General features: G+C 36.5%; 1 protein-coding gene across 1 annotated transcript; it reads right to left on the bottom strand.

The window, feature by feature from the left end:
- Nucleotides 1–34,242: 34,242 nt before the first annotated feature.
- LOC145670082 (uncharacterized) lies at nt 34,243–57,081 on the bottom strand. The gene is made up of 5 exons (XM_081738448.1): nt 56,968–57,081; nt 41,430–41,586; nt 37,594–37,650; nt 36,760–36,816; nt 34,243–34,343 (listed from the first exon to the last, which is right to left on the bottom strand). The coding sequence occupies exons 1-5, from the start codon at nt 57,013–57,015 to the stop codon at nt 34,243–34,245; spliced, it is 420 nt and encodes a 139-aa protein (XP_081594574.1). The 5' UTR covers nt 57,016–57,081.
- Between the last annotated feature and the right edge of the window lie 15,008 nt (nt 57,082–72,089).

Below are 72,089 nucleotides of genomic sequence, written 5' to 3'. Positions count from 1 at the left end.
ATCCAACCTTGTACTTCGTTACATTGTCCCAATCCCTTTGTCTGCACTACTCACTTAACTCAAGATATTGTTCACTGCATTTGAAAGATAGACTGTTCACAATGTGGGGTGTTGCTTGAGTGCCAATGCGCAATATTATGTTTTATCGAACAGTGAAACACCTAGGTGGCAGGTGTTTCATCTAGGGTTAGGTGGTAGAGCAGCCTTATCTGAACTTCGCCCTGAATAAAGTTATTATTATTATTATTATTATTATTATTATTATTATTATTATTATTATTATTATTATTATTATTATTATTATTATTATTATTAACAAGCAATGACTACTGAAGTTTTGCTAAATACATTCATGTTGGCTTATTCAGTTGTGAAGGCTAGCCATTTGCTAAAAACAGAAATGAACACTCTTGGCATAATTAACCTTTATTTTACGGCTTGTCAGTACACTGCCAGAATAGTAAATCCGTTCTTTCCCGCGTGGCACTGTACTGACACAGGCGAAATGTTTACTTTGACCCGCGAGCACACATATTTTTTTTAAATGATGTGCCTTATTGTATGAAGAGATAGTCCATAGTGAAAGGAACCAAAAACGTTGGTTCTCAACCGGTGTGCTCGCGGGTCAAAGTAGACCTTTCGCCTGTGTCAGTACAGTGCCACGCGGGAAAGAACGGATTTACTATTCTGGCAGTGTACTGACAAGCCGTAAAATAACGGTTAAACTGCCCAGCTACGTGCAAATGGAACAACACGTCCCTTACACATTGGATATGTAACTGTTAATTGTGAGTCTTAAGTTCACAGGTGTAATTTTTTAAAAAAAAGTCTCTCAGTTTTACGTCCCACACTTATGCCAGCTAGGCTAAAGGGGACAGTGAAATTAAATGAAATGAAATCTTTGAGTTTTACGTCCCACGGTTATGCCGGTTAGGCTAAAGGAGAACGTGAGTATGAGAAATGAATAAAATGGTGGAATGAAGAAAGTGGGAAGAAACGACAAAACCCCGAGAAAACCCACGCACACGGTGTTTGACCACCACAAAGTTCACTTGGCGGGAGCAGGGTTTGAACCCAGGACCCCATGCACCAGAGGTGAACGCTCTACCACTGAGACAGAGTGTAATTTCGAATAGCTGTATGTGATACAAATATAGGGACAATAGCTTCGAAGTACGACTAAGAGTACAAATTGGTCAAAGGAATTCTACCAGTTTTATACGTGCAATGATAAGTTGGGACTTATTCTGTGTTACCTCCAGCATATTTGGATTTTAACCGAATATTTCCACTGAATCCTCAGTGGAATTAATATCAGATTGATCCATAAAATATTATTTTGAAGAATCTTTACTGGAAGAGCAACTTAAGGAACGAAATGGACACTAGATGCACGAGAATAATTACGATCAGCCAGCAAGCTTAAAGCTAAATTCTGAGCAATTACGGTAACATATTTCTTTAACTCCAATTTAATTCACTGTGTAACCACGCTAATCCATACATGACACTAACAAGTGAAAGCCAAACAATTGCTGAGGACAACTTGTTTGTAGCTGCAGAAAAGTCATATACTTTGGGTGATTTGAAGATATTGCACTAAGAATAGATTCTGCATCCCAGACAGCATGCTTGCTTACCGCAAGCTTGCCTGAATCTTTTATTTGATTTTATTTCGCTTTCGGGTGCCAAGGTAGTGTTCGCGTTTTAAGGTCTTTTTAGCATTCATTTTGAATAAAGAACAAAATTTCTTTTTTTAAAAAATTGTACTGTCCTACTCCAGTCCCACGTACCTATAATGTCGCTCCTTATTTCTTCATATTTCGGTAACCATGAGGCAAAAAGGAATATGGTATTTATGAATAAAGCATACATGTGAACATAAATGGCAGCAGATTTCAGCCTACTTATTTCACGAAAGAATACAGAACTGTTGCAGATATTTTAATATCAACCTATAATTTAGCTTACGGTATAAACTATATTTGAATGCTGTGTTTTCGCTGCTAATATAACAAGATATTGGATGTTGGTAAAAAGCAACTACGTGCGAAAACACTTTTCCAGAGCTTGCTCTGAAACTTTATCAAGTACATGATAACGAATTTTGATCTATCCTTCCTGTTCCCCATCCTGAGCTTTTTGTCTGTCTCTTTCTTGACACACTCTAGGCAAACAGTTTTTCTACCTTCATCATCTCATTTATCTTTCATCAAAATTTCATCGGTTAGAGTCCCGGCTTATCACTGTCCATTTATGCACCATGGTGGATCCCAGTGCTTCTGGTGGAACCATAGTGGATGGCCGACACGCTAATCTACAACCTGTTTTCCTTCCTCCCTCCGCTTTGGCCACGAAGTTGGTCAAGCGGAAGGATACGGGTAACAGGCAACGAACCAGTTCAACTGCTTCTACTACATCAAAGGTTTGCACACGGTCCAGATAACCACGAAGCTAGCAGCTATATTCTGATACTGTAACGCAGCCTCGCCATCAAGCGAAGAAACAGCATCGAGATAAGCCGTCAGATTCTTCGGATATGGATGCAGAAGATGACAACATTGATAATGACGCCAATCATATTCAATCATCTTCCATGAACAATCACATTTCTCGGATAAACCCTTATTTCTCATTCAACAATACGATACAAAGTTCAGCAACGAAAAGTTGATAAGAGCTCCTTCGTGGCTAAGCGGTTAAGGTACGCGCCTTTGGCGTGGGAGACACGGGTTCGATTCCCGGTTGTTCGGATTCCACGTTAATCAGTAGGTCCACGTCTCATATAGCCTCGCTGCTGAACTGGACGTTAAACTCAAAATCCAATCCAAAAATCATAACAATTCAACTCCGGAAATATCTACCAAGCATACCTTTAACAGAAGTCATTAAAGCTAGAAACTGGTAGAACTTCAAATCGTCAGACCCACAGTTCGCAACTACAATCCGGAATAAGGCTTCATTCGAAATCTTCAGCAAACAGGCTACCATCACATCACTCATCTCTAGTCGACGCAAAAAAGCAACCTCACCGAAACGACCTCCACTACTTTCCGTAGCGATTCGATGAGTCGACTCAACTTACAGTGATGAGGAGATTCAGGAAGAACTTCAATACGAAGGTCATAAATCAACAAAGTCACATAATGCTGATCCCATTTACATGGTACGTGTCCTCACCTCATCACAAGATACCATCGATAACCCCCTCAGGGCAGGGGCACTTCTCTATAAACGAAAACATCGTGTCGAACCATCGCGTTCTTCTCCACCTTCGACTCTCCGGTGTGAGATGTGCCAGGTATACAACTCTAATCATACTTCTCAGTATACAAATTCTACTATGTTCAGTTAGTGTTCTGGGGCCCATCAAACTCGTATCTGCCCAAACATGAAACAACCTCCGAAATGCTCCATGTGCAATGATCAACATCCCGCATATAGTTATAAATGTAAAGGCAAACCTACAGAACAAGAATATCATCTGGATCTTGTTGTTCCTTTGCGAGCTGCAGAACCGACAGTTTCCACCAGCCGCACAGTGGAAGATCCTGTCACCGTTAGCAAAATATTTGAACTCATTGGACTGACATTACAAACTATACATCCATTCCAACGTCAACGTGCATTTCAACATATTATTGCTTTCGCCAAATCTACTTTTTATGTGTGATTATACGCTACATACTCCAACAATTATGTCCACTTCCACACCACAAAACTCGAAACAGCAGTATAAATTCATCAACTATGGATATCATTTTCTTACTTCTCAATATTTTGTAACGTGCAATGCCTCTAGTAAATTTTGTAAATTTGACAGAAGCCAGCACAGGTGAAATAAGTCTATATCGTGTGAATTATAAGATGAAATTTGAAACAAACAAATATTTATTAACAAGTAAAATAATTTTCTTCTACAAGTTGAATAATAAGCCAACCCTGTTCGTTCCTTTCAACAACAGGTGACCCGAAGTAACCGAAGTTCAGAAATAGTAATAAATATATCCTATTCTTTATATAACTCTTTACCATAAATATTCTTTTTTATACCCAATATTATAAAACAACACTTGAACTAGAATATGAAAAGTGAGCACAAGATTACTAGGCATGGGCCTCGTAACAAGTTAACGTTAGCAATACCTAAGTATATTTGGAAGATTAACAAGACTATATATAAAAGTAAATGAAGCCTTTTTATACATGAATGGTACCTTATAACTTCCTTTCCCATTTACATACATATTTTAGAAAGTAAACAGTTACTACATTATATATTATTGACCTTTATAAACGAGGTAAATTATCTATCGCTACGTCTTACCTGCAAAATCCAAAGTGATTGGAAATTGGTACGGCACGGTTAAGTTCCGGCTCTAGTACCGCAATAGCCTTCCAATGGCAGCACACCTCAGACATAGGTTAGTATACAACAGATTTTCTCTCTCTCTCTCTCTCTCTCTCTCTCTGCAGATTTTTAATCATCGTGTTCTTACAATATTTTCTAAGCTTAGAAATAAATACAAAAACATTTATTGGGACTATTATGTTACATATTGAATCCTACCTTTCTCTCTTTAAAATTTTACCTTTACCTTACAAAAGTAATAGTCCAGAATAAATGAGAAAGAACAATTGTTGATCAGAAATAAATTTATCTACTTACAGTGTTGCAGAATCTTACATATGCACATTAAACTTTTTACTCAATATTGCCAATCCTGCTTTAAAATATGTTGGAAGAATATGGTAAACCTCTCTCTGTAAAGAAAAAATAACTAAACCACAGAAAATTTCTAACATTTATTACAAGGAAAGAAATACATAGTAAGTTTCGTTATTATTACAAATGTATGGTCTTACATGGTTAACATGACGTTTAGTTACATCACTAGGATGGTCACATTTCCTTAACTAAAGTTTGTTTAAGGTAGGTTTATTAATAATCTCAAATGGGCCATAAAATAAGGGGGATAACTTAGGTGTGTAATGTTTCATTAATGAAGCCTTTTCTTACTAATACCTTTTGACCATCAGAATAATTACAAGATTCTCTATTTTTATTATAACATTTCTCTGTTCTACTCCATGCTTTATCGAAAAAAATAAATCTTTGAGTTTTACTTCCCACGGCTTTGACGGTTAGGCTAAAGGACACGATGATGAGGAATAAAGAATGAAATGGTGGAATGAAGAAAGTGGGAGGAAACGGAAGAATACCGAGGAAACCCACGCACACGGTGTTCTTCCACCACAAAGTTCACTTGGAGGGGCCTGGGATCGAACCCGAACCCCAAGCACCAGAGGTGAACGCTCTACCACCAAGCCACCGCGGCCCCATGCTTTATCTATATTGATGATTACTCTTCTCAACTTCTCTTGTTTATCCTACGACTTTGTTCTCTCTTCAAAATCTGTTTCCCACAACACATCAGGAGGTGTATAAAGTTTCTTCCCAAAACAGCTCGGATGGCCCGTATCTAGTATTCTCACTTTTACTGATGTTTAAAGTAAACTGGATTCTGTCCAACAGTTCCACCCAGTTATTTTGCTCTTCGTTAACATAAACACGCAATATATTCTTGAGAACTCGGTTCACTCTATCACAAAGGTTACGGCTAGGATATTACGGAGCTGTACTCACATCCCGGATACCTAAACTGAAGGGAAATTGCTTCATATGGTGAGTACATAACACTTGAGCACGATCATGGATAATTTTCTGAGGTAGTCCTACTAACATGAACAATTTCATGAAGTGTTTATATATAACCTTTGAATTCAGGGAACGTAAAGGTTCTTGAATGACGTATCGTGATGCTGCGTCAGTAATGACGATTACATTACGGTAAAGTCCCGAATTTGGGAGTTGACCAACGGTATCATGGTACCAACTGTTGTTCGGTGTGGTAACCTTCATACTGTAATATAAATCTGACCTTTTCCTGTTGGTGTTCTTGCAGAGTTAACATCGCTGACATCCTTCACGTATTCTCTGACGTCACTGTATAAGGTCTTCCAGGTACATCTGGCGGCTATTTTCGCTATTGTCTTCGAATAACCAGCATGAAAAACTCCCATTTCATCTGTATGGAAATACTTAATTATGGGATACACCATTTTGTTTGGGATGACTATCCACCAAACATGGTCTCGTCTAACACGGGTCTTCTTCATTAAGATTCCATTCTTAAGGCAGAATTCATTCACTCTTTGCCCTCGTTGCACTTCGTGGATAATGTTCCGTAGTTCCGTTCCACTTATTGTTCCTCTAGCGGTTTGCTGAACAAGGGTGAACTCCAAAAATTGGCGAAACTAATGTTGACTGGTTTTCCTTCGAATTCTTCAAGCTTTTTAACTAAAGGATCATTGGTATAAAATTCCACACAACTGTTCGTACGCGAAATAAAACCCGCCAAAAAAGTTCTACTTACTTCTGAGATAAGGAACCTTAAAGGGATATTTAGATAGCTTTTCAATTTATGTTCCATACTTACGTTGACGCTTATGTTTCCGTAACAAACACGTGACTGATGAATTAACACAGAAAACAGTAAATGGTTTTATAGGATAGTTTTCAATTTTTTTCATAGCGAGAAGAAGCGAACGTAGTTCAAGTATACAGTGTAACATCACATTTGTAACATCTAATAAGATTATATTTCACAGTTTGTAATCCTGGTACTTGTTTTTGAGATGTAGAGCGTATTCGATTTTCTTCAAAAATGTTCGGTATATACCTAGCAGGTGGCATTAGGTGATAAATGATTATTTTATATTTTACAAAATGATCGTAAGTTCGTACAATGGTCAACAATTTAGAAACTGAAGAGAGTATGGTTTCCCCAAAGCAAGTTTGTTATATTTCTGAAAAAACCAGACTGGTTACAATATTACAGAATATTTGTTCAGTGTATGTCATTCCAAGGACATTAGCAACACTGATTTTCTCTTGGAAAAACATTCCAAGTTCTTCCCCTTCATTCATTAACCGGTAGAAAAATTTTCGTACATACTGTGTACGACCTCCCGTAGAAATATATTTACATAAAAATTAGAACAAATTTCCTCCCAATCATTACAACGAGTAATGAACGAATGAAAGTTCTGTTAAAATCTCTCCTAGTTTGGGCTAAACTTACCAACAAAATAGTTTCCAATTTCAATCATACCTTCTTATTAATTCATCTAACCTAACCAGAAAGATGAAGCAAGAATAGCTATCTGTGCCTTGAACTATAGGTAATGACTTAATTTATTATTTCAATGAACGAAAAGCACTTTGTCCAAGCAATTTATCAAAATTGCATGGAACAGCAGGTAGTTGCATATTGGTCTTCAATAAGTTAATCTGTGGCAATGAAGACGGAACTCTCCCTCCATTTTAAAACTTTTTGTTTGTTACATGAGAAAAATCACCTGATCTTAAAGGAACTTTTTGCGCTGAATTCGAATATGCACTCGGTTTCTCTCCATCACGTATAGTTTTCCCGTAACAGAGGGATTTTCGGGAAATTCCCTCAAAAATTTCCCTTTTTCAGATATTTTATTCCCCTAGCTCCTGTCCCCTTACATATAGTAACATAGAAATTATACCTAAGTATACCTTGATTTATATTTAATAAACCCTAAAAGTTTCGTAAAAATCGCTTTGTTCTTTCTAGAGAAATAAATATATTTGTATGTATACTGTGTGCACTGTTTATTGCACCTGATAGTAATGCTTTCAGATCTCCTGAGTTGGGGTAAAAACGATTTGCTTTATTACTACAAACACAGACATAAAAATGAATATTTACAATAGTCAACAACACACTCTCTGTAAATTAGAAACGTGTATAAAAATAGAATGTACTTCCAACGTATATTTTTTTTAAACGTACAGTATATGTATGTCTTAATACATATATATACAATTCTCCAAGTTTTTTCGTTTTGTTCATGAAATGGTTATCAATATTTGTTATCAAATGTAACAGAATGCAAAAGAACTTCCACTTCCCGAGCCCCCTACCAACTGGAAAGAGATATGGCCAAAAGACTCTGATGATGATCATAACCTTGATGAACCATCGACATCAACATGTACATCCAAGGATCCAACGTTCATCCCTGACTGTGTTCGCGAGCCACATTTCATCCGGCAATGTGAACTTAATGACCTAGTCCGTGATTTGCACCTGACAAAACAAGAGGCGGAACTTCTGGGATCAAGGCTCCAGCAGTGGAACTTATTGGATGCAGAAACGAACATATCAGTGTACAGGAAAAGGCATGTTCAATTTTCAACCTATTTCTCAATGCAAGATAATGTGTGCGTATGTACGGATATAAATGGGTTGATGGCGGAGCTAGGAGTTCCAGAAGAATGGAGGTTATTTATCGACGCGTCAAAGGTCAGCCTTAAAGCTGTCCTTTTACATAATGGAAATAAAAAACCTTCTATACCACTTGCGCACTCAGTGAAGATTCAGGAATCCTATGACACCATGTCAACTTTGCTAAATCTTATAAATTACAAGGACCATTGTTGGCAAATATGTTGTGATCTCAAGGTAGTTGGTATTTTATTAGGACTGCAGTGCGGTTACACGAAGTACCAATGTTTTTTATGTTTATGGGATAGCCGAGCTGATGACAAACATTATGAAGTGAAGGAATGGGAACCTAGAGTGAATTACGTACCTGGAGAATGCAACGTCAAATACGCTCCTTTGGTAGATCCTAATAAGATATTACTACCGCCACTTCACATCAAGTTAGGACTTATGAAAAACTTTGTCAAAGCCATGGACACATCTGGTGAAGGTTTCAAGTATTTGCGAGATAAGTTCCCTAACCTGAGTGATGCTAAGATTTCAGCGGGAGTGTTTATTGGTCCCCAAATTAGGAAATTAATGCTTGATGATAGCTTTGACAGCAAGTTAAACAGTGCTGAGTTAACTGCCTGGACAGCTTTTAAGTGTGTTGTGCGCAACTTTCTGGGCAATAACAAAGCTGAGAGTTACACAGAAATCGTACAGGACATGATACAGAAATACAAAGAGTTGGATTGTAGGATGTCTTTAAAATCCACTTTTTGCACTCCCACCTCAGCTTCTTTCCTGCTAACCTAGGTGCTCTCAGCGACGAACAGGGGGAAAGATTTCACCAAGATATAATGGCAATGGAGAAAAGGTACCAGGGACGATGGGATCCTTCAATGATGGGGGACTATTGTTGGGGTCTTGTTAGAGAATGCAACATTTCTTACAAAAGAAGGAAGTAGTGTACGTTTTTGTAACCCAATGGAAGTTTCATATATTGTGATAGTTTTGATTATCTTTTCATGACCTTTTGGTACATTTGTATTATTGTTTATTGTAAATTGTCACACTTGTAAATTATATTGTATTATATTTTATATATGTGTTTGTGGTAATAAAGCAAAACGTTTTACCTCAACTTAAGAGATCTGAAAGCATTACTATAAGGTGCAATAAACAGTACCCACAGTATACATACAAACATATTTATTTCTCTAGAAAGAATAAAGCGATTATTACGAAACTTGGAGGATTTGTTAAATATGAATCAAAGTATACTTAGGTATAATTTCTATGTTAGTATATGCAAGGGGACAAGATCTTGGGGTGTAAAATAAACGAAAAGGGAAATTTTTGAGGGATTTTCCCGAAAATCCCTCTGTTACGGGAAAATCGTACGTGATGGAGAAAAACCGAGTGCATATTCGAATTCAACGCAAAAAGTTCCTTTAAGAACAGGTATTTTCTTTTATGTAACAAAACCTTTGTTAACTAGTGTATTAATGTACTCTTTACATTGTGTTTCAATTTCATTCCTATAGGACGCAGTTCGTTCATTTTTCATGAATTGACCCTGCTTACCTTGTACATTGAGAGTACATCTATTTTTTATATTTTGAAAAATAAATCTCACATTGATGTACATCTGAACCTTGCACAAGATAACTTTGGCCTACAGACTGTACATTCAAACGACGTCGCATCGGAACCATGGTCCAAGATACCATTTATTGGCCTACATAAGGTTCACCTCTGCCGGTAACATTTTCACAACGCCTGTGAAAAATATTCACTGTTAAACAGCTCTCTTGGACGTTGTGTAGTTTGTTCAAAACAAATTGTTCTCTAGCTACTTGCCCATTTTGTTCAACAAAACATTGTTCTCTAAATACGTGAGCATACAATATAAACCACCGGCTGATCGTGCATTTTGTTCATCACGAAATGGATCCCGTGATCCTCGTAAATTTTGTTCAATACGATGTTACTCTCTGAAAACCTGTGCATTTGGGTAACACACCAACTTCATTTTCACCATCAACACTTTAATTAAATTAATTTCTATTACTTTCGTTACTTTCTGAACTATTATCTACCTCATCATCATCATATTTAAATGTAATTAAATTATCATCACTCATTTTCTACTCTTACTAGAATATCTAATGTGCTCACAACTTGTCTTTTTATTTTTCACACGATATATCATCAAGAAGACAGCTGTATTATTGATCTTGCCTTCCTTGATGGACTTTGGATTTCGCAGCTTTATAATTATTTAACGTGCAATGCTTCTAGTAAATCTTGTAAATCTGACTGAAGCCAGTACATGTCAAATAAGTATATATCGTGCGAATTATAAGATGACATTTGAAACAAACAAATATTTATTAACAAGTAAAAGAACAACTTGAATAGCTTTGAATAACAAGGCAATCCTGTTCGTTCCATTCAACAACAGGTGACACGAAGTAAACAAAGTTCAGAAATAGTAATAAATATATCCTATTCTTTATATAACTCTTTACCATAAATATTCTTTTTTATACCCAATATAATAAAACAATACTTGAACTAGAATATGAAAAGTGAGCACAAGATTACTAAGCATGGGCCTCGTAACAATTTAACGTTAGCAATACCTAAGTATATTTGGAAGATTAACAAGACTATATATAAAAGTAAATGAAGCCTTTTCATACCGGGATGGTACCTTATAACTTCCTTTCCCATTTACATATATATTTTAGGAAGTAAACAGTTACTACATTATATGTTATTGACCTTTATAGACTAGATAAATTATCTATCCCTACGTCTTACCTGCAAAATCCAAAGTGATTGCAAGTCGGAACGGCACGGTTAAGTTCCGGCTCTAGTACAGCAATTTCCCATCAGATGGCAGCACACTTCATGCACAGGCTAGTACGCAACGGATTTTCTCTCTTTCTCTGCAGATTTTTAATCATCGTGCTCTTACAATATTTTCTTAAACACAGAAATAAATATAAGGACATTTATTGGGACCATTAAGTTACAATCCGTTCTCTTCTTAAAAACAAAGTACACATTGAGACTCTCTTACTGAAAATAAGTTACAGCATTTCTGTTAAATGAAACCTTTCTCAAGCACACTGTTTCCTGCACTATCCCTCGATACATCTTATTCCGTCATGATAGTCACATCCCAGCACTTTGAGCCAACGGAAGTAGGTTGCGGTAGGTTTTTATCATTCAATTCGATTCCGATCACACCAGTGTTGTCTATTTCATATCTCCGAATACGTCATCACTATCTTATATTTCAAACATATAGCTCTTAACCTCGCAACAATCTCCTTTCTTTCACAAATCTCTCAATCATATAAACACTTTATTATTCTCGGTGACATCAACTTTCATAGTCGTTCTGAAACAGAGCGAGATGACTTTACGAACTTCATTGCGGTTCACACCACCGGCACTCTGATTGCACTACCGTCCGCAACTCGTCTTATCAGTAAAACTACACCCCATATAGCATTGTTCTCCAACACTACCATCAGTCGTTATACGGTAACTCTTCTGGACTTAATTGTGAGAGCCCCCGCGTCCATTAAGCTCACTTGTCATGCTGATCTTACATCTCCTACATCATCACCTTCACCATACATATCACCACATTACCATAAAGCAGATTAGCCATCATATCGCTCTTACATATCAAAGGAACTGGCAAATTACGAATATCCAACTACACAAGAAGAGCTAACGCACCAGTTCGATACTATCACTATTACAAATCAACATGCTTCTTCTCTATAAATTCCACAGTCTGAATCCATGCTGTACCTGCCGAAACTCCCACCACAATATCTATCTATTGTACGTCGCTCACGCCAGTCATGTCGGGAATTCCTGCGCACGCGGAATCCTGAAGCACTTCGATTTCATCGTAAACTCCAAAGAACAGTTTACAAATACATTTGGGCTTATAAACTACGCCAGTGGGTGAAAACCTGTAATCATTTCTCCGACGCAGCACGTCCTACCTTGTACTGGAAACGCGCCAATGCACTCTGTGGCAAACACACCAGGAGCCCATACCCCCTTCTACTACATGATGCTTCATTTCATTCATACACAGATAACGCAAACGCTTTTGCTGACTATCTGCAGGGAATATTCACCTCATTCGAGTCGAACAACATGGACATATCTCCTCTAGTCGATAACGTCAATCTTAACTCTAGATCTTTGCAACCAAAGACCACTCATGTACTTCCCGACCATGTTCTTACGAGTCCTACCACAGTTTCTGAAATCACATCTGTCATGCAGCGTAAACGAAACACTTCACCTGGCTTCGATTCTATCACTTACAGACATATGAAAGAAATTCCTATAGCACTACTTTCCATTTTGGCATTTATATATTCATTATACTCCGAATGGGATTTTTTCCTAATGACTGGAAAGTATCTAAAACACTCACGTTCTCCAAACCTAATAAGCCTCCATTGAATGTCTCGTCCTATCGCCCCACACAGGTAACGTCTTACATTCAGCAAAATATTCGAACGAATAATTGTAACACGCCTACATCCTTATTTACTCGACTGCCAACTACTACCTACACGCCAAGGTTTTCGACCACCATTAACAATCAATAATCAACTACTCTGCGTCACAACTCTGATCACTAATCATTACAACTCCAATCAACCCTCCTGTCTTCTCTTTGATCGTGAGAAGGCATTTGGCAAGGTTTGGCACCTAGCACGCATATACAAGCTCATGAAATTTAAGTTTCCAATAACCATTATCTATCACTTCCTACCATGTCGCATTTCATACATTGCCATTAATGAGCAGCTTTCACATCCTATTTTTCTTATGTGTGGGATACCTCAAGGATTTGCTCTTTCCCCTCTATTGTACATCCTGTTTGTTGCAGATCTTCCGCAGTTGCCGCCTGAGGTTCTTCTCTTCCAGTATGCTAACAATATTATTTTCCTTGACTGTTAGAAACCATTCAAGCCATAAACATCTCATTACAAGCAGCTATAGTTTCACTCACTGTTGTTCTAAATGGAAGCTCAAAATTAATTCTTCCAAAACTCAAGTTATTGTTTTCGTCGTAAGCGTACCAAAGTACATCGCAATCAATTCCTTCTATCGCTCACTGTCTATGATACCTCATCAATCCAACACGCACTGTCACATACTTAGGCATTATCTTCGATAGCCATCTCACCTGGAAACCACATCTCCAAAGTATCAAAACTAAAAGCTTCAACCGCCTGAACTAGCTCAAACGACTAACCAGAACTACCTTGAGTCTTACAGCCAACGTTATACTGAACACCTACAAAGTCTTCCTCATCCCAGTTCTTACGCATGACTTTCCGGCTTGGATTTCGCTTCATTCCCCTATTATGACAAACTAGCTATTTTGACAAAGACAAGATTTTCGCATTGCCTTTCGAATCTCTGCCAAGTCCGACTCGTGATCTCTATTTCTTGATCTCATTTCCTACCTTCCACTATCACCTTGAAGCACTCCGTTTAATGTTTATAATTTAGCGTTACACGCACCATCAACCTCTCCTCTTTGAAAAAAATGAATCATCTTGCACTTCACTCCTCTTCCACACGATACCATTACTCTACGTCACCTTCTGTTTAAATTATACTGCTACCCTGTACCATCAGACCACACCGATCGTCGGCTCCTCGAAAAATGTTGCCTGCATGTTCATTTCCCTCATATTTTCCATCATTTTATGCACAGTGATTCCATACTTTACTAATAGAGTTCACTACGTCCTCATTAGCCTGGAGCTGTCCCTAGGCAGAAGATAACCGCACTTGTTTTTCTCACAGTATTCGTGATGTGTTCTGGCGTAAAGTACACCTCACTTCATCTTTCATCTCCATCGGTGCTTATGATTTGTAATTGTATGTTACATTATACTGCAATTTTGTTAGCTTTCCGTTTGTTGTTTCTTGTTATCAGTTCATTTATTCATTACATTACTTACATTATTATATATTCTTAAATTCGATATTTTGTTATTTCTCATTTTTGTTTTGTTTTCTTCCATTTGCTATCTTATTTTCGTTATGTCGATATTTATGTAAACTGTGTAGCTCCTCTACCTTGTATGTTTATGATCAAAAAGATCATAAAGACCTCAAAATAAAAGGGTGTAGCCAGTGCTGTTCCGTGGAAAATCAGCGCCCGGAGCGAGAGTATACGATGCCCCCCGTACATATGAATGATGTCGACAGACCAGAGGCAAAGCGCCACCATAATTGGCACCAATCGTAAAACAATTTCAAAAATGAACCCAGCTTTGCCTTGATTTTGAGCACTTTTTATTACTTTTCCTATCATTTTATATATATCTTTTCTCTTTTGCTTCTGAATTTTGCTCCGCTCGCCCCCGTACGGCACGGCCCTTGGTATAGCCATCTGAAAGATTCTAGGCGATGGCTAGCCTTTGAAAAAACGTGCGAAAACCAAGATGCTCACTCGACGACAACATTACCAGTACTGTTAAGATATTTTTCGAAATGTCACACTAAATGAACGCAAAATTTGGACATACTCCCGATCGTTTCAACGTGCTACAAATGCTTGCAGAGCTAGGGTGCTACAAGGACCACAAAGACTGACTCAAGACCCTCAGCCGCAAGCGAAAACTTTCGCTGACTCTCTATAAGAAATGTTCCTGCCCAATAGAGCACGTTCTGTTCCCTATTTCAAAAAGCACATCGGAAGTACACTGTATAGCATAAGTATACAAAATTTTCCACATGACATCATCTTAGTTACTCTTTGGAAAATAGAAGGACATATCAAATGTCTCCCGGCAAAGACAGGATCTGGGCCCCATGGGATTCAATCTGAGATCCTGAAACATTCAACTAGAAAACTACTCGTCTTTTAAACCTATTTATTTAATGCGATACTTCAATTATACTACTTCCAGAAGACATAGAAAGAAGCTCGTATCATCACCAGCCGCAAACCTGAAAGGAATCCACTACTCAAGGAAAACTATAGACGGATAAGTCTTTGTCACATCTGAGTAAACCCTTTGAACTGTGTTTCTCTCGAGGCTGAAACAGTATTTAGTTACTAGAAAATTTGTTCCATTCCATCAGTTTGGGTTTCGTACTCAACAGAGCACTACTACAAACCTCGTACGAGAAGAGGATCACTTAACTGTGGCTTTCAATAGAAAACAATACACCCTTGGAATCTCAATTGATGTCTCAAAAGCATTTGATAAAGTGCGGTTAGCAGGACTATTATATAAACTATACACTCAAGGTTTTCCAGATCGTCTTCTGCATTTACTTCGGTCCAAACTTATTGGCAGAAAATTTCACGTGTTTGTTGACGGTATCAAATCCACGTCTAGACCTATCAAAGCAGGTGTTGCATAGGGCGCTGTATATTCAAAACTATTATATAATCATTACACGGCAGATCTCTTGACCTTTCCACATTGCTTTTCGTACGCCGACGATACTGGCTTTTCCACGACTAGTAGCTCACTTGCACAGTGTTGCGTTTACATGCAACGTCAACTTATATGTTTTCAGGAATGGACAAGACGTTGGAGGATTAAAATCAAAAGTTGTGCTGTCACCCAGAGTAGGGGGCGCATGCGCCCCCTCGAAATTTAACCTGTGAGAACGCACGCATTCCTCACGCTACGCACGACAAATACTTAGTGTGACTTTAAGTCGTGGTCCATGGTTCGCCGCACATATCAGAGACATAAAACAGAGAGCATTACAAAAAATCTCAGCGTTGTAGACCATCTTGCGCTGTGCCTCCCAATCTCACGGGATTCGAGTTCACATCTTCAAGATGATAGTCCTGTCTACAATCTTTTATGCATGCCCTGGCTGTCAACATGCTTCACACAGTTACATACAAACTCTTGAAAATGTGAAAACTCGAGCTGGTCGTACAATCTCTTGTCACGACAGATATACGCGAAACAGCAAGATCCTGGAAGATTTAGAGCTACCCAATGTTAGAGATGCTCTTACGCATCCCCACAATAAGTTACTTTACTTACCCAGACACACCTAGTATAAATTTAGCTATAGCTAACATCGGCACCGAATGCGCTCTGCCGAACGTCCATCCAACACCATGTGTTTAACATCTTTCCAGAACTGGTAATGAAGTCATAATCAGCTACTCTGCGACAGTTGCAGATGTAGACTCCCATACATAACAAAACAAGAGCAATTTCCAACAAAGCACCAGCACATCTTCATACAATATTTATACCACATTACTCACAGAGTCGAGGGCCCCGGCCCGATAGTCTATACACAACTACATTACCGTCACCATGTTGCATATCATAATAAAACTGTTGTGGTTATGATTATTTTTATTTTTTGTAGAAGCAGAACGGATTGGCTTGCTCCAAGCTTGCATATGGCTTGTTTGGCGTGTCTTTCGTTTCCATTTAGTTTAATCAGGCTTGCATTGATGAGCTTCGCTTAAATTTGGTTTGCGTTTGAGATAATTTGACTTGCGTTTCATTTGTGAAAACACAGCAAAGCTTACAGGAATTCTTGCCCTGATGTAACTAATTACCTTGCCACAACCTTGCAGCAAGCAAATTGGCTTGCATAGTAGAGCTGGCGGCAAGTCAATTGACCTGCAAAAGCAAGATTGGTACAACGTTGCAGCATATTTAAATTGATGTCTGGGGTGTTTTTCCAACTCCTTTTAAATAATTGTGACTAATACTTAAGGTGAATATTACCGCTTTTTGTTAAAAGGGCGTATGTCCAATAAACGAAGTTTTCTGGAAATTACAAAAAAAAAACTGTTTTCTTATGAGACTGTTTGGTTTATGAAAAAAGAAAAGGCCTTATATTTTTATCACGTTTCAAGATACACACGTCTTTTAGCACATATTGTTACATGTACCTCTAAATATTCATTTCTTTAAAAAAGTTTAAAATGTGTAAAATGTTACAGAAGCCCTTTTAACAGAAATCGATTCAATTGCTAAATTGCTAAGATGAAGGAGAAGTGGCAAATGAGTGTTATACGAGTTTAAGTCAGAACACCTCATGTGTTTTCACATGTACTTCTTAGAATTTGACCTTTTCAAAATTGAAAGGTGAGCAATTGTCTGTCCTGCATCACACTTTAGAAAGGCGAATGGACTGGCCTAATTTATTCTAAGAACACATTTTATTTCAGAAGGATATACAAAAGGTAAAATGTTATATGGGTTTAAAAACTATTTATTTTTTCTACATACATGATGTTAATAAATCACACAAGAAAATTGTCTTCCTTTGGGGGTACTTCAATAACTAAGGTTTCTTGTATTTTTCGCAATGTTGAAGTTCCATATATCCATAATATATATAATATATCGAACACTATGGTAAAACGTGTATTGTCTAGAAGAAACTGTTGTTACTAGTTCAAGCACTCTTTTCCTTAAACCAAATATCCTTTAACTGGTAGTAATTATGACTGAAAAATAAACAAAAAGATTCTTTGAGTGTCATTTCAACTTCACTTTTGAAATCTATTTACTTACATAATTATATATTTAATTAATTCACATTACTTCTTTATAGAGTAAAATTTATAATTAAACTTGATAAGAAATTCAGTTATTATTATTAAATACTGATCTGTTTGTTATATATATTGTATAGAAGATTCTGTCAAGCATAAGATTGCACATACCGTTCAAACATGTTTATAATTATAAAATTAAATGCAATATTTCACGTAATTGCCATAAATTAGTTAACATTTGTTTCAATAAAAACGAGCGACTAACGCTGTTCAGTAATACTAATATTATCACAGTAGCATTTGGATGTAAATAAGTATCGGCTGAAATTCACTCGTAACATTCGTAGCCGCTGACACAGGGTTGTCCAAGTAGTAATAGTTGCATGACAAACGTAAATCTTATTACAAGCCATTGTCTATGTCCGGGAATGTTACTTTCAGCACATTAACACTGAGTCAAATTACTAACAGAATGCAAAGATTATGGAACGATTCAATGAAATCATATTCATAAAATACATTTCTTTCGGCATCTTTAGAAATATAGGCAGTGATCTTGTGTTCAGTACAAACTCTATTGATTTATGTTTCTGTACAATTGAATAATGAATTATTAAAAAGTGAGTAAAGAGAACTATTTCCAACAATTCAATTGTATTTAAAGACGTTTATTCCATGATTTATATTTGCTTCAATTACGTCCCCCAATAAAAATTACAGATGGTGAGATGAAAAGTGTGTTAGATTTCAAGGCTGAGCAAAAAACTGAAATTGATCTAAATAATTGTGTAAGGGAAACGTTCTTTATATTTCTTGAACATTTACTTATTTCAGATCGCATTTTTGAAATGTTATTAGCCTTTTGCCAATAACTATTTATATTAACTTCTATTTGTATCAATTAGCTAATAACTTTCTGATATGAATACAATATAAGTATGTAATTTACTATTTCATTTCTTGGATATAAAGTACAGTTTTAAGAGAAACTATTTCCGTTTCGCGGTAGCTAATAGAATTAGCAGTTGCAAGACGAGTCCACTACATAAGAAAGACCGTGAAACGCTGGTCTAGATTAGAAAATAAAGAATGATTCTCAGTACAATACTTTCAGTACTTAAAATAATTCCAGTGCAAGAAATTCATGTTTCAACAAATTGCATAGCGTAACGGTTTTATTTGTTAAATAGCGTCATTCCTATCTCCTTAACAACTGATCCATTATGATATTTCTTTTTAAAAAACCTTCACTATTATTATCTAAAAGAACTTCTATTAGTTTACAGAACTAATTGTAAATGAATTAATTTGTAATTATATACATACTTGTTACTTTGTCTTGTAGTATATGAATTATTTCTAAGTATCCAATAGGAAATTCAAAAGAACTAAGCTTATGTGTTCCATTTTCAAATAGGAAGTACATTCTATTTACGCAGTACATTTTACTTTCCCATGAAAAACTTAAAAATAATAGATTTAAGTCCTTTACCTGTTAATTTTAAAATAAGACGAAACAAATGAGTTTGAAAATGCGTATCAAATAATTTAGCTCAATCACATGCGTACATACAAATGAAGGCTTTGAATGAAATAAGCGACGTGCAAGTAGAACATATTTTTATAAAACATATTTTATAAAACATATGATGAAATAAATGTGAATGATAATCACATTTGAACTTATATCGGATGAATATCGTACGGAGTGGAGAAACAACTCGAAGATTTTAGCAATAGATTAGGATTGTGTAAATTCAGTATATAAGAAAAACGTAGAAATTCTTGAACATTTTATTGTTAGAGTAGTGTTACTACTGAAGTGTCACAGAATTCGGTACTTTCCGCAAAGTGTCAGTAAACTCTTTATCGAAATACATCAATGAATCTATATTTCGCGGCGAGACTGCTGACGCAAGCGTCCCGGATGTGAAAGGATGACCCTTCGGCGGGGGAGAGCAATATATTCGAAGGAACAAGGGACGGCTGCAGGGGAAATTACTGACTGACGATATGGTGTTAAATAAGGAAGAAAATGTGGATAGTTCTAGGGTAACTGCGAACATGCGGTCGAGATACCGTAGCAGATGAGAAAAAATAGGGCAATCTGCAATAGAATATAGGTTTCCTATATCTATCATGTACACTACTCATGCGATCATGTCTCCACATTTCACATTAACTACAAACAGACTATTCTTACTGGACCAAGGTTGAAGTAACAGATAAACAAATAAGTACTCTTCTTAATTACGCAGGTATAACGTTTTTCAGATCATTTTTACTTCTCTTTGTACTTTCGAGAAAAATATCCGTCAGCTAATTCTAACGAAAATAAACAATAAGATAATACAACACTTTTGCTCGATGGGGTGCCGCGGTGGCTCAGTTGAGCTCGTTGTCTCGAGCTGTTCACATCGTGAGTAGTGTTGGTCCCATTGGAGTGCCTGATATCGCTACTCATACGTTAGTTGAAAAGACTTGTGCTTCTTCCACAAGTTTTGTGCTTTAGTGTGCTCGGTGAATCTCACCCTGTGTGTACAGTGTTTTGCAGTTTAAATAGCTTGTGGTAGTATGGACTATAAGAAGGACTTACAATTTCAATTAATATTTGACCGAAGATATAGAAATGTCAAACCTAATGCTAGTCAAGTATATCAGTGGTTGGAAAATAAGTTTCCTCGTATCTTCGACAACATTTGTGCGCTCCAGTTACATGCGGAATCATATAGCATATATATTAAGTTTAAAGATTTACAAGCCTATGAACATTTCGCAGCAACAGCTCCTTCGTCTGTAGAATTCACGCATGTGTCTGGGGAAACAAGCACAGTAAGGATCGTCCCCGCTGATGACCCCATTCGGTTGGTGCGTATATATGACTTTCCTCTTGAATTACCGTTATCATTCTTAGAAGATCATTTCAAAAGTTATGGTAAAGTGCGCAAAGTGGAACCACAACTATGGAGTGCCCCTTTTCCCCCAGGCATAGACAGTGGCGTACGTATTGTTCATATGGAAATACATAAGCATATACCGTCCCGTATCATAGTGCACGGTTGTAAGGTGAGTGTGTCTTATGAAGGGCAGCCTATTACTTGTTTCAGATGTCAGAGTAATTTTCACACGATTGCCACGTGCCCTTTGAAGAACGCAAAACCAACTACGGCCGCCCCTGAACAGACGTCTCTACACATGACGGAGATTGGCAAAGTGCATCGCTCTTTTCCCTCTTCTGGCTCGCCTTCGCTCTCTGTCACTGCCCCCCGGGCCCCTGATCAGAGTTCCTCAGGCTTGCCTTCATTGACTGATACCAACGAGTTTCCAGTGTTAGTACGAACACCCCAAGTGAATTCATCTCTAACAAATAATGCCCTAGTTATGGAAGATTCTGAAGTGAAACTGCGACCCCCGCCTTTACAGAATACGCCTGTGGATGTCATGGAACTTGACTCGACTCGTCCGTCGGAGCAGGAAGTGTTAACAGTTCCGTCTGGTTCTTCGTCTGAAGTGCAAGACAATAATGTCCCGTCTTCAGCTGAACATACTGTTACTTCTGTGCAAGCTGATTTTTCTTCACAACAAAAAAGAAGGAAAGTTACTCGAACGTCTACACGAAAGAAAGAACAGTGTGCCCTTGATGTTACACGAGGGATAGACCAAGCTCAGCCACGCGAATTACGATCACAACATCGGGCAATATCTGATTCAGAATTGCCCTGAGGCGTGGTGTGTTTACTCTTCGCTATTGACCTTCACACCTGCTGTCCAGGGCTTCGTCCACATTGGATGTTATGATGTATTTGGCAGTGTTAGTGTTTGTGTTCGTACAAAAAAGTTCACTCGGTTTGTTTTCTATTCGTCTCAAAATGCGTCACTTTACTAGTGTTCATGGGAAAGAATCCCTTTCACCTTTGTAAGTACTTTTTTCTTTTTGTTATAGTTTTCTTTTTGAGTGATTTTCTAATGTTAACAGTAAATTCATTTAAGTTAATATCACTCAATATACATAGAATCAGTTCCGATCATAATAAAGCCCTTTTAAAACAGTTCATCGAAAGCCGCCGACCAGACGTTTGTTTTCTACAAGAAATAAGTTCTCTGCTTACATCTTTGGATTTTCTTACCAATTATCAAGTTATTATTAACCGCGACCAAGAGACTGGGGTTGCGATTTTGGTGCGAAAGGGTCTGAGTTATGATCGTGTTGTGTTAGCCCCTGAAGGAAGGGCTATACGTTGTTATATTCAGAACATTTGTTTTATAGCATTATATGGTCATTCTGGCTTTACACGTGCAAAAGAGAGGAATGAGTTTTATGCAACTACCATTCCTTCTTTACTTCCTCCGGGAATTCCTCATTGTATAATTGCCGGAGATTTCAATGCAATTGTTGATCCCCGAGATTCTCTGACGCCTACCACGCCTTGTCCTACTTTGTCAGAGCTTATTCGTGTCCTAAAGTTAAAAGACGCTTTAGTTGTGTCAAACTCTAAGCATGTATTCACCCACTGCACTACTACGACGAAGAGTAGAATCGACCGAGCTTACATTTCAGAGAGTTTATGCACTGCGGTGATACAACAAAATACAATTCCTGTGGCGCTGTCCGATCATGCAGCGATTGAAGTAGCCTTTAAAATGCCTTTCTTGCTACCACCGGCCCGGGGCCCTTCCTATTGGAAGATTAATAATGACATCATGTCTCGCCCGCAGGTTGTAGAGGAATTCTCGCGTCGCTTACCTTATTGGTGCAGCATGCAGCGGTACTACCCCTCTGTTATTTCCTGGTGGAATTTATATTGTAAACCTAAATTACGCAGTTTTTTTCAATGGCAAGGGCGGGTCGCGAGGGAAGACGACCACCATTTACATGAATTTTTATATCAAGCTCTCTGTGACTTTTGGAATGCTCCGCCTTCGCTGGAGAACCTGGCTTGTATTAACGGTATCAAACACCGATTGAAAACTATTTACTCCCACACGTCGATTAGTGCGTATTTGTCGGAAGACTTTTATCATCGCTTTCCGGAGGAGACTATAACTATTTATCATGTTGATTGGATTTTGCGACAACGGCGTTCCACCGCCATTCATTCTCTCATTCTGGGAGATGGCACTACTACTACTAATTGTTCACAGATTTTACAAGAATTCACGCGCTACTATACAGACTTTGCACGTGCGCGTCCCATAGACTACTCATATGCCCCGGAGTTTTTGTCCACGTTATCTCACCATCTCACGGATGACGAGTGTCAGACATTGATCAATCCCATTAGTGCGGAAGAAATTTTCGCAGTCCTCAGGCGGGCAAAGGGCCGTAGTGCCCCCGGAGAAGACGGATTAAATATCCAGTTTTATAAACAGTATTGGTCTCAACTCAGTCCCTCTCTTACCGCTTTATTCAATGCTTGGTTACGAGGCGAAGCAGTGGGTCGTAATACCGCTATCTTAGTTCTCATTCCGAAATCCCGCGCAGCGCATTATGTTCAGGACTATCGACCTATTTCTTTATTGCCCGTCGATCTTAAGTTGTTCACTAAAGTGCTTACAGCCCGACTTCGACCAATCATCCGTCACTACATTAGTCCTTATCAGGCAGCACTCCATGCTACGCATAACCTTTCCTATACTCTTCGCTCTTTGCGCGATATTTTTGCTTATTTTCATTTTCGGCAGGTGCCTGCGGGCGCATTAGCTGTAGATTTAGAAAAAGCGTACGACAGTTTAGATCACAGTTTTTTGTTGCAGGTGCTGGAAGCCTGGAGGTTTCCTTTAGCCTTCCGCACAGTCATTAACAATTTATATACCACGGCCAATTTCCGTATACAGATTAACGGACACCTGTCCCCTCTTATTCCGCTGAAACGTGGATTAAGGCAAGGATGTTCTTTGTCAACGATACTTTTTGCACTCGCATTAGATCCTTTACTTCGACAGTTGGCCACCCTGCACCCCCCTGGACCCTCCCGTTTCTTGAGTCAAAATATATTCGGGTATGCGGATGACGTCACCATCACCGGCGTGGATCCTGTTCGTATGGCGCGGGTTTTTGCAGTGTTGCAACGTTTTGCACTTTGTTCCGGATTACAGTATAATGTACAGAAAACTAACCTATTACAGTTCAATGGTTTTCATTTACCTGCTAACGAGCCTGGGGTGCCGTGTGTACCCCACGTCACTTCCTTGAAGATCTTAGGTATCCCGTTTACGTCACAACATACTCCCCTTTTCGAGGAGATTTGGTCCCCGTTGTTGTTACAAATTCGCCAGCTTTTGTTTTCTCAGCGTTTCCGTCGCCTTCATTTAATTCATCGTATTCACTTTATCAATATTTACATTGCACCTAAGCTGTGGTATCGGGCTCGAATTTTCCCCTTACCGGAATTGTTCGCTAAGCGGTTTGACTCCTTATTCCTATGGAATATATGGCGTGGCTTCTATTTTCGTATCCCACGTGCAGGACTCTATCTTCCCCGTTCACAGGGAGGGCTGGGTCTAGTACATCTCAGATTGAAATGTCAAACTCTGTTTATGCTCGATTTCTATGCTGCAGTTGCTATTAACGAATCCTTCACACAGCAATGGATACGATGTTTTTGGCCTAGTTATGAATTACCTGTGAGCCCCCCGTTTATTAACTTTGCTGATTGTTGTCCGGCGTACATTACTTCACTAATACGTTATTGGACATACAGTGGTGTGGTTCTCTGCCCTACGGGATACAATTCTCGCACTTTGTATAACTTCCTTCTCTCGTTGCCTAACGATCAGATTATTCTCCGAATTCCTCACCGATATCCTCAGACTACGTGGTCACAGGTATGGGCTAATATCTCTGCCCCGGTATTACCTTCATACCTACAGGTTGAATGGTTTCAAGTGGTGCATCAGTTGGTGCCTACGCGCGCTCGTTTATTTGAGCTGAAACGTGTTCCTGACCCACTCTGTTCTCGATGCGCCAAAGAAGATACACTCTCCCACCGGTTCGATCAGTGTGTGGGTGCTCCAGCTATCTGGAACTGTCTCACGTCCTTCTTAGGACGAATTTGTCGTCGACCTCCACACCAGTTCACAGTATCCTATGTTTTGTTTCCGGATTTTCGTTATTTTCCACAGACCAAACACCACGCTGTGCTTTTTCTACTGGCATGTACAATTGTGTATATCCATCGCCATGTACCTTTGCTGGATGCTCGCACCTACTTGGATTTTTTAAAACGCACTCGCCGAAAGCTCTTTTCCCCCGAGTTGGACAGGCAGTATTTTAGTAGGTTTTTAGAAGTGGTGTTGCAGTAATCTCCTTCCTTCTCTTAAAAAAAAAAAAAAAAAAAAAAAACGCTACAACTCATTATGTAGGTTTCTCTTTTCGTTTTTCTTTATTTTTTTTTTTTATTTTTCGCGATTATTGTTATACTTTACAATTTCCTTTTCTTGTATGTAAGACATATTGTATTGTATTGTATTATATTGTATTCCTAAGAGTCAGTCTGGTTCTTGTACACTTTTTGTATAAAGACAAGCACATGAACAATAAAACTATAGTGGCTCAGTGGTAGTGCGCTCACCTCTGGTGCTTGGGGTCCCGGGTTCGATCCCAGCCCCCGCCAAGTGAACTTTGTGGTGGACAAACACCGTGTGCGTGGGTTTTCTCGGGGTTCTCCCGTTTCCTCCCATTTTCTTCATTCCACCATTTCATTCATTAATCATCATCACCGTCTCCTTTAGCATAACCGGCATAACTGTGGGACGTAAAACTCAATGATTTCATTTTGCTCGATGGGTTGCAACGATGCTACCATTTCAGGCAGAACATTTTGACTCTAGGTATTGCATGTAAAACAAGAATTTCATATCACTAACACATACATTTCAAGGCAACTCTGTAGTAGCCAAGAAACTTAGAACACGACACAACATTATATCGAGATAAATCACAGACAGTGTTGCCGATGCCTCAGCACCTGAACAAGATATCCGTCTCAAGTGGAAGAGTATATAGCAATAACCAATTGTCTAATGGAAAATTGTTACCTTGAACCACATTAAACATATCATGCCAATTGAGTACGTCAATCATCGTGATGAATGAATCCTACAACCTCATATATATAGTGTATATACAGCCAAAAGTTTCTGCTAATAAATTTCCTGGAAACAAGGCCAATAAGAAAGTAACATTTCCAGAGAAACATTGAAAGTTGCAGTGACAAGCTGTAACCACTGCTTCAAGATATCTTGTAGCCAAATATGCTCGAGAGATAATTGTTACTTGTGGACGCTTGGATACTTGACCATCTTTCCCCATGTTCACATTAAGAACTGTCAATATGCTTCACTCACTCAGTGAGAGAGCAAGTTCATATCATGTCTCTATGTATTTGTGATTTACACTAGTTTTCCTTTCACTATAACCTACCTTTGTTTTATATTTGATTGTCGCATCGTTCTAGCCCTAATATAGCAATAAATTTGTATTGTTTGAAATTTCCCTTATCGATACGCGCTGTGTTAGTTTGTAAGTAAGGTCTGTCCATCTCGCCTATTCGTTGCCTTCATGTAATTGTGCAATTTGATAAAATATTATTGTCAATGTACTTGGGGTTTATGTTTTCTTGCGAAATGTAAATAGTCTGTAGGTTTCTTAAACATTCGAAATACTATGTATGGCCTTGTTAACACATACTCATCATTCACACACACAACCTTCTATTAAAACAGATCAATAACTCAAAAGATGTCTAAAACAATGAGTATTTTTTAAGACTAGTGTTATTATACTGTCTAGCTCATATCGTAGCCCACCGTTTTATATCACATGCCTATAGCACTAATGATTTTCGTTGAGTCCAAGTGGTGGATTTCAATACGATATCGGCGATTTTAAGCTCATTGTGTTTCACTTCGCTTAAGTGAACTATGACATTTTGGTAGTAGCGCTATCAATAAAACGCTTTACCATTCCTACATTTTTTCAAATATTCCAATAGTGTGGTTTTGCTCACTCTCTACCATGCTTCAATCTCTCCTAAACCGCTAAGTTTGTTAATGTTTACTTTTTCACAGGTTTTATCTAATGCACTAAATCTCATTTCGCAATTCGATTAGTTCATCTGGAGGTGTTATTTGCAAAACCGAACAGTCTTCCACATACCTTGTCTAATTGTTCCTTTGCATTCCACATTACTAAAATGGCTATTGACCACAAAGAGGAGGAAATTGGAACCTACAGAATTTACCATTTAATTTGCAAGACAGTCTGAACTGTTTTTCAATTCTGAAGAGTTGTGAAAGAATGTTTAATTTAGCAAATTAAATAAATATTAGATCTTTTAGCACAACGATCACAAATGTAATTTATTGAAAGGCAGTCAAATTGTTGAGCATCGATATTGCCAAGAATTTAATTTGATACAGATCATTGATTATAGCAGTCACTCGCTCGCACACATCAAACACATACACTGTATATGTTATTTGCTTTTGTGCAATGCTAACCTAGATTAAATAATGCTGATAAATAGAGTAAAAGTTAATCAATTAAATTGCAAAAAATTTAATCAAAGTGCATTTGTGCCGAGCGACCTATCACCACTAAACAATTAGCATCATTTACTACCTTCAAGTCTTAATCAAGCAAATTCTACTAAATAACATCAACCGTAGCAGCAACCAAGCACTATATAATAATTTGCAACGGACTCTCTGTTTTCAGCAAGCAATGCAAAGATTATGGTGTAACTAACCAATCTAAATTTCCAGACAATAGCAGTCAAAGTACTAATTGTATTGAGTTATGCCTTGTGCACAATGTAAAGATGTCTATGACTAGCGTGTCAGAATATTTTTGCCTTAGGAGAAGTCAAAATAAGTGTTCGAGCATTTGCTCAATTGTGTGATCAATCTATGGATGCTTCTATGTAAAATCTGTTGGAAACCCTGTTGGAAGATTGGTGTTCGAAACATTGTCAGATGGCAGCCTTTACATTGTCATATAATTAAACTTTTGTCGGCCCTTACATGATTTAGGATACGAAAGTCACAAGGTGAAGAACCAGGGCTGTGTGGATGGCCATTAATTTCTCAAGTAAATTTTCAGAAAGAGTAATGAACGTCGTTTGTAACCTAGCAATTGCATTATAATGCACCAAAATTATCCCGGAAACAAATAAATTAGGTATTTTGTTTTAATTAAAGTACGAAGACGGGCCAAAATCGCATAGTAATGGTCGCCACTAATTATTTCTTCTCGTTTCGTGAGGTAAAACTTGGTCCATGGCGAGCATACAAGATTATAACTATGACTCCCTGCAGAAATTGTTACTTCTGTTTCTTGGGGTTGATAATAAAGTGTAGTTCTACTGTATAGTAAGACTTTGAACTGTGGTACCAGAGTTCAACTGCAACCACAAGAAATGTTTAAGGGAAAATGCCATAGGATACAACTTGTGTACCTCCGTGAACATCCTGGTGATCGAATGTGCTCACGCTTTGTGACATTCAATATGTAGTGCAATCTTGGACAGTAAACTCATGCATGTTCATTTACGTTTCAACAGATAGGACTGTTACGTGCCTACCCTAACGAATATTTTCAGGCAGTTCCACTGAATTATCACCTGAGGGAACAACATAAACTTAACTAGTACAGAGTTAATCACATCTTTTTTCTCGAAACCATTATTCTTACGATACGCAAGTATCGCCATAAACGTACTTTATTCGCGAAAAATAAAACACCTCAGCTGATTTGTCATTATTTACCAGTGAGGAGCTGTATGACAGCGCACTGATTTTGATAGGTCGACTTTTGAATGCGGAACACAATATTTCACGGGTATTTTTGCAGCGACATAATACAAAGTAATATTTCTAGTCTATATCAAAAGGAATAATGTTACAATATATCACTAATAGTATACGCTCATTTCTACCATATTGTAGTTATGGGAAACGAACTTATTGCAGTTTATCAATTATCATATTTAGTATGTCATAGAACAGTATTAAATACTTTGTGTTGAGAATAACCAATACCAAATTGACGAAGGCTTTTCAATTTCCTTGCAATCCAAAAATATTTTATTTTTTCCAATATATACAATATTTTTCTAATCGTCGTTCATATTATAAATATTTACATTTTGTAACATACCATCCTTCTGGATCCGAGAAGAAAAAGTATGGATGGTTACATGAAGGAAAATTGTATATAGAGTGTTATAATTTCTATTTAAAATAATAATGTTAAGAATAGTCAGTATTTAAAACGATCATTTTTCACTTTGTAAAAAGTCTTCTTTTTAGAAAAACAAGAGAAAAAAAAGTATGTAAAACTGTTTGAAAGAAATAATGTAACGAGGAATCGACTTAGAAATGCTATGCTATGACAACTTGAGGTGGAAAAAAGGTGTTTGCGCGTGTTTGTACGGTGGGCGTGGCTTGTCTCGCCGATTCTACCTGGCTCGGTGACTCAAGGACTGGTTATCTTGTTCCTTGATTAACCCCAGAGAGGATGGAGTTGTTTGGTGGTTGCGTGTTCTTGGCTTGCTTGTGTGTTAAGTAGGACATGTTGTTGAGTGCGAAAATGTGGGCAAATCTAAGTTCCGTGCCGGAAAAGCTTTTGCTATTATATATTCTTTGCGAGTTAAGTGAAGTAAAGTATCACGATTTGTGGAATAAGTTCACAGTGTTACTGGAAAAAGTTGGCAAAGAAATAGGCTGTTTTTGTGTGTGTAAAGTTAGAGTCAGAGAGGGAAAGTGTGAATGCTAAAGTAAACCTCTTTTCACTCTATCTTTTGTAGTCAGTGAGTGAATTTACAGTGCGTTTTGTGCCTGTTATTAATCTCTGTAACAACGTGATAGCATAATTTCTGGCACAGAGCAAAGAATTGCGTACGTGGCTAGTCAACCGAAAGTCAAAGAGGCCATATACCAGACGAGAGGAATGAGGACTTTAGGTAAACCATTGAGTTTTTCCAATACTTGGTGAGTTAATATTTTTATTTTTACCTATAGTAATTGTGTTCGTTAAAAGTGTGGACAGTGAGGTCGTCTATAGTTTGTTTCCCAAAGGGTTTTGTAATCCGAGGACCTTTGCTTTCCAATCGTAGTTATTTTCCTCTTAGAAATTGTGGCGATTATTCTTTCTACTTTGACCGTAATCGTTGACGTAAGATTTGAACTACCTGCGGATCCGATATTTCACTTAATTTAAGTATTTTCTTTTTCAGCTGTTTAGCCATATGTTAAAAGGAGAGGGTGTTTAGATTTTTCTCGAAAGACAAACATAGACATTGAGTTTTTCTCGAAAGTTGTCATAAGCATAGAAAGTATACATTTTGATTCAGAATTAAAATTGACTGTTATTATTTGAATGAATTAGCTATTTTAGAACTGAAAATATTGTCAGAATTATATTTAGAAATAGTTTTCATTTTTGAAAAAAATTATCAATGAGTAGTTGATGTTCGTAAAAGTCGACAGGAGTTTCGTGACTGTTAAAATCAAGTTTTGATGAGAATAATAATTATTGACAGTAGATTCTATTTGAAATATTATTGAAACAGAATTGAAAGAAGATTTGAATCTGATAGTAAATTAAATATTGAAATTTCAAAAATTTAATCATATTCAATCGACAGATAATTAATTGTTAGGATAGTTGTTTATTGCACTTTTCATCCGAGTGTATATGCGCTATTCAAACGATTTAGTACATATACACCACCTTCCATTGGCAATAAAGTTGTTATCTTTAAAATTGAAACACTGTTGTACATGTTCATTAAGTTTATGTTTGATATGTTTCCTTTTACAAAATAGAAATATTGGATCTGCAATTCCAGCTAATACTAGTTAAGTTGATTACGCGATACTGCTCGACTCTCCTCTCCCAAGCTCTCTCTGCCAGGCTTTATTATCTGAGCCCACATTGACAGTTTGTTTAATTCTTGTTTGGTTTATAAACTCTCAATGTGGATTCGATAAGGCGAAGCTAGGTGGAAGGGGGCGTTCCAATTTCTTAATACTAAATAACCACTTATATTTCTACATAAACTGATATGTGGAAATCTGAAATACAATGTAGTACGAAATTACATAAGATAAATATGTCTTTCAATAGTGTGAAGTTATGTTCAGATCTAGAAATCGAATATCAGGTATTGTCATTATTCATTTTTGAAGAGAAAAATGTTATTTTATATTATTATTATTATTATTATTATTATTATTATTATTATTATTTTGCATGGCTAGCGAAAGCAGTGTTCTCTGCAGCATGAACACGGGAACTATTATTTCATTTTTAAGATAGGCAATTGAAAAATGAAATGTCTTTTTTGTGTTGCTATAAGGAAACTGTTATTTATGCCTTCGAGTGCTATGATTTTATTTCTAAAATTTATTTCCGGAGTTATTAAATGGTTTCGAAAGTCTTATATTTTTCCTAAGTAAATCGCTGAACTGGCCAAAGTTGATCATATAGTTTACAAACTAGGATGTTTCAAATTACGTTTTCTCAAAAATTCACAAGTTGATAGTTCTGTAACCGTTTCCATTCTCACTCTTGCAATAAAGAATCCCCTACTAACTTTTAGTTTCCTTTTTCCCTCATTTTAGTAGAAAATGAAGCCGCAGTGGGACAGAAGAACTTACAATTGGTCCTAATGAATGTAAAATTTAGCAACTGTTATTCTCTATTTCTTTTGTCCAACTCTTACCTCATATTGCTCTACAAGTGTACACATACGAGTTCCTGCACGGCAAAAATCCTGGAAGTATAACATTATGCTGAATATCCACGGTAACTCTTCTGTAAAGAAGTCAATAGAGTATTTGAGAAAATGACAAACATAGTACAATCAGAACAGTAATATAAAAGTAATATCAACATTACAGAATAACCTATGTCGGTAGACTTACAATATAATATTTGCTAATCAACTGTACCACTGGTGCCCCATATAAGTGAATCATTGGTAAGTGTGCTGTGATCTGTGGAGCGGCCTCAGATTGGAAACTCTCTTTAAGAGAAACAGTCAAAGCGTATCTACTTCAGCAGTGGCTAACTGTGATAAAAACTGGGATATATATATATATAGATGGGGATTAAAATGACATTACAATCCCATAGATTACAATGAGAATTTATTATCATATTAGTCGCATCCTATAGAAGAACCTCTAACATGGAAATGGCGATTGTTAAAACCTAGTTCCTTAAATTCAGAGGAGCAAGAAACTTAGAATTCCATGCTACAAAAACAATTTGTACCATGGATTTGGGGGTTGAAGAGAAAACATTACTAAGACATACCGAGAAAGTACGCGCTGTGTGGTAGAATATCGAGCTCTACTCTCGACAGGTGAGGTAGAAAAACTGAGAAGACAGATAGAATGCTTAAAATGGATATAGTTGATAAGACAAATACAATGTAATGAACAAAACTGTATCTGATCAGGTGGATATATAATTATTAACTAAGGAACGTGAAATTAAGTCATGGGAGTTAGATTTATAATAAACCATAAAATATGATGATTGTCATGAACAAGGTAGAAGAAGAAGCTCTACCAAGATTCGAAAGAAGAATAATATGCAAGATATACGGCCCAGTGAAAGAAGACGATATATGGAGAATAAGTAGCAATGAAGAAGTAAACAGTATATTAGAAAATGAAGATATTGTAAAGTTTATTAAATCTCAACGAATAAGATGGCTAGGCCACGTACAGAGAATGCGAGAATTGAGAATACAAAGGAAAACAATGAAAGAGCAAATATATTCTGTAAGAAGGAAAAGAAGACCAATGACAAGGTGGATAGACGACGTAACGGAAGACCTAAAACGATTAAAAGTAAAGAGGTGGTGGGAGATCGGCAAGGATAGAAAAGCATGGAGGCACATTGTTATAGAGGCCAAGGCTCACAAAGAACTGTAGATCCAGTTGGTAATACGATATGATGACTAAGGAAACATACAAACTTATAGCAGATAGGGAATCATGGACTACACTTATTACACAGGTACCGAAATGGTAATGTACGAAGGTAACGAAATGTCGATGTAGAGCTGAATATGAAACTGATAAAAGCATATGTATGGAGTGTGTATAAGATTTGATTTGATTTGATTTTCAGTTTGGAATCCATTTCAGCAGTGAGGCTATATGAGACGTGGACCTACAGCTTAATGTGGAATCCGAACAAAATAAGCTTTCGCCGAGAATGGAACCGGAGCTCCCACGCCAAAGGTGCGTACGCAAACCGCTTAGGCATGAGTGAGCTCGAGTATGTTTAGGAGGAGAAAAATGGGGAAGAGGAAACAAGAAGGTTATGAAGTTACAAAGTAGTTTATATAATTTTAGGTAGATACAATATCAAATAGAATAGTATTTAACATGGTAGTGTAAATGTGAGACTACTGAAGTATAGTTTAAAAAGCAGAGATAGGATGATTAGATACATCATAAGATATGGATGAAACAGGATTTTAACTATGGATGGATTGACATAAGGAGAAATCCACAGTTCAAGCCTGGGGATCAAATAAACGTATGGCATTTTAGACAATGTAGAGGAGAAACTTAACACTTAAATGAAATCAGTACCTCATGATCGGAGACAGTGCAAGGATTCATTAAACTAATTCAAGAAAAGTGCCTGCTTTCCTTAAAATGCAATATATAGGATAAGAATTAAAGATTAGATGTTTAAAAATTATTTTATATTTATCAAAGATAATATAAATACTTTGAATAATTGCTCATATTATCATTGAAACACTCAAGCTGCTGACATATAAAATAAGTAATTATATACTTAGTGATAATTGTAATAAGGTAACATAAAACGATACGATAATTATTTTTTTCAAATAACCAACGTAAATCCCTATAAATTAATGACTTTTTTTATAATTCTGCAGCGAGCTAGCAGCGAAATTCCATACATCTCTGGAATAGAGCCTCATTTAGCTGAGAACTTTATGGATATCCGTAAATGGATAAGAAAATAGATTGATATCTTTATTTTGTTTTATATCATTAATTTTTTTTAAAAAAAGAACTTTAAAAGCAAATGAACAAACTTTCATGAATGCGAAGTCCGAAAGACGATATTTTGTCATGGTAAAGCGTCCCTTTACAGATACTTAGACTACAGAGATTCCATTTCCATCGAACAACTTACAGTAAGTGACAGTAGCCAATCCAGATTATAGGGAGGAACAGAATTGTGTGTACACGTTCATCAGTCTTTTAGTTGGTCTTTAGCGTAATAATGGCATGTAATAGGAAAAATGAACTCGAATAATCGCTTTTTGGAAACGGCACGTCATGCAATTTGCAATGCAAACTTTATCAATCCCGACTAGAGAACATTGACAGAAGAATGCTTCTCCTGTACGACGGGTCAGTGCTAGTAATACACTTAAAGGTGAAATATTGAGGAGCATCTTTCTCTACAAGAACAATCATAAACGAAAAAGGTTCCAAAGAAGTCGTCTGCGAAACTCACAAGAGCTATTGTAAAGAAAATATACTGGCTTGTGAAAATCCACTACCAGAGAGACTTTTAATAGTCTAACCACGTAACACTATCAGTAGTGAACGGTGCATTGCATTATAAATTAATGCTGGCTCACAAAGAAGGCGTGTATGCTTTAAAACCATGATATTAGAAGCAAAAATTAGTAATAGGGGTCTCAATGAGCGCCAGGTACCTACTGACCTCTGGAAATTTATTGTGACAATTAACAAATATAGATTCTATCTAAATTACAGTTTAAAAGTTTGGATTATTACTTAGTGGAGTTTTCATGAAAATTACGATGTAACTTTGAGTGTCAATATAATCAGAGCTAAATATTTCATCAGGAATCTCAAAATCTATAATGTTGAAAAATATCGAAAATGAAACATCTTATTATCAGGGACATGTCCTATCCATATTTTACATAAACACAATACCAGCATAGAGTGACCGTTTTGTATGACGGTGTTAAACTACCATGGAATAAAGATTCAACCCACAAAGCCAAAACAACGCTGGATTTTTTACCAATGAATGGCAACTACCACTGATATCCATGTACCTCCGTTTGAAAATATTCCTGCAAATTGTACCAAAGTTAATTTCATGGATTATTGTGGTTTTGAATTTCTCATACACCATCTTTCATTACGTTGATCTCGTGCTACAAATAGCCTCTACAAAGCCTATAATCAGTAGTGGGTCAATACTTCTAATACAGCTGCAACTAAGTCGGCTGCAGTGGAAATTTCAATGCTTGTATAATTATCCTTACCGGTGGCCATTACATTCAGTTTGGTCGATGGTGACTTGCTAAAATACACCTGTTAGGTAAACAAACATTTTTATTTGTTCGGGCAGGAACAGATCAGCCTAGTGAAGATTTTTTCCTCGTATTTGAATAATAAGATTTTTAAAATGATTATTTTTTTTACTTCAAGAAAATGGCTATATGAGTTTTAATTGTTTTTTAAAAAAAGGAAATAATGGTTTTTAATCATTCACTACTATAGAGTTAATCTCTTATTTTGCACTCATTAATGTTACTCTTGCCATGGCACCAGCGCCGCAAGTCTGCCTTCAACATTGGGGGGGAGGGGACAGATAAGACCGTTCCGATATTTTTTTTTAAAAAAGCGATGTTCAAAATATTTATGTAGTTGAAAAAGAATGCTGTGGAGGAACAGGGGAACTGAGTTGTCTCCAACATTGGGAGGCGGGCAGATTTGAGGCTTAGTCTGGGCGGAGATCAATTTCATCTCTCTTACATTTGTAGCAATCGGACACAAATCATCACATTTCTCCCCAAAGAACTAATTTCAAGTCAAATTCAAGTCAGTCCCCCCCCAGTTCCAAGATTGGAGGAGACATGTCCCCCTCATCCCCCGGGATTTGCGCCAGTGGTAGGCACCAAATAGTGTATAGCAAGATCGAAAAATATTTGAAAATATGTTAATTTAGAATAATTTTCAGTATACTTTTTTCTATTTTCTTTAAAAATTAATAAGTAAACATTGTCTAAAAAATCATTCTTATTAAGAGTTTTATAATTATTTTTTCCAAAACTTTGGAACAAATATGAAGCTAGAAATTTCCTAACATACATAATATTTGATACTTTTTATGTTTGGCAGAAAACTAGTCAATATCTCTATATACAAGGCTTCGTATTCATATTTGTAAACTAAAACGGATTTAATTCATGGATGTCTTTCTAGATATTTCCTTCTATGCATATTACTAAGGAATTATGGACTTTCAAATAGACGTTGTTATACTTTTTAATAAGTCTGTGCGAATACTTGGTTGAAACTACATATTTACATGATTCTTTTTTCACCTGTATAAATGTTTCTAAAATGTTTGAGTAAAAAGTAACATTTTGAGCAGAAATGGGAACTTATGAATCATAAAAAATATACACACTGCTGAACAAGACTGCACTTATTTATATAAAAACACATTTATACGTGACGTTACGATCTTCTAGCCAAGATCCTCATCAGACGTACTCCTTACTTCTGTAGCCAAATTAGCAAATACATTACATTGTTATGCAACCTGCCTTCCTATACCTAAGTTATGGTCACATACCTTGAAAGGGAATAGGTGGAACAAACTATAGATCTTGAGGATACATTTGCTACCTTGTTGTACTGAATGTTTATACTAAATTTTTATTATACTAAATTTTTACTAAATGAATTGCATTATTTTTTTTAATATTTTGGCACCATGAATATTACACTAAATTGGCTGATATATTTTATTAACTGTAGTGAATATTCTAAATTTAACTGAATTTTAATATCGTTAATAAATTATAAGCTGCTGAATAATATTACCATGAGCTGACCTATATGAAATCCATTCATCCATTATATCAAACAATTCTTGGGCTTCTGTAAAACAATAGATTTGTAATACTTAATTATAAAAATATTTGACACGAACACAAACATATGGCTGATTTATTTGATTAGTTTATGTAAAAGTTTGCTGATATTACTAATATTAAGGTTATAATTTTTATGAATATGTCACATGAATACATTAAAATTGGTTGTGTAAATTGTTTTGATTATTCATTGAGAAATTTCTGAAATTCTCTAAAATTATCCTGGTTTTAATAACTATGTAACAAAGTAGGAAAGTATGTATTATAGTAGCTTTTTATATGATGTCCTAATTTGTTAGACATCGTTCGTCGTTTTATATTATTTCAATGTATTTAATTTAATTTCACAATATCAGGAAACATTTTATTTATTAAAGTTATACTATGTTAGGTATTATATATATATATATATATATATATATATATATATATATATATATATATATATATATGTTGATTGAAACTTATTATTTGCACTATAATGTGCTGCAAAACTTGCATTATAATGTGAACTTCAATTATAATATACTCTTAAACGTATTTTGGCACACTATTAGTTTTAAGTACATAAAAGTTTAGGTGATTATTTTCATGATCAATGGAATTTATAATTTAACACCAAAACATAGATTCATAATAATGGTTATGCGCTCACGCAATCACCATTCTATGGTTGAAGTTCTATTGGAATAAAATAATGATTTTTAAGGTCTAATTTTCCTTGTACTTTTATTTCTTAGGAAATTAGAGTCTTTAGCATACATTAATAAAAGTCTTATACCTTTTGTCATCGACAGATTCAACAGAGCATTCATAAGACTCTTCGTTGGTCGAGAAGCTGGAAAGGTGTGAACAGTTTTAAAAGATTAATCCAAATATTTCATAGTGCTTAATAATTTTTATTCACTATGTATATATGAAAAATAAATTATATTTATTTTCAAAAAATAACAATAACTATTGCGATTCAGAATTATTTTCATTTTCTACTAATCTCTATGTAATTAATGTAAGTAATTTAAATTATTATAAAGGTGTGATTAGTATTTTGGAGTATAAAATATCACCAAATGGAAGGAAATATCACCTTAATGGAAAGAAATATCACCTTAATGCTTCTATGGAAGGAGAAAACATTTTGATAAGTTCTTTGTAATTAATCCATAGTTTGTTCAATCTCACTAGTTAGTGTCATTGCAAAGAATAAAAATTTGTCATTATTTTATAATCATCTTTAAGTTTAGTCATTGCGAAATGAAGTATTTTATATTTTTATAAATATTCATCTTTAGAATAGGAGAAGAGGCAGAGTTATTGTTGGTGTTTTTATGAACAAGCTACGCTGATATGAATAAGATGAACGAATTGACTTTGAAAAATATCCCCCAATTTAAGGAAAAACGATTGAACGGATTGAAATTATTTATTTATTTATAGGATATATGCCTACTTATGAACTATATCGAACTGCGTATCCCATGGGAGTAGATTCATTTTGATTAATCGTTTATCTGTAGTGAAACAGATAGAAGACGCAGCAAACGCCATGCGAACGCTTAAAATGATCACTGTGATAGAGTAAAAAGTCTGAAAATCTTGATTCTAAACTTGAAACTGACCACTAGTGAAATACAACCAAATTCAAGATGTTAAGTTGTGATCAAAGTGTAGTGTATATATAGATTCATTACTACTAACAGTTTTGTGTTTACTATTACTTTCTATTGTTTATTAATTAATTTTCTGTGTATAACATGTTACAATTATTCATAGAGACCTAGAAATGAAAAATGAAATCTTTAACATCCTACGGATATGCCGGTTAGGCTAAAGAAGATGGTGATAATGAGAAATGAGTGAAATGGTGGATGAAGAAAGTGGGAAGAAAGTGGAAGTCCAAACGGCGCGAGCTGGGATCGAACCAGGGACCCCGAGCACCGGAGGTGAACGCTCTACCACTGAGCCACCGCGCACCCCATAGAGACTTAGGAAGGTGGTGATAATAACGTAAATGATAATGGTGGAAAAACGGAAGTGGGAGAAAACGAGAAAAGCTCCGGAGAGCCGAAGCATACGGTTTTTCAAACCACAAAGCCCTTTTGCCAAAAGCTGGGATGTAACCAAGGATCTCACTTAACAGAGATAATTACTCTACCAATGAGTTACCGCGACTTATCATTTCCTTTTAGTTGTTGTTTTTTTTATTGAGGGAATAGTAATAATGAGTCATTATATCATTGACTTTCTTTTCCAATAATTTAATCAATTTTATGTGCGTGTATTTTGAAATATATTCTCATTATTAATGAGAATATTGGTCACTCAAGTGTCCAACATGCTAACAAAGATTAATACAATACTCACATAAAAAACGTTTCATAAGTACTGAATTTTATTTCTGTGCTCCATACTACAAATGATGAAGGTACCAGTGGCTTTTTCAAGGTATTATTGAAAACTGGAATTACTATTTTTTCTTCTATGAAAGGAAAATAAATCTTTTGGTAAACTTCGAATGCATTAAAAATAATGTCAAGGTAATATTAATGGTATTTTCAATATATTTTTTCATTTAAGTCCAGTTTCAGCAGCAAGGTCCAAAAGACCGTGCACGACCTCTCAGTTACGAAACTAGGACTCGATTTCTGAAGGGCTAGCATAACTCTGGGTGTGTGGAATTATTACCTAAGCCTAATTCGTATGCCTTGCAATTTGGAAACAAATACTGTATGGATAAGCTTCCTCTAGCACCCCTATAAGAGTATGAACGTTTAAAAATATTTTAAAAGTCAAATATTAGTGTCAAATCTATACTTATAGGACTGTTGAGGTAAATAGTGACACTGCTGACACTTTACTTTGAGGTACAATACTCCTAGCATTTCAGGTGGTGAAAAAAAAGATATTTCAGCTAAAAGCTTAAAAATCAACAATTGTGGCAAAACAAATAATCGGAAAAGGCATAATAAAAATGAAATAAAATCTTTGAGTTTTACGTCCCACGATTATGCCGGCTATACTAAAGAAGTGGGTGATGATGAGAAATGAATTAAATGGTGCAATGAAGAAAGTAAGAGGAAGAGGGAGAACCACGAGGAAACCCATGCACACGGTGTTTTTCCATCACAAAGATCACTTGGCGCGACCAGGGATCGAACTAGGGAACCAAAGCGCACGAGGTGAACGTTTTACCACTGAGATACCACGGCCCCAATGGCGTCATAATTTTATTTTTGAAAATAGAGTTTATATTACTAAATGAAATATGTTCATTATATTTTTGTCAATAACTTATCAAAAGCTCAGATAAATGCATTTATGAACACCCATGTAAAAAATTATTGTTGCATGTCTATAAATGCGTTGTTGTAGGAATATAATTTGATAACGAATTCGCCCGGTATTTGTTATAGTGTTAGTATGTGTATAATCGGCAAAGACATATATGTGGCAAATGTCGCGTCAAAAAACAGTAAATAAGAACAATAAAACGAAAATACTTTCTTGTCTATTTAGTAACATTTTGTTTTACTCATTCTAATTTTCGTATTTGCAATTCTTTTCCTGTGAAATTTACCACAAGTATACATTTGCTGATTATACACATAGTATCAGCATTAAAGGTACCCTGCAAAATCATTATCAAATATTCTTACAAGAAGACAGTTATAGATATGCTACAATCATTTTGGACATGAGTCTATATTTAAAATTGTAAATAGACTTAATTAATAAGTATGACTTGGAAAGTATTAAGCAGACTACATCAAAGGGAAAGGGAAAAATAAAAATAAAATATATGAATAAATGTCGTCACCATTTTCTCTAAATTCGCATTACTTAAACCCTATATCAGCTCTTGAGAAGCCCGTAATCCCATATACCATAGCTCGCTTTTAATTGCACGATATCGCAAGCATTTTTTTCACGTTTCCGGCACAAAACTTATTGCGCTTTTCCGATTAGCTGTGTTTGAGGTGTGAAAATGATCTACCTAGCATGTATTGATTTATCCTCTTCGTTGAGGCACATTAAATTCCGTATCATTCTGTTGACCTTCACTTTATGAGAATGATGCACAATATGAGTTTTATTTTAAACAAAAGTTAAAACAAAAAACACATAATAGGGAAAATACAATAATCACAAGAAATGGCATTTATTCCCGATTTCTTGTGCTTAATTAATACGTTTAAAGTATTACAGGTAAACAGTGTATTTTGCAAATTAACCCGTACACATGGAAACTTCAATATAAGGCTGAAAAAAACTAAACACTGGCCGCACTTTCATGACAATAGCTTTCTTAAATGTTATTCATTCCAAGAAAGTAGAAAGCTTTCTTAGAATGAATAACCTCAAGTTCTATATGTGCCCGATAAGAACCTAACTGAGGTTAATCATACAAAATGCTTATTAATTATGATAACAAACTACACTTTTTACCGCGTAATAACCATGGTTGAAGTGATGAGATTTCCGCAGAGCACGCAGATTTATTCCAATACTTTTAAGTATTCGGATATTGGGTTAATTTTTGCTAGTATTTTTTTTCGAATTTCACACCTCAACAGTAACATTTAACAAATGTACAAAAAATAAATAATTTCCTCTTACAATTTTCTATAGTAGGTATATCCATAATTCGTCCATGATGTGCATAATTGCCATACAACAGCTCATCTATAGGTACTGACTCAATATCACTTGCAGCAACAGTTAGTGACCGTAATCGCAGACCATTTTCGTTATACCGTGTAAATTTGCTGATAGTCTAAAAATGAAAGAAAATACATTTTAATATGGAAAATATTCCATAAAATCAATATACTTCTAATACCAAGGAGATAACGGATACGATTAGGAAATTATAATAAAAATGAATGCAAAAATCTTTGTTTTTGAGTAATTAAGTAATATCACTTAAAGGTTATATGTTATTATCGTTACTACAGATATGACTTTCAGGGTTTGTGAGAATATTCACCTTCGAATTCGATGGATAAATTATTTATTTATTTTATTTATTTATTGAACAAATTCCCAGATACAGCATAACTTTGCCATTTTACACAGGGACATGCTAACAAAAGAAAGAAAAAAAACAAGACAACAATAACAACAACATAGAGAAAAAGAGTGTAAAAGTAAAACTATTCCGTCAAAGCTCGTTTAATTGCTCTTTCAAACACTGGGTAGCTCGAAAAATGTCCACATCAGTTGTTACTTGATTATAACAGTTTGGTATTCTATAAAAAAAGAGACCTCTGTATAACAGCCAACCTAGGACGGGCAAGATGGAATAGGTGGGTATTCCGGGTGATGCGGGAAGGTACAGTAAGGATAGTTCCTGAAGTAATATTTCCGATCTTAAGTTTCCATTAACTATTTTATGTAGATACTTCAGGTCAGAGGTAATTCTGCGTACTTCAGGAGTCTGAATATTAAGATGTCGCAAGAGTTCCTTCTTAGATAATAATCGCAGTGCAGGAACACGAAAACGGACTATAGCAATGAAGAAATTGAGAACAGAATCAAGTCTGGAGAGATGTGTAGGTGCTGCCATGGCCCATATAGGAGAGCAGTATTCGATCTTGGGCGCTATTAAAGTCTTATAAAAAGTTGCTAATGAAGAAACAGTACGTAGTTCGGTGAATCGATAAAGAAGTCCCAACATGCGCATTGAATTCTTTAGTATTGAAGAGATGTGGTCAGAGAAGGTGAGTTTTGAATCAAAGATGACATTAAGATCGTTATGACTAGCAGAATGTGTGATAGGGGAATCGTTGTTATGGTATGTGGAGGGAACAGGAGACTTTTTCAAAGTAATAGTAATACTGTCACATTTCTTACTGTTGAGTTTCAAGTGCCACATTTCACACCAGCCTGTAAGGTAATTTATGTCTTCCTATAGAGCAATTGTGTCATGGAGACATGATATTTCTCTGTATAACTTATAATCGTCAGCAAAAAGCAGAAGGCCACTAGGTTGAGCTGATAAGTGCGTGTGGAGATCACCCATATACAGTACAAACAGCAGAGGCCCAAGTACACTCCCCTGAGGCACCCCTGAGATCACGGGTTGGGGGTTAGAAGTCGCCCCTGAAAGAGCAACTCTAGAAATTGAACCTATGGTGAGTATCTGTATTTATGTCAGCAGGGCATTTTTAATAACTGTGCTGAGTGACTCTTGTCTTTTTTTCTTCAGGCTAGCCTATGGCTAGCACCCTGTTAGAGGGTTACGTCCTCTTTTAGGGAAGGGGATTTTATGGAGAATGTGATACTGGATTATGAAGGATGGTCTATGGGAAGGTAGATACCAATTTATCTTTATTGAATAAAATCTATAAATAAGGATAGGACTTAAGGCTTTTGCAGCCTTAACATTTAGGTTGGGAGACAGACAAAATAATACAAAGATATCATATAATATACATAACACATAATATACATAGTATGAGGAGAAAATGTAAGACACATATAAAGAAGGAAGATGAATCAAGAAGCGATGTTAAAAAATATAATGAGAGTTTAATCAGAAGCAGAAGGAACTAATTTAAACACTAGGCCAAAGTAGTTTCGGTTTGTATGACGATGAAGGTGAGAGATGAGATGAGGTGCAAAACACGCCACAACACATAGGAAATGTTAATTGGACACATGAGAGTATCTTCTTGCCTAGGGGCAACTCTAGGCTATGATGTGGACAGGGGGGTGCCCATGTTAGTGATGGAGGAGAATCACTGTCCAGTAGATGGAGTTATGAACGGATGATGAAAGTGAGTATGAAAATCATCGAGGAGATTTAAGTCTGGGTGATTCGGTGGCAATGTGTAGCAATATAGGGTAAATAATAATGACAAGGGCGTGTGCATATATCGAGAGGGCGTGGGATGAACTGCTAAATGGTGCATGGCATCTATAAGAAGAGGATGATGATCGTGGTACCGTTTAGTAAGATATGTAAGTCTGAGTTTTTCGATATGGTACTGCAATGTAGGGAATGTGATAAGACTGTAAAGATGTTGAGTAGGGCTGGGTAATTTGATTCTATGTGCAATTCGGAAGGCATGACGTTCAAGTATTAGGAGTTTGTGGTAAAAACTGGTTGGGGCAGGTACCCAGACTGTGTGGCCGTGTGTGAGAGTTGGGCGGAGAAATGCCTTATAAGTAGTGAGAACATTGGCTGGTTTTAAACCCCAAGTAGTGCCAGTTAACCGTTTCAGTAAATTTAAACGATTGTATGCTTTAGAAGTGATTGATGCCAGGTGCTGCTTCCAGGTTAGATGTCGATCAAATGTTACACCTAGATATGTTGCTGTCTTACTGGCTTGTATGGGAACCTGGTCGATTTGAATGGATAATCTATTGGGGTTGCGGCGAATTCTAGTTGACGTTTTAGGTGGTTGAAATACGACGGCCTGTGATTTTAAAGCGTTAATGTGAAGATGCCACTTCGTGCACCAGAGAGAGAAACTATCTATAGCTGTCTGTAAAAGCGTATTAATTTGTTGCATGGTATTACCCAGTGCAAGGAAGGCAGTATCGTCAGCGTATTGAAATATGTGCACCTTGTCTGGTAGTGGAGGCATATCGGTGACAAACAGAAGGTATAGAAGTGGAGACAATGCTGAACCTTGTGGAACACCAGAGAGAAGAAAAATGGGATGAGATAACTTACTGTTGATAGAAACATATGCAAGTCGGCCAGTCAGAAAATTCTAAATGATTCGAATATATTGGATAGGAATAGTAAGGCGAATAAGTTTGTAAATGAGACCCAGATGCCAGACTTTGTCAAATGCTTTTTCTAAATCGAACAAAACGAGACAAGATGGTTTGACAGAATTATAATGATTAGTGATCAGACTAGAAAGACGAAGCAGTTGATCATTGATGGAGAAAGCAGGTCGAAATCTGGCTTGATAATTAGGAAGTATGTGGTGTTCTGCGAGATATTGATGAATGTGTTTGACCAAGATTCGTTCCAGAATTTTACTGAATGTGGATGTGAGCTGTATGGAACGATATGAAGAAACATCGTCCAATGGCTTGTTTGGCTTTGGAAACATCAGGGTTTTCGACATTTTCCAGGTAGTTGGGTAATACCCAGTGCGAAGAATAAAAGTGTAAATCGACGCTAGAAGTGTTAATAAGGAGAGAGGACTTTCCTTGATATGTCGATATGTGATGTTATCAAAGCCAGGTGCAGAATACGTTTCCGGGTGACTACGGTTCTGATATCGTCAACAGTAATAGGAGAAGGTAACGGTGTGTGAGGCGGAAGAGAATGAATTATGCTGGGTTGTAACTGGTAAGCAGCGAGATTGATCTTTTCAACGGGATGAGATGCATGCTCAGGAGGTTGTGGTGTGAATATGCGTTGAAGATTGTCTGCGAATGCGTTTGCTTTTTCTACATCGTCTTGTGGAGGTGAGTTTTGTATTAACAGAGGATATGGGGTCCTAGTGTATTTGCCACACAGCGCATTGAATCTTTTCCAGTACTTGGAAGGATGATTAGTGTCTGAGAGTTTGTTGCAAGCTTTTACCCAACATCGAAGTTTATAAGCACGTATGTAGTTACGTACTGTGCGCTGTAATGACGCAATCATTCCGGATTTTGGGTGAGAGTATACTCACGATAAAACTGCCGTGATCGTGTGATCATTGTGAGGTAATGAGGTGGTAAATTAGGTTGATATGGTCGAGTGGTACTGGTAGGTATAGACAAAGAACTGGCTTTCTGGATGGAAGATGTGATCGTGTGTATGGCAGCGTACATATCATCTTCTGTTGAGGGCGCTACAGTATGAGCGGTGGAGGTGGTAAGATGACTCCTGTATCTGTTCCAGTTAGCTTTATCGAAGCGAAGGCTTGTGGAAAGATTAGGTTTTGTTTGAGTTGGGTTTGAGCTGTGAGTGTTGATAGAAAGTTTAATTGGGACATGGTCGCTGCCAAGTGGATCTAAAACTTCTATGAGGCTGCGTGAGGCAAGATTTGCTGATGTGATGACTATGTCTGGCGTTGTATTTGATATGGGGCGAGTCGGTTTGGGAAGATCGTGAATAATACCAGTGGTATGAGTAATAAGAAAATTTCTGAAGTTAGTTCTGTCCTGCTCTGTTCGACTATGCATATTAAAGTCTGCCATAATGATATAATAGTTGAAGTTGTTGGAAATGAATTGAACAAATGCATTGGGTAATGGGTGACCAGGTGGAATGTATATTGTTGCTACAGTGATTGTGATGTTTCGAAAATACAGTGATATGATAACGTACTCTGGAAGTTGAGGAGCATTGTAGATATGGCGTCGGTGAGGAATCATATGAAAGAAACTTATGGCAGTACTACCATGGGCACGTTGAGCTGGTAATTTGCAGTCATCGCGAAACAAGGAATATCCTAGTATGCGACATCTTACAGAGGGTATTAGAAATGTTTCGTTCAGTAGAAAAGCATTGGCATGTTCTTCCCTGAGCAACGTTTCGAAGAGCACTTTGTTGTGTCGAAGAGAACGGATGTTAAGATATAAGAATACCAGAGCCATGATTGGAAGTATCAGGTATGGAAGTATGAAAAAGGACTGTGTTTCCAGAATAGGTGGCAGTAAAATTGATATTGAATGTAGATTTGGCAGCTTGAATGATCTGTTGAAGTATATGCGGTCGTTGAAAGGGTTGAATGTTTTGCATTGCCAAAGTAAAGAACGTCAGTAGTTGATTGAGAGTGATTGGTGCGTCTGATGGATGGTGATTAGTGATAGGTTGCTCAGGAGTACGAAGTGGAACTACAAGCTCGGGATGATCCTTTTGTGGTTCAGGTTTGCCTTTACATCTCTAACTGTACGCAGGATGTTGCTCTTGACAAGTGGGGCATTTCGGTGGGGAGCTGAGATTCGTACAAGTACGTGTGGAGTGCGGGCCAGAGCAATAACCACATTTTTGTTTGTTGCGACATTCAGCAGTAGGATGCGTATTATACTCTTGACATTTCTCGCAACGTACTGGCAATGGTGGTGAGGAACGTGATGGTTCCACCCTGTGCTTGTGCTGATATATAACAGCTCCGTTAGCAAGTAGGTCATCAATCGTCTCTTGGTGTGAAGTCAATACCCGAATCATATAGGTAGGGCCTCGATCGTTCTTGATTCTAATGGTCTTTGTGATCATATGCCCTTCGTATTTCAACTCCTCTAGGATCTCTTCATCAGTGTATGAAGGATCTACTCCCCGGAGGACCACTGAGAGCAAGGGCGTACGCGTAGGAGGAGGTGCCTGTTTACGACGGGTCTCCTGTAATGATGTTAATCGAGCATTCTTTCCGAATGTGTGTATAGGGACCTTATTCCTGATAGTTGAAAATAGAGATGAATCTGTAGTTTTCAGAATAATGCCATTGCGAGTATGAACTATTTTCGAGATAGCTGCACGTGGTAGGTATTTTCGTAGTTGAAGTGCAACAAATTTAGAGTTAGAAAACTTATTATCGAAATTAGTTAGGAGCATAGAATAAATCGATTTTGGAACAGTGTGAGATTCTTCATTTACTGGATCTGCGATGATCATTTCATCTGTATCGGATTCTGAATCAGAATGCAAGTGCTGCTTCTTTGGTGGAGGTGAGGTAGTGAGGCGGGCGGCATAGCTCTGTTTTTTCCTCAGGAGACCTAGATCGAACTGAGCTGGTTGAGATAACAGAAGTTGTGGATGCTTGTGAGCTTTTCCGCTGTCGTCTACTTGTAGCACTAGAGTCCGTCCGTGGTTGTGCCTTAGTGGCACGAACGGATGGTCCGGCTACGACGTGCGTGAGATTAGAATGCTTGCCGTTAGTCTTTGATCCGATTGCCTTGCCAGAGTCCGCCATAGTGTTATACCAGCCGATGGGCATGAGCCCGGAATAAAAAATGTCGATTTTTTAAGGAGAAATGAATAAATGAATGAATGATGCAGGTGAGAGTACCCGTTTGTATAGTATTCAAGGTAGAGTGAGACTCCTACCAGATCCGTAGCACTGGAGACCCTTGGCTAGATTAGTCTGGACTACAGTGCTCGAAGAAATGGCGTGGAGAAGCACCCAGGATGAGGATCAGGTAGGTATTTCAAAAAAGGCAACCGTTCTGACGTCTGGTACGTCACAGCTGTTCATGATCGATTAACAATCGATCGGAAGTATGACTCTTGTCTTCATTGAAAATCTCTTGAAGATTTTGATTAAAAATTTGTTTGTGAGTAAGGAAGAAATTTGAGCTTGTAATATGTAAGAAAACTCTAACAACATTTTTTTCTAGATATTCTGATGCAAAATCTTGACAACCAAATGCAAAGCTGAAGCGCTAGCAAGAAAACGGAAATAATTATGTTGCTCTTTCTGGATGAATTGAATTATTGCATTTTCGAACCACTTTATCATCATTCTACTTAGTAAAATTGTAAATGCTTCAAATATTGATCAGTTAAACTTTCTGACGGTAATAAGGATTTTCACTGCATATATTCTTATACATCTGATATTCAAAATTCCACTTCACAATTATTCTTCATTCTTACTTCACTCAAAATTCTAATTACTATATAAAATATGTAGATACATATAAAATCTACTGTAAGCGAGATAAGAAAAACTACATAAAAATTGTAAGTTACCAAGAGAGTCAACTGTATCCGATCTGTTGAACAGCAATACTGAGATAACTTTTCAAAACATTCCAGGAGTTTTTCGGAGTCTCCAAGTTTCTTGGCCAGATAGAGCGCGCAGAAGGACTTCCATAAAGCCCCTGTCTTTGTGAAAATCCCGCTCTGGACACGGACTAGCTCGTGAGCTTGGGGATATAATTATTTTAGGACAAGTATTTAGTAGGACACCTTTTTCGGCATATTGAAGAGTATATTTGGCTCTGAAGTTGACGATTGACATATATAAAATTCGACCACTTATCTTTGTAGTTGTAGTGTCCTAGCTTATTTCCTTTGGCGCCGCTGTTTCTCTTCTCTTACTATTCTTCTGTTGCTTTCTTTTAAGTTTTTTTTTTAATTTTCCAACCTTTCCTTAAGTTTTAACTTGACAAATTTTTACCATTTAACATATATCATTTGACTAAGATGTTGCGAGACACGATTCGCGGAGGTATTCATTTATATCAAATATTGAGGACAGTTTCCACTGCAATAGTGAACGATAGTTCCATATAAATCCAGCCTTCGTTTTCGGCACTTTCATTATTATTCATTTGTAGTTCTCCGTTGTACTATTCGTTATTTCCACATTTGTTTCTATTGATCAGCATAGAGATGAATGTTGTGTAGATGTTTGGGCACATAAATATTAAAATATTTTAAGAGTTCATTAACCAGATAGTAAATTGTAATATATATATATATATATATATATATATATATATATATATATATATATATATATATATATATATATATATATAATTTCTGTGTTTACGTGCCTGCCTCGCACTTTAAATGTCCACTCTTTTAAAATTGTTTGAGATTATAATTTTTTAACATTATGCAAAGTTAATTAGTTGTATAGTCGGATTTTTCTTGTGTGAAGTGTTGCAACCTGAAAATTTTATTAAGCGGGGTCATTGATTTGAAGGATTAAATGATAATTGAATATATGTATGTTGAAATATAGATACGTGTCGAACATAAATGTGTTATTGAAGTAAAATGTATAATGTTGAACTACGTAGATAAATATGTGAAAAGAGTCTTGGCGCTTACCACAAACTGCTTTTGATTGCTATAGTTTCGAAAAATTCGACGAATGTAAAATGTGAATTCAAAGTATACCGCCGCGCCTTAGATATTATCTTTAATCTTTGTAATGTGATTAACTAATATATGTTAATATTAACATCTCTTGTTGTTATACTAACTACATGTGGCATGAAATTAAGAGAGGTCGTCGTAACCTTAACTTATCATCAAGTTTACCCTCAAGTCCATAAACCTGAAATCTCCTTGTACAGTTACGTCTCAATTTCATTCATCATATACGAATCCTTGAACCTGAATAGTGATTTCCGCTTCAGTAATTGTGATATTGATATGAAAGTAAAATATCCCTGAACTAGGAAATTCTCATTTTCTCTACATTGTGCTAATATAACTACCAATGTGTTCATCTAATATGATACAATGTGATAGTGATTTAAAAAGCTAGTTAATTCACTAGATAATAAATGGAATGACAAAATGAGTGACGTAGTCACTGTGGAATTAGTGACAAAACTTTGTTTCTTAATCTCGGAAATTAGAAAAAATGTATAAACCAATAAGTTTACAAACTCAGTATGTGTTATCCACAATCTATAAATATTATTTCATGTGTGCATATCTAAATAATGTGAAATTAAGTACAAGGGCACGAAAAGGGGTGCCTTACGAACACATGACATAAAAGGTCGTCTGAAAGTACGAGAAAACACTCGTTTAATCATCTTTTTAAAGTTTTTTCCTTACATACGAGATATGGACTCATTTAACCATCTTCTTTCATATGAGATATAATAGAATGTAACCAGATTTTCAAATTTTCGTTTTATTTTATCAAAATTTAAATATATATTTTTTGTGTTCCTCTTTCTTTCATCCTTCTGTTAATATCAAATCTATATTGATGTAATCCAAGATCCTATATGGAATGATACATTTACATGCGTATTCAATTGCATGGCATAAACATTTTCTTTGTGATTAAAATTCTTAATAGATGTAATGAATGTTGACCAACTGTAGTTAGATGATCTTTTACAGTCTTTTAAACTAATTTACCTATTTCAATACATTGTCCTGATTGTATGTGTAAGTGCGTGAAGGAATGACAAATTTAGCTTTAAGTGGTAGCCTCTAATCTTGATTTACGACGACAGTCTTTACAATATCTGTGCAATACTATGTTATATGTGTATTGGTGCATGGCTGAGGTCATGAAAGATATCTAACTTTAAAATATTCTAAGTCGGCTCTGAGACGAAAGCCAAAACAACAGGATGAGCTTTGATAACGACAATACTTTCAAGAATCTCGAAAACTTCTATTTGTGGAAAATGGGAAAATCATTTTAATTTATTTCTTTGCTTTGGCTAATTCAAATGTGTGTTCGGTCTCCACTGTGCAAATTCAAGAATCTCGAAAACTTCTATTTGTGGAAAATGGGAAAATCATTTTAATTTATTTCTTTGCTTTGGCTAATTCAAATGTGTGTTCGGTCTCCACTGTGCAAATTCAGCTACTCGATAAATTTTAATCAACATTTGGAAATAACAGACAAACGATTAAATTAATACCTCTCATCACCTGGACTGGGTCAGGGTAACTCCCACTTGTGCAGTTATCTGGATCCAGGTCAGGGTAGTATGAGGGAACACTTGACTCCAGGATCCATTCAAAATTGTTTCTCAAGTAGTAAAATTCGAGTATGAATCACCTTTTTAATAACTATTCAATCTTCTTTACCACATTTCTATCATTAACCAGTAATTTTCCATCTCTAGTTCCTTCTTCCTTTCTTCTCCTTCTTCTTCCTCTTACCTTCTTCTTCTCCACTCTTCCTTTTCTTATTTCTAGTAAAACTGAAGAGGGGCCGTTGCTGGGAGGCGTCGCTATGGACACGGTCATTAAATTCTTTTGATGTTTCTCTTCGGAAGTCGGTTATAAATTGACCAATAACAAGATATACGTAGAAAGCAAAATTCCAGAATCCATTTTTATTTATATTTTGCTAAAGTATCCGATTGAAGATGAAGTTTAAAATAGAGCGATGTTACTTTCCCAATCACGACACGTTTTTTTTTCAGTACTCCAGAACAAAGTTAAGTAATAATGGCGATGACGCATCTCCTTGTTTCAGTCCATTCTCGACGTGGAAGCTCGTGGACAGGAATTTTCCTATTCGGACTTTATTTTTAGATTCATTTAAACATATCTTTATTAATCTAAGTAGTCTTTTCGGTATTCCAAATTCTGTAAGAATGTTGTACAATGTTTCGCTCCTAAGCGACTTGTAAGCCTTTCTAAAATCAATGAATAGTTGATGTAGTGGTATATTATTTTCCCGTTATTTTTGGTAAATATCTGGTCAATAGTTTATCGATTTCGCATAAATCCACATCGATAATCTCCGAATGTTCAAAAGGATTTTATAGGAGGTTGACAGAAGAGAGATGCCTTGTTAGTTAATGCAATCTGTTTTGTCACCTTTTTTGTGAATTGGAACAATGATTGATCCTTTCCACTCTTCTTAAATGTATTCCGTAGGTTTATTTTAAGAGAGAGTTCCGTATTGATATGTTGAATTGCTCTTGTTAAAAATTCAGTAATCTCCAGGACTGAGTAAACCGCGATGGTTGTTATATATTCTAAAATTTCGGAAAGCAAACGCTCAGATGAACAGTCTATTATCATCTATGACTAGGAAATTCCGCTCTTTCCTGGTTCTTAACAAGCTTAAGGTACAGCCAGTGCATAACAGAATTCGGGACTTTACCAATTACGCAAGTCAGAAACGTCTGATAGGTTTTAATAGATTATTACGTATGAGGTCAATGAATGGGAAATTCGCTCGAAATATTCACACAACGTATATGAAAGTTAAAACTTAACTGTAAAATTTCAAGAATGTAGAGAACCATAGAAAATGAAGCTCTTGATGTGTAGTCTTGAGTATTTAATTTTTATTTTGTTTCAAACAGAGGGTGTGGGATATATTCAGGTAAAAATACTACATAGAATTTTCTAGTTACTTGTGAATCTTTTCTTTTAAAAGGTACTTAATTTTATATATAAAAGGTTAAAAATTATTATATACATTGGGTAATCCATTCGGATTCATAAATTAAATATGTTAAGAATTAGAATTTTTCAAAAAATCTTTTCGAAATTCATGGTTTATTTTCGAGGCTTTATATTATTATCTGCTTCAACTACTAATTTAGTGATATTTCCCATAAGTAAAAGCTTTGCTTTCTTATAATTAAATATAAACTATATATTTTCATTAAAATTCAACATGTGTTACGCTTTCGCCAACTAACTCTTTGGCTTCAACATAGTGTCTGAAGGGTAGTTTCACAACATTCTGGAGGGTAGTTTCACAACATTCTCCCAATTTTTCCAGTTCAAGTACGTTATGGGCCCCAATACATAGCACCTCTGTAAAGCTTGTTTCTTGTTGAAGAGAATTAACTAAAAACCATGACTTTCCAATGAACTGTGTTGATGCAATAGTTATTTCAATGCGAGTTTACGATTTTCTTTATACCAAGAGAGTTAATGGGTTCCAGGGACGTACTTCGTTCTCCACGGCACCTCATGTTTTGTGCATGAACATATCTTTGTTGTTTATCGAACGGATTAGGTTTGATTCGAATGTCCGAATGACACATTCCTGTCCGTTCCTTGTCAGCGCCTTGCATATCACATCGTCCTTAAAAAATCGTATATAAATTTCTTTAAGCATAAAGAAAAAAATTGTTGTGACTCTTATTGACACGTTTGGGTTGCGAGCGGAGATAGCAAGAAAGTTTTTAACAAATCTATTTCTTTTCAAATCGACAACAATATTGATTTAATAGGGCACAAATGCTTTTCACGCCACGTCGTTTACTCATTTCCAATTCCTTTCTTCTTGCTCTTTCGGTTCCTCCTTACTATCAGCGCCCGATGCTCTGACCAAGAGTAACCTTTAGTTTAAAGTGCATATTTACTTGAGATCTCATTTCATACTCTTTTTAAAATAACAAAACAGTTTTAGTATTTACAATTTGATTGTAATTTTTATATAGTCTTAAAAGTGAACTGAGATGTTAATAAGGAGAATAGCAGTATCTTTAAAGAGAAATTGACTTAACACTACAATGCATGCTTTGTTTTTATTTTCTGTGAAAAAAAAAAGTTTTGCAAGAGAAAACAAAAATGCGTAACAGAGTTACCGGTACACTTAATAGTGCCACCTGCAAGGGAACTGTGGAATTACAACTAGCTTCGAACTTTCCCAATCTGGATCAGCGTGCACTAGCAACTATATACCATTATTATTTATCACTATGACCCATACGTGTCCCATTATACATTGTATGATTAAGTGATGTTTGCTTACAACTTTCCTTAAGATCAAATGGTACATGAACATCTTCGACCTCTAAGCAATTGTTCTCCCAAACATTTAACGTGTATGTCGTAGCTGGTATATCCACTATACTGGTTGTTGGTCAAGCGTTAACTTGTAAAGTATTTAAAACCATGTAAGGAACTAAATTTCTTGGAAGAAAACAATTTTACGATAGCTCAAATACCGCATACACTGAAGACATATTGATGAGTGGTGTCCAACGGAATATTATACTATTGAACATGCAGTACAGTAATCTAATCCGCGACAATATATGCTTCAACATCTCAGCTTGTAGACAATATGTGTTCAAGATTGCTGAGACTTCGTGATTGGAAGAGCAAAGTAATAAGTCGTAATTTATCTTGTTATCACTACGACTTCAAAACGAGCATTGTGAATTATAGCATTGTTATCTTCTAATACTGACAATTTGCCCGAGAACAATATCTATATCACTAAACGAACCGAATATCTGGAGCAATGATCAACTAAGCTGTGTATTTAGTAACGAGATATATTGAGATTTCTGAGCGTGATAATTGTACTTCAGAATGAAACGATTTCCGAACTACAACATCGTGCCCCCCCCGCCGCATTTCAGGATAAAGAGGAGATAGTTCAGTGCATATGTTTGTTGAAAATAAGACCAAAGAGGACTTATAGTAGTAATAATATGTCAATGTATGTTTCTTACAAAGTATAGTTGCAATTGGTAAATGAGATAATAAAATTAGCAATATAATTCGTATGACCCCTGCTACTTAGTAAATTTGCAAGTTTGCGAACAGTTGTTGAGCAAGCAGAATTGACATCCACATTTTGCTACCTTATAGAATTTTCTTTGAACATTCCAGCCTTTGTAATTAAATATTACTTTAACAAACGTTACCAATACCTGCAAAAACAATAATGACGTAGTGGATATTGTTTTCATTTATGAACCAGCTTTTAATCAAATACGCTCTGATCCACTTTGGCTGGTCCTAAACCTGGACTAAGAAAAGGGGAGGGAACTTCCTTATCTTTATCAGTTCACATGCATTGTGGTAGGTTGGCGTCTTAGGGCAGAGGAGATCGGAACTCGGAAAGGGCGTGCAAACACGTTACTCTCGTGAGAGACCCGGGTTTGATTCCCGGCAGGAGCTCATGTGGTTCAGATTCCACGTTAATCCGTAGGTCCACGTCTCATATATCCACGCTGCTGAGCGGGACGTTAAACTCAAAATCAACTCAACTCAACGTTACTCTCGTTATGTCTATGCGGAGAGTTCCCTCTCTTATGAACGTTTATGGCCTCACGCAGATAACAATCTACTGGAGAATGAAGATTTCTGCCGAATCTCCAAATGGCTACAAACCCGTGTTATCGAATCTGGAAGGCTATGTGCAACCTCGTCACGGCCTTATCGAGATAGGTAGAATATTGTGTAAACTGCCATCCCTAAAGACAAAGGTGAGACGTTGTCTATCCTATGATATGGACAACTAGATCGTGATCTTTGGTACGGGGGACAGGGCTACGTGATACACTCTTACGTATGATAAAGGGATAGTCAGTGCGCTCAAGGGAACGGATCTGCCGCCATAAAGGGAGAGTACCCTATCCTCAAGAAGTGTTTGGTGTGTCCTTTAGGGCTCGGGATCAGATATTCTATCCTATTGAAGTTTCTCCTTTGTGGGTGCAGAACTAACAATCCTACTGGGAAGTCTCCGCTCCAAAATCATCATTGTCTTTCAAAGGAGATATTTTACATCAATCACTGGACCTGGTAATGTATGGTGTACCTCTTCAAAAAACAAGGGAAATTCTGTATTTCATAGACTACTCTACCGAGAGAAGTGCAATACTCCCTCTCAAATTATAGCTACAAATAGAATTGGGTTCTGAAGGTATCTGAACTACAACATGAACGTGGTACCCAAAAAAGTGAGGAAGTCCCATGTTGCTTGGACGAACCTGCAAGGGGAGATTTACTCACTCTCAAATGAGTATATCTTTAAAGGTAGACATCATTGATTTTGGTAATGTACAAAGCATCTACAAATTAGAGGAAGTCTCGAATTGTTTGGACGATCCTATTGTATGAATATCAGTCTATTGCGTGCACGGGCCTGGGGAAAGGTACACGACTTCAGGTATAATGATAAACGTTTCAATCCCAGTGGAAGGGAGGACTTTCTCTGGGATAGAGTGCTAGTATCAAACCCAACTTCACTCATCCCTTTGGATCCCGGATAAGATACAAGGGAGTATCTCGACGTATCCACAGCACATGTATACGGAAGTCGGCTACCATTGAACGATTGAGGTAGGCCGCGACGGAAATAAATAAGCCACCTAGATTCTCATGGGACTATCAGACTAGGTTGGACTCTGTGGAGTTGTGGTGAAACCGTGGGATTCGGTAGCTAGTGCTTACACTGGTGGGAGGTGCTTACCTTGTAACGTTCGAGCGCTATGCCTGAAGAGAATGAAAGACCTGATTCTTTAGGCAGGACCACTCTACCAATAGGATAAACCGACTATAGCTAAGAACCTCGTTCTGGTCGAGCTGAGAGCGTATTCTACTTTCCGAGTGTGTGGGCCCGGGTTAGATTGCTAAAGCAAACAAAGATTGAGCGGTTAATGTTTAGGCGAATTTCGTGTACGCGAACTAACAACGTTTAATAATCGAGAACCTACGGTTCTGGTAGTAACTAGTATCGACCCATCAAATGGGCTGACCGAAGAGCACGTCACTTCTGACGTGTGAAATAGGGGTCTCTAATATCCAACTGCGCTATCCTACGGCATTGTCAAATAGCTATCTTTTTTTTTAAAAAAAAAGCATGGTAATGTAAGGTTTGTAAGCGTACCGCTGACAACACCGGTTCTAAATACCATATAAACGTGGGGTTTCTCCCTTTCACCACAACAAGCATTGACTTTGTCTCAAATAGGCTCACGCTTACATTTATCAATATCTATTAATTAAAGCAGTTAACTGATTTTTGCAATTGAAGTTGTCTTATGTAAATCTTACCTCAACACATATACAATACAAAATTAATAAAGGTGTAACTTGAGCCATTCCAGAAACATTAATTTAAATTATTTCCTCAGTACATTCTGTATTTTCTGATGAAGTTCTGGAAAATAAAGTGAAAGAAATTATCACCTCACTATGTGCATTATAAACAAGACAGTGATTTGATTGAGATAGAGACATAAATTATCATTGCCTAAAATGGACGAAATTTGCAATGTAAGAATATTATTCATTTTCAGTTAATATGTCCACAAAAATACATCTTGGTTGAAGAGTTTTATTTTTGATTTTAAAGTATCAAAAATCAATTTAAGGAAAATAGATAATATTAAATAATCAATACTCAATTACGTCAGCTGAAAATAAGTTAGATTACAACAACTCATACACAATTGTATGAACATTAAATGATAGTTTACACATGACACGAATAATGCGTAACTAAATACACACTCAACAAATTAAACTGTGATCCTTACTACTTACGAAAATAACCATTCATAACACTGCAATTAGTATTTGGTGGAGCTTGCTTTTACAGCTTCTAAAACTTCAGCTCTATTCACCTATATGTAACATAAAATTCAGTCACTTAACATTTCGTATGATAGGTGGTATAATACCATATTAAGCCTCAAGTGTTATTTGCTCTCTGATTTATTTGCCGATTTCTACTATCTTAGTTTTGTGAGATACCAAAATCCTTGCAAGACTCACATCCAAACCACGGTAGAGTTTGAAGCACATCTTTCCTCTTCCAGGGAGTGACCAGATTTTCTTATTTTAATGAGGTACGGTGAGAATAAGTGGTATGTTACATATTACCTTCCGAGTTTCTTTGAAGCATGTAAGTTTGACAACTAAAGGCTGCAGTGTCTTGCTTTCTCCTTCAATACGACAATGCACGGCCACATAAAGCAGTAAAAAATTTTGAGTTTCTGCAAAAACATGGACCCTATATTCCACAGTACATAACTTTTTCTCAATATTTAGTTCCAAATGAGTTTCCCTTCTTTTAAGGATTCAACAAAAAGCTTTGAGGACACCACATTCAACATTTTTTAAAATTATTTCACTCATGGTCTTTAAGAATGGAAAGTGTATTGATGCTTATGGGGATTATTATGGGAATTTTTAAAAGGTATTATGTAAATAAATTTGTTTTTCAAATAGTATTTAGAACGTAGGAACGTATTCAGAACGTACACTCTTTAGTCATCTCATATTATCACCAAAGTCACTGAAAACAAATCTGAAATCAGTTTCTATCTTTCAACATGGTACTAGCATGAATTCTAAAATTGAGAAACCTAATCAAAGGGAAAAGAGTTGGTAGTTTCAGAGTAATGATATTAAAGCTTGAATCGTGATTTAAGGTAGGGAGGCAGTAACGCCTTACGCTAAGCAGAAACATAGAAGATACCATTTGTATTGTGTATTGTTCATTATTATTCCATTTCCAAAGAGTGTCGGGTTCGGTATTCGGTAGGAACACAAGTGTTTCCACGTTAAACTGTTGATTCCAACCTTAGAAACACAAAATTCCCTTTGGACACAAATCCCATCATCATCCAGTTATTCACAAAAATTCGTATTGTAAACGTAGCGTTGTTTCGTTGTATATTGCTAATTTTCAAGCATCGGTATTGTTTAATCTGTTGTTTTCACGTACACGCTAGAAATGCATCTGTTATTGTAATTATTAATTGCAGTGGCACGACACGTTAGCGAAATTGGATGACTGATCAGAGCCAAGAAACTAAAGGAATTATTTGCCCATAGTCTCCTGATCTAACATTAACGCCCCATTGAGAATTTTCGTGGTGTAGTGGTAAACATTTTGAAGATTATTGGCAAAAACAAGGAGAAATCTCTTGACAGTTGAAGACTTTGGGACAAAACCCCGTGAAAGTACAAAAAGTCAAAGTGTAAACGAATTCATAAGGGTTTCTCCTCATCCTATTTTCTTCAAACATGGCACCTGTATATTAGACCGAGAATAAATCGAAACATATGTTCTTGTTTCTTTCAAAAAATAGGTTTGGGGGGGACCCTTTTCAAAAAATTGTTCCCTTGATTAAAAGGGCCAGATTAAAGAAACGAAACTCTGCCGATGCAAATATGACTTCAAAGTAGGAAATACGGGTTTCGTCGTTCCTGCGAGGAAAGGGTTACAGGAGGCAATAAAAATTTCGAAATGACAAGGGACACGAAAGTTGAATTTCGGTAGAATTGCTACAACCCGTTATATGTTGTAGATATGGTGTTCCTGAGAAGAAGACTCAACGGGTACAACCACAAATCACTGACCATATGGCCACTACAGGGCCACTTTTTAAAAGAACATCAAAACATAACGATATTGTGGATTTCGGTAAAAATAACTGAAACCGTGATATGCTGTAGATATTGTGATCCTGAGAAAAAGTCTTAATGGGCATATCCCCCCATCACTGATCATTTGGCAACTATGAGGCCACATTTTTAAAGCATCCGAAGGTTTCGATGAAAATAACTGAAATTGTTAAATGTTGTAGATTTTGAGATCCTGAGAAAAAGTCTCAATTTGCAAAACCGTCCATCACTGACCGTTTGGCCACTAGAGGATCACTTTTTTTAAAAGAGCTGAAGGTAACGGTATTCCGCATCTTGACGGAATTGCTTGAAATCGTGATATGTGGTAGGTATTGTGATCCTGAGAAAAAGTCCCAAGAGGCACAACCACTCATCGCTGATCGTTTGGCCACTATAGGGCCATTTTTCTTAAAGGAGCAGCAGGTAACGGTATTCTGGATTTCCGTGTAATTGCTTGAAACTGTGATATTGTACAGCGTTGTCCGGAAGTGGGCGTACCGCTAATCGGTGTTTTCTGACGGTTTTGTGGGTTTTACCCACATTTGTTTGGTAACATTGCTTGTCATTTTGTCAAGTAACGTTGCTTGACATGGAGCACAAGGATGGAGTACCAGCGCACTTCGCGATTCAAGCGTGCAATTAAATGAATCAGACATTTCCTGGCCACTGAATTGAAAGAGGTTGTGCAATTTTCGTAGAATTATACTGTGCAATTTTGGCAGAATTGTATGAAACCATAAAAAATCCACAACCCAGAAAAGGGATGGGGAGAGTAGCGGCCAATATCATTTAAGCATAACAACATTCAGATGCTCATCTTGCGGGACAAAGGAAAACACTGGAAAACGCTAGGCAATTTTTATCAGGATCATGATGTGACAGTTCTTTTAACGTCATTTGTAATTTGGAGAAGATATGTGTTTGTTCCGTAGCAGTTTTGTGTTGTAAACCACCGCTAATTGTTTTATTCTACACACGAGCGCTGGTGAATGATTATTAGTGAGTGAGACTCCGGTGTGTTAGGACGTGAAAACGCCTGTCAGCTACGTGAAGCTATTGGCATGTTGTTATTTTATTTTTAGTGTCAGTATTATGTTGTGTTCTTCCAGTATTGAAATCATCAGGACAATTAAATCAGCAGATAAGTATTAAGCTCTTATTTTTATTTTGAGATAGCTTGATTGGCTTAAATACATTTTCTTTTCAACAGATTGATCTTCATTAGTGAAAAGTGAATAGTGAAAAATGGTGCCGAAACCAAAGGAAGGCTATTTCTGGATTAGGAAAACATACCTTTAAGGAGGAAGAATCGAGGGAACATTCAAAAACATTCATATATTAATTTCTAAAATCATATACTGTGTATTGCTATCGACTGCACGACATTTCACATTTAAAGAAAGAAAGAAAAAAAGAACTGCTTGTAACAATTACCTGTATTGTTGAGCTCGCAGTTGAAAAGAAAGAAAGCCGATCTTGCTACTGTATTTTAAGAAGCAGGAAAGAGTATACAAGTCAAGTTAAAAATATTTTCATTACTTAAAGCTTTCGTTAACAAAATAGATTATAACATTGAGATATTTATAGTGGATCTTTTTGAGCTTAATAATTGACTGTATTTTATTGTCAGAACTTAAACATTTTAATTAGAAACAGTAAACCTTAACCTCACGTTACATTTTGAACCTTGTTTTTTCATATACGAGGTCAAGTCTATTAACACGCATTTATAATAATCTTAGCCAACTAGCCTATGTTATTTCATTCAGTGTATATCGACTCATTATTGTGTTATTAATGATATTTTATGCATATATATAAATATCTATACTGTAAAGAGAATAAATTTATATGTGCCATAAATCTTGTATGCCGGTTCTCACGAGATCAAAGAAAATGGAAGCAGAAAACATTCAGAAGTTATTGACAGGACTGAAACAGCAAATGGAAAACATGTTTCTTGAAATGAAAGAGCAACAAGAGAAGACACGAGAAGAAATGAAAGAAGAACAAAAGAAGATACAAGAACAAATAAAAAAAGCAACAAGAAGAAATAAGAGAAGAACAAGAGAAAATACGAGAACAAATGAAAGAGCAACAAGAGAAGACACGAGAAGAAATGAAAGAACAAAAGAAGATACAGGAACAAATAAAAAAGCAACAAGAAGAAATAAGAGAAGAACAAGAGAAGATACGAGAACAAATGAAGGAACAACAAGAGAGAATACGAGAAGAAGTACAAAATGGAATATATGAGTTGCAAGAAGAGTTAAAGAGAGAGGCGAATAGACAGCGTGACGATATGAAACAAGAAATCGATGAACGATTTGAAGTAATAAGGGATGAGATGAAGCAATTAAGCGATAAAATTGAAGACGTGCAAGAGAAGCAAGGTCAGCTACACGAAGGATTAGGTGCAGTTAAAGCGCAATGCTATAGCTCTAATTTGAGGTTGGCTGGAGAAATATTAGCGGTTAAAGAAGAAGTAGGAGTTGTGAAACGTGAACTGCAAGTAGAGTGTCAACAGATGAATAGTTCCACATTGGAGCAAGTTTCATATCATCAAGAACAAACGGAGCAACGTATGGCCGCATTGCAGAAAGGATTACAGGGCCTAGAAAGTAAACAAAACACTATGGAAAAGGATCTTCGCCTATTGCAAGAAACTTCTGAAGAAAATGCTCGGGAAATCCGAACAGAAGCTGAATTGCAAATTCAGAAACTGAAAACTGATATTCGAACAGTAAGATCTCATATTGAAGAGAATCCGGAACAACTCGCAAGATTTGATTGCAGGAAGGTGAAACAACCAGCGTTGGACTTACCAGTAACTTCCATGCCTAAGTTATTAGAAAAAAGAAAACCGAATTATTCCGTTACCAGTACATCTGGAGATGATAGTGATGTTGACCGGCGAAAGGTGAGTGACGAAGAATTATTTTTAAGATCACATCGCAGGCAGCGAAAGCATAACCGTCGCCCAATTAGAACGTATAATTTGGGAGATTTGAGACATTTTGTCCGTTATGATGGCTACGTCGATTCAATGCCCGCCCAAAGATTTATCCAAAGATTCGAAGCCCAAGCTCGTATCCAGGGCATTCCGGAAAATGAATTTTTGAAGATAATACCGTTGTTGCTAGATGGAAGTCCACTTCATTGGTTTGAATTGGAACAAGGTAACTTCTACTCCTCTTACGATTTTGTTTCTGCATTTTTGCGTCAGTTCCATAGTGAGACGGCAACTGCACAGCAACTTGAAGCCATCCGCAACAGACGATTTAACCCGAAGCTAGATAAGTCGGTTGTTGACTTTTGTATAGAGAAATTTAAACAAATGAAAGAACTTCAATTCGGTTTAAGTGACCCATCTCTGTTAGCAGATTTACGAAGACTCCTACCCTATGAATATCAGAAAGCAATACTCGGAATTCCTTTCCACACGTTGAATGACTTTGTCTGTGCAATTCGTAACATTGAAAACTTCAATATTAATCCACCTAAGTCTACAGGATGGAACAGAGACTCACGTATGACACAAGAAGTAGGTGGACAGCAAGAAAATACCAGCCATGGACAACGACAAAATTATTGGGTTCGTAATGTAAATACATCTCAACAAACAGATCCAGGTCCCACATCAGGAGAAAGTTCACGGCGTTTCCAAGACTCCAGAAATGATTACTTTCGAGGAAGAGTTACGTCCCAAAGAGGCCGACATCAGAGAAATAGAAGAGAACGATGGTATAGAAAACGTAAGAACCAGTGGAGGAACTTTAACGCATACCACAACGAGAATCAGAGACAGCCTGAAGATGATCAATGGGCACGGAATAACGAGGATGAGGAAGTGTGACATGCCTATCGTGACCCTCAAGAGTTCACACGAGCGACAATCCGCCTCTCACAAGAGAGAGACGTAATAGACCCTCACCAAGTCCAAACAGAGTGGCATACCAGACAAACCCTCGTTCGGGAAACTAGAGGACTGCGTCCTCAAGGGTCAGAGTCACGCAGATGAAGACAGAAATGACCCAAGGTATTGTTTCAACATACATTATTGTGGTCTTATCTATGAGGTTATCGCTGATGAATCAGATACATCGATTAATTGTGAAATAAACGACCCGACCACCATAAAGTTTTTAAAGACTCATCTTACTTCATTTATCAATGTAGATGTAAATAATCTACGCCTTAAAGCTATGTTGGATATAGGTGCAGATACATCGTTGCTCAGTTATACAATTTGGAAGAAACTAACGAAGGGTATTTATGCCGCAAGCTTGGAACAGTGTAATCATCTTAACCTGATGGATTTTACTGGTTCGAAGAAGAGGAAGATTCGTGGAAGGACAGAAATACCAGTGAAGATAGGAGAAATCGAAGTATGGGTACCAGTCATTGTGTTGGAGGTAATCAATGAAGACTTGTAACTGGGATTGGATTTCTTGACGCAGATGAGTGCCATATTGAATCTACGCGAAGGTACTGTACAGTTATCTAACCAAAATGTTAAAGTATTGATAGATTTATTGAATAAACATTCCCTCAATTCTATCGATGAAAGTGATGAAGACACCAAGATTCATCAAATTGAATGCGTCTATTCCCAAGAGAAGCAGAGAGTGGATACAAGAACTAGGCACAATAGATATTCATGTAAATATCTGATGGCAGATCCAAGATTTAGACTTGATTCCATGACGGGTGGTACAACTCAGTCCATGTCAACGGCAAAGGATTATGTGGTCACTGATTACCAATTACAACAGGCGGTAAACGGTGCAACTAAGCTCTCCGCAGATGAGAAGCAGTCACTTTTGAGGCTACTGAAAGAGTACAGAGATGTATTTTCACAAATGCCCGGTAGATGTAATAAATTTAAGTATGACCTACAAGTTAAAACCAACCAACCAATAATAAGGAAACAATATCCAATACCATTCGCATACCGTGAAGAAATTAATAAGCAGATACAAGAAATGTATAAACAAGGAGTTACTGAATACTCAACTTCCGAACATCATAGTCCAATCTTGGCAGTGCCAAAGCGCAACGGAAAGTTACGAATGTGTGTCGACTACAGGTCCTTGAATTCGTTTATTGAACTACAACAAGTAAAGTCGGAACGAATCACAGATCTACTAACCTTATTCAGAGGCAAGAAATATGTGACAGGTCTCGATCTCACTCAGTCCTACTGGCAAGTTCCCATTACAGAATCTTCAAAGCCCTTTACTTCATTTTCTTTTAATGGACAGTTATTCCAATTTACAGTCGTCCCCTATGGGATAAAAAATGGCTCAACCGCACTAAACGCTTGCCTACAGGTTGTACTAGGTCCTGAGCTAAAGGCGAAAATCATTAATTACATTGATGACCTGTGCGTAATAGAAGCAACTTTTAGCGAACATCTACAAACTTTACGACAAATATTTGAGAAACTAAGAGATGCCGGAATGACTCTAAATGTGGACAAGTGTGAATTCTGTCGAGAAAATTTTAAGTTCTTAGGAAACTTAATAACACCAGATGGGATCAAGAAAGACCCAAGCGCAGTAGAAGCCATATCAAAATTTCCTGCACCTAATAACGTAAAAGAGGTACAAAGATTCTTGGGATTAGTGAACTGGCATTCTAAACATGTGCAGAATTTTGCAGTAAAAGTGAAACCCCTATATGATTTACTTCGAAAAGGAAAAAAGTGGTGTTGGACACCAGAGTGCCAAGTTAGCTTCCAGCAGTTAAAGGACGATTTGGCTAAAGATGCTATTCTTTCCCATCCTCGTCTAGATCAAACATTTTATGTGCAATGCGACGGAAGCAAAATTTGTCTGGGAAGTGTCTTATATCAAATGGAGAATGGTGAGCGCCGAATAATCGAATACTACAGTCGTACTTTAGCACCTCATGAGAAAAATTATTCTATCTCAGAGATAGAATGTCTTGCTGTAGTAATGTCTATACGAAAATGGAAACAATATTTAACAGGAGTGAAATTCGTCGTAGTTGTGGACCATAAAAATTTGATATGGCTGAAGAAAGTCAGAAGCTGGAACGCACGTTTACATCGTTGGGCAATAGAACTTCAAGCATATGATTTCGTAATCCAGTATTGCAAAGGGCGCGAAAACAATGCCGCAGATGCTTTATCGAGACCTTACGTCACGATGGAGGATAACACGATTAGAGTTAACCTAACTAATAGTATCAACAGAGAGAAAGACACAGGAACTCCAGAAGAATTGCGTATCGACCGTGAAGAATTTATTCGGGCTCAACGTAATGATCCAGAATACTCTCCTATTATCACACATCTGGAAGGAACTCAGGAAGGTTGCTTTGAGTCTGGGAGATCATGGAAGAAATATTACAAGACCGAAAAAGATATGTTGATGATTCAAGACTTTCATATTGATAATAGGTGGAAAGTTTGTGTGCCATCCTCATATATTGACTTGATATTGCGTCGGTGCCACAATGGTTTTGGTCATTTCGGTTATACGAAAACACTTGGTATAATTTCACAGTCATTTCACTGGAAAGGAATGAAAGAACACTTGAAGAACATCCTCAGGGACTGTCAGTTATGCGCTATAACGAAAGCAGACAGGCATCCACATCAGAAATTACTTCTAAATATTGAACCTGACAAGCCTAGACAAATGTTATTCCTCGACCTGATGGGGACATATTGTCCAGGGAAAAACAAAGAAAAGTATGTCTTTACAACCCTTGATGCGTATACTAGATTTTTGAAAGTGTATACTTTAAAGACATCAACATCCCAAGCAATCTTGAAATGCATCGAACTATATATCCAACATCTTGGGAAACCAGAAATGATCATCTCGGATAATGGTTCACAGTTTCTGAGCAAGATATACATAAGAAGGCTAAACGAACTAGGTGTAGAAGTGCGTTATATAACAAAGTACCATCCTCAAAGCAATCTTGTGGAACGGATGCATTCAGGAATTGTACGATTAATCCGTTTATATTGCCACCAAGATCATCGTACCTGGAATATATATATTCACAAAATTCAGGATTTCCTAAATCACACTATTTCAGAATCTCTGAGAATGACTCCGGCAGAGCTGTTTCTGAATTTGAAACCGTGTAACCCCATTGCTAAAGAGCTAAAAATGGATTCGGAAGATGCAACAAATACTCCGGATTGGGATGATAAATTAACCATGGCTCATCTAAAACAAGTACAGATAGCTCATAAAAGAAATAGAAGATATAATGAGAGACAGGTTCAACGACACATGATTGAAGAACATGATCTCGAAACAACATAATTTGAGCAGTGCAATTTAAAATAAGGTTGCAAAGTTTTGTATACTGTATAAAGGACCATTATTCTGTATCAAGAAAATCAACGAAAAAGTAGTGGAACTGGTAGATCCAAAGACAGGAAGATATGTTGGGTTATGTAATGTTGACAACCTGAAACGGTGGAATCCAACTACACAAACCAGACACCAATGGCTGAATTTGGTACGAAGATATGTCAATGATGAATTGTGGGCTAAAATAATACAGAATCATCGAGTTCAATATTAGTTTCATAAGATATTCAGTATAGCCGTTATGATGTGTTATCTTGATTCAAGTGTTATTACGTTATCATATATTCATACAAACATTTTACCATAAACTATGTGGATAATAATTATATCATATTCAACTTAAAAGAACGTTACGTATAAAAGAATTAATGCTAACTGACTGAAATAGCTACATTTTTTCTTTACTTTTAATAAGAAGTTCATTGACTCATTTCATATGTCGGTTGTATGTGTAACGGTTATAATATATTGTTTCTTGTAGTTTACAATGTAATGTCTACCAGAGTTGATTTACTAGCATATTCGTTTAACTTTCACACATGCCAGTGTTCTCAAATATGACTCAATTTTACAAATGTGAGCATATCCGGTCCCACGTCCAAATAGTTGTGACAGTTCTTTTAACCTCATTTGTAATTTGGAGAAGATATGTGTTTGTTCCGTAGCAGTTTTGTGTTGTAAACCACCGCTAATTGTTTTATTCTACACACGAGCGCTGGTGAACGATTAGTGAGTGAGACTCCGGTGTGTTAGGACGTGAAAACGCATGTCAGCTACGTGAAGCTATTGGCATGTTGTTATTTTATTTTAAGTGTCAGTATTATGTTGTGATCTTCCAGTATTGAAATCATCAGGACAATTAAATCAGCAGATAAGTATTAAGCTCTTATTTTTATTTTGAGATAGCTTGATTGGCTTAAATACATTCCCTTTTCAACTGATTGATCTTCATTAGTGAATAGTGAAAATGACATCTACAACATATCACAGTTTCATTCATTTACATCGAAGTAAAAAATATCATTACACCCGACTGTTTTAAAAAATCTGGACTTGTAGTAGCCAAACCGTCATAATTCGATGGTTGTGTCCATTAAGACATTTTCTTATGATGAGAAAATTTTCAACATATCTTAGTTTTACTCAATCTTACCGAAATACACAACATAGTTATACTCGGCTGTTTCCAAGAAAGTAGCCCTACAGTGATCAAACGATTAGTGATTTGTGGTTGTGATCATTAAGATTTTATCTCAGGATGACAATATCTACAACATACGTATTATGGTTTCTGTCATTTTGACCCAAATCCAGAACATCACTATCTTCGGTTTGCTTTCAAAAAAGTGGCCTCGTAGTGAACAGAGAGTTAGTGAGTGGTAGTTGGAACATTAACACTTCTTTCAGGGTCACAAAATCACAACATATCATGGATTCAAGCCATTCTACTGAAATCTAGAATGATGTTACCTTCTGCTGTTTTCATAAATGTGGCCCTGTAATGGCAAAACGGTCAGTGATTGGCGAATGTGCTTATTGAGACTTTTCTCAGGAACACATAATCTACAACATATCACAGTTTCAGTCATTTTCATCGATATCCAGAGTATCACTATCTTCGACTGTTTTCAAAAGTGATCCTGGAGTGACCAAACGGCGAATGATTGGCGGTTGTGCCCATTTAGACTTTCTCTCAGGATCACAATATCTATAACATATCACGGTCTTATTCATTTTTACCGAAATCTAGAATGTTGTTATATTCGGTTGTTTTCAAGAAAGTGGCCAAACGGTCAGTGATTTGTGATTGTGCCCCTTGAGACTTTTTCTCAGAAACACCGTATCTACAACATATCACGGTTTTAAGCAATTCCACTGAAATCCAATATCCGTATGGATTGTGCAGCCCTTTGTCATTTTGAAAGAGGCCATTCCCCCCTACAATCTTTTTTCGCAAAAACGAAAAAACCCTATTTCCTACTTTGAAGTCATCTTTCCATCGGAATAGTTTCTTTTGTTTAATGTGGTCATTTTAGTCAAGGGGACGTTTTTTAAAGGAGCCTTCCCCCCCTAACTCCACTTTTCGAAAGAAACAAAAAAAGTGTGTAGCTTTATTTACGGTCTAGTATATAGGTGCGAAGTTTGAAGAAAATCGGATGAGGAGAAACCCTTATGAAGCTCTCTCCTTTACACTTTCACTTTTTGGACTTAACAGGTTTTTGCCCCAAAGTGTTCAATTGTACTCTTTCGAGTATACTGTCACTCACCTAAAGTGTGACGAGAAATGTTAATGATTCCCGAAGTGTAAAACAAACTGTTTTAGTTAAATTATACAAAGAATAGTGTATTTTACTCGTCATAACTGTGACGAGCCATCAGATTCATAAAGCACATACATAACACAACTTTAGCAGTGAATTAAATAAACATCAGATCAAAATGTTTTACATGTTGTGTTATAATACTAGTCTATGTTTAAGAATGTAAATCCCATGTTGTAATGATGATAGTCAGAAATAACATCCGTACGACAAATAACTGTAGACAAATATAAGACACACAATTATTTATTGAAATTATAACTTTTGAATAATTTCTATTCAGGATTCACATATAAGATATCAACGGCCACCTAACACCAACCACATGTCATGTGTTATATTTAAAACAATATTTACTTATATATCTTGAAATCATTATTTGAATATATATTGTAAAATTCTTATTGAGCAGGCATACGTAGAGCATAGGTGAGGAAATCTGCTATTCACTACCGGTTTTATTACAAATTCCAGTATAACACGAAATAGTTATAAATTTGCTAATGTTTGGGATTTAAATAGGTATCGCTTCGACCTGACAATGTCGAGAAGGTACCCTCACCTACACAGCTACCCTTAGGAGGTATAGGACACTCGCTGCTACACTGCAAGCAGGGTGGAAATAGATTTGGCTCTGCTGCAAGCTAGGCGAGGATTGTGAATAGAAATGTCATTAGGCTCCATTACAAGCAAGAGAAAAATTAACCGATAGCTCTACTGCAAGCTAAAATCTTTGAGTTTAGGTGAAGTACTTCCTAGGTTACACTGTAAACAAAGATAGGAACTTGTCTAGCTGAGACTGATGATGTTTGTCTATGGAATCCTTCAGCTTATATAGCTGCCACAGGTGAGGCGATGGCTCTGTTGTTCCCTCGTCGTCATGTCACCAGTGCTTTCGTTGTCTCTGAGGTCTACAGCCGTAGTAATGGTTGAATTGTGTAAATAGGAGCATATGTTGGGCATTTGCAAACACACCCACACTCGATATTACTTACCCCAGGCCAGTATAAAAAAAACCAAAAGGTTATTGTTTTTCTTTCTGGATTGAGACACAGTAAAACATACACTTTTAAAAAGCACTGAATGAAAACTAGAAGCACACTAGAAGCACTTTAATTCTGCTCGGGGAAAGCACTAAATAGTCAATACTTCCTGTACAAACAGGATCTGCGAAGAACAAATAATATTCCTGAAGGAGAGGCTATTTTAAGCTTTGGTTTTAAAAAATAATATATTTACAAACTCACTGATTTTAAGCTTTGGCTTTAAAGGTGGTATGATGCTCGCAACAGTAGTTATGTTGCCATTGTAAGTGTCTACTGGAATAGAGTAGTTACATCGATTCTCGTTCACTTCGCGGTTTTTGGGGTCGAGCGAAGGCAATATATAGCATACATAAAGTAAATAAAATTATAAATATTGAACTGTTTTGATAATTACTGCTACAAGGAGAAAGACCATATTACAGAAGTTTTGTGATGAAAACAGCATGTCAATAAGAAGCAATTATTCCATCGAAGTGTGTCCATATGGTGGTGAATATTGTCTTCTTTTAAAAGTGAAAAATGATAATGAGTAAATTGTTTATGCCGTAAAGTGTTCATTACTAATTGATTTGTATAATTTCGGTATTTTTTCTCACATTCCTTGCTTTCTTCCGTTCTACCGTTTACGAGGAGATAAACATTTGAACGATAATCTGCGTGCTTATAGCGATAAGTTCAATTCTGCATAATTTGCTATGTTCTGTTTTTTGCTATCTTGCGTTTTGTTTTTCTTTTCTCTAAAAAAAAAGAATTTTCAATGTCCTTGCTCGTGTGATTATCGGAGCGAGATATACATGTTAGACTTTCTGTGGGACATCATAATAAGGCTTAATTTTTTTGACGGAAATATTTCGAATTGGATTTTATAAGATGTCTGGTAAGTGAACTTTATATAAATTTGGATTCGGTTTGCTAATAATAAAGGCAGGTCCAACATATGATCCGATGTTACTAAAAAGATAGGAAGGTAAAAAGATAGGATTTTCTGTCAAGGAGAGAAGTCACATTTTCCAAGTTTGGCATCATACTTTTTTCTGTTTGATGCATCTTAGACAAAGTATCTTTCACAATGTCATCTATCTAATTACAGTGTGCTGTGTTGAAGTGAAAATCGGGTCCTGACTTGAGCGCTGCATTGGATAGAGTCTCGAGTTCATGTATATGAAGAATAAAGAAGTTAGAATACTTAGTGCCCATTTGAACAAATGAATTTATCGAAAGACTTTGATTACATTTGACCATATTACCTGATCGTCCTGTACAAAGAATTTAAGTGAATTTTGTATGATGCGTTTGAAGATTTCTACGATCGCAACATCTCTGTGTTTGTATGCTAGACAAAATTTTAATTAGAAGTCCTAAAGTCTGGATAAATTTTGAAATCTTTTTGCATTACACACAGGGTGACTTATCCAGATATAGATATGAGAAAGCACCAAATCGCAAGATAATATCTTCAAATAGAAGCTTCTCAATAGCTTCAGCATTAATACTATCGGGGACTGTGGTGGCATATAGAATGTTAATATTTGAAAGCCAAAATAATATATTTCGGCTGGCCGTGTCCGACTGAACATTTTTCCAAAGTATTTAACTGCCATATGAAAGCTATTGATTGTGCACAATGATTAAGTAGTTATATATGGGACATGGTGGTAGTTTCTTCAGTCTTTGACAATCGCTGCATATCTTGATTTTATGGGCCAAATATCCTTTCTTATTAGGGAAGTAATACTTGGATAATAATGACTGAAAGTTTTAGTGCATCCAAAGTTCGGCGCTCTACGGTTGTTATGTAAAATTTCGAACCAATGACTCAACAAAAATTTCGGAATGCAAAGTAGATGGAGCAGTCCTAATTCTGGGTTTCAGTGAGTACGATATAATAAACCATCTTTGAGGCACAACGGCGCAGATTGTTCCATTTGGATGTGTAGTATATTCCAACTAATGTACCAAAAGACTTTAGCATCGTCTGTATTGCAAAAGTTGTCTGTTTTGTGTGCTGCTTGTTGTTGCCCCTATTAAAGACG

The sequence above is a fragment of the Thermobia domestica genome, chromosome 14, assembly GCF_964235325.1.
Source record: "Thermobia domestica chromosome 14, izTheDome1.hap1.1, whole genome shotgun sequence".
Lineage (NCBI taxonomy): Eukaryota > Metazoa > Arthropoda > Insecta > Zygentoma > Lepismatidae > Thermobia > Thermobia domestica.
The sequence above is the reverse complement of the archived record's forward strand: the minus strand, read 5'-3'. Positions and strand labels throughout refer to the sequence as shown.

Bases quoted from the DNA above. Each gene is read 5' to 3' on its own strand.
- LOC145670082 (XM_081738448.1), bottom strand. From the start codon at position 57,015: ATGGCTCAAGTTACACCTTTATTAATTTTGTATTGTATATGTGTTGAG. The intron at 41,587-56,967 runs GTAAGATTTACA...TTTCATTTTTAG, and splicing joins TGTATTGTATATGTGTTGAG to ACTATCAGCAAATTTACACG. The intron at 37,651-41,429 runs GTAAGAGGAAAT...ACACCTTTCCAG, and splicing joins TATACCTACTATAGAAAATT to CTTCTCGACCAACGAAGAGT.